A 72,089-nucleotide genomic window follows, 5' to 3' on the forward strand; every position below is an offset into this window, starting at 1 on the left:
CCCAGGTGTCCCCAGAAGTTATAGGTCAGTGACCTCAGGAAGGTGAAGGCGCTGATCCTGATACTCTGCCCCAGGTTTCCCCACAAGTTATAGGTCACTGACCTCAGGAGGGTGAAGGCGCTGATCCTGATACCCTGCCCCAGGTGTCCCCACAAGTTATAGGTCAGTGACCTCAGGAGGGTGAAGACACTGATCCTGATACCCTGCCCCAGGTGTCCCCACAAGTTATAGGGCAGTGACCTCAGGAGGGTGAAGACACTGATCCTGATACCCTGCCCCAGGTGTCCCCACAAGTTATAGGTCAGTGACCTCAGGAGGGTGAAGGCGCTGATCCTGATACCCTGCCCCAGGTGTCCCCACAAGTTATAGGTCAGTGACCTCAGGAGGGTGAAGGCACTGATCCTGATACCCTGCCCCAGGTGTCCCCACAAGTTATAGGTCAGTGACCTCAGGAGGGTGAAGGCACTGATCCTGATACCCTGCCCCAGGTGTCCCCACAAGTTATAGGTCAGTGACCTCAGGAGGGTGAAGGCACTGATCCTGATACCCTGCCCCAGGTGTCCCCACAAGTTATAGGTCAGTGACCTCAGGAGGGTGAAGACACTGATCCTGATACCCTGCCCCAGGTCTATCCCACAAGTTATAGGCCAGTGACCTCAGGAGGGTGAAGGCACTGATCCTGATACCCTGCCCCAGGTGTCCCCACAAGTTATAGGTCAGTGACCTCAGGAGGGTGAAGGCACTGATCCTGATACCCTGCCCCAGGTGTCCCCACAAGTTATAGGTCAGTGACCTCAGGAGAGTGAAGACACTGATCCTGATACCCTGCCCCAGGTGTCCCCACAATTTATAGGTCAGTGACCTCAGGAGGGTGAAGGCACTGATCCTGATACCCTGCCCCGGGTCTATCCCACAAGTTATAGGCCAGTGACCTCAGGAGGGTGAAGACACTGATCCTGATACCCTGCCCCAGGTCTATCCCACAAGTTATAGGTCAGTGACCTCAGGAGGGTGAAGACACTGATCCTGATACCCTGCCCCAGGTGTCCCCACAAGTTATAGGTCAGTGACCTCAGCAGGGTGAAGACACTGATCCTGATACCCTGCCCCAGGTCTATCCCACAAGTTATAGGCCAGTGACCTCAGGAGTGTGAAGACACTGATCCTGATACCCTGCCCCAGGTCTATCCCACAAGTTATAGGTCAGTGACCTCAGGAGGGTGAAGGCACTGATCCTGATACCCTGCCCCAGGTGTCCCCACAAGTTATAGGTCAGTGACCTCAGGAGGGTGAAGACACTGATCCTGATACCCTGCCCCAGGTGTCCCCACAAGTTATAGGCCAGTGACCTCAGGAGGTTGAAGACACTGATCCTGATACCCTGCCCCAGGTCTATCCCACAAGTTATAGGTCAGTGACCTCAGGAGGGTGAAGACACTGATCCTGATACCCTGCACCAGGTGTCCCCACAAGTTATAGGTCAGTGACCTCAGGAGGGTGAAGACACTGATCCTGATACCCTGCCCCAGGTGTCCCCACAAGTTATAGGTCAGTGACCTCAGGAGGGTGAAGACACTGATCCTGATACCCTGCCCCAGGTGTCCCCACAAGTTATAGGTCAGTGACCTCAGGAGGGTGAAGACACTGATCCTGATACCCTGCCCCAGGTGTCCGCACAAGTTATAGGTCAGTGATCTCAGGAGTGTGAAGGCACTGATCCTGATACCCTGCCCCAGGTGTCCCCACAAGTTATAGGTCAGTGATCTCAGGAGGGTGAAGGCACTGATCCTGATACCCTGCTCCAGGTCTATCCCACAAGTTATAGGTCAGTGACCTCAGGAGGGTGAAGACACTGATCCTGATACCCTGCCCCAGGTCTATCCCACAAGCTATAGGTCAGTGACCTCAGGAGGGTGAAGACACTGATCCTGATACCCTGCCCCAGGTCTATCCCACAAGCTATAGGTCAGTGACCTCAGGAGGGTGAAGACACTGATCCTGATACCCTGCCCCAGGTGTCCCCACAAGTTATCGGTCAGTGACCTCAGGAGGGTGAAGACACTGATCCTGATACCCTGCCCCAGGTCTATCCCACAAGTTATAGGTCAGTGACCTCAGGAGGGTGAAGGCACTGATCCTGATACCCTGCCCCACGTGTCCCCACAAGTTATAGGTCAGTGACCTCAGGAGGGTGAAGACACTGATCCTGATACCCTGCCCCACGTGTCCCCAAAAGTTATAGGTCAGTGACCTCAGGAGGGTGAAGACACTGATCCTGATACCCTGCCCCAGGTCTATCCCACAAGTTATAGGTCAGTGACCTCAGGAGGGTGAAGGCACTGATCCTGATACCCTGCCCCAGGTGTCCCCACAAGTTATAGGCCAGTGACCTCAGGAGGGTGAAGACACTGATCCTGATACCTGCCCCAGGTGTCCCCACAACTTATAGGTCAGTGACCTCAGGAGGGTGAAGGCACTGATCCTGATATCCTGCACCAGGTCTATCCCACAAGTTATAGGTCAGTGACCTCAGGAGGGTGAAGATACAGATCCTGATACCCTGCCCCAGGTGTCCCCACAAGTTATAGGTCAGTGACCTCAGGAGGGTGAAGACACTGATCCTGATACCCTGCCCCAGATGTCCCCACAAGTTATAGGTCAGTGACCTCAGGAGGGTGAAGACACAGATCCTGATACCCTGCCCAAGGTGTCCCCACAAGTTATAGGTCAGTGACCTCAGGAGGGTGAAGACACTGATCCTGATACCCTGCCCCAGGTGTCCCCACAAGTTATAGGTCAGTGACCTCAGGAGGATGAAGGCACTGATCCTGATACCCTGCACCAGTTCTATCCCACAAGTTATAGGTCAGTGACCTCAGGAGGCTGAAGACACTGATCCTGATTCCCTGCCCCAGGTCTATCCCACAAGTTATAGGTCAGTGACCTCAGGAGGGTGAAGGCACTGATCCTGATACCCTGCACCAGGTCTATCCCACAAGTTATAGGTCAGTGACCTCAGGAGGGTGAAGGCAGTGATCATGATACCCTGCCCCAGGTGTCCCCACAAGTTATAGGTCAGTGACCTCAGGAGGGTGAAGGCACTGATCCTGATACCCTGCCCCAGGTCTATCCCATAAGTTATAGGTCAGTGACCTCAGGAGGGTGAAGACACTGATCCTGATACCCTGCCTCAGGTCTATCCAACAAGTTTTAGGTCAGTGACCTCAGGAGGGTGAAGACACTGATCCTGATACCCTGCCCCAGGTGTCCCCACAAGTTATAGGCCAGTGACCTCAGGAGGGTGAAGACACTGATCCTGGTACCCTGCCCCAGGTCTATCCCACAAGTTATAGGTCAGTGACCTCAGGAGGGTGAAGGCGCTGATCCTGATACCCTGCCCCAGGTGTCTCCACAAGTTATAGGTCAGTGACCTCAGGAGGGTGAAGGCACTGATCCTGATACCCTGCCCCAGGTCTATCCCACAAGTTATAGGTCAGTGACCTCAGGAGTGTGAAGGCACTGATCCTGATACCCTGACCCAGGTGTCCCCAGAAGTTATAGGTCAGTGACCTCAGGAAGGTGAAGGCGCTGATCCTGATACTCTGCCCCAGGTTTCCCCACAAGTTATAGGTCACTGACCTCAGGAGGGTGAAGGCGCTGATCCTGATACCCTGCCCCAGGTGTCCCCACAAGTTATAGGTCAGTGACCTCAGGAGGGTGAAGACACTGATCCTGATACCCTGCCCCAGGTGTCCCCACAAGTTATAGGGCAGTGACCTCAGGAGGGTGAAGACACTGATCCTGATACCCTGCCCCAGGTGTCCCCACAAGTTATAGGTCAGTGACCTCAGGAGGGTGAAGGCGCTGATCCTGATACCCTGCCCCAGGTGTCCCCACAAGTTATAGGTCAGTGACCTCAGGAGGGTGAAGGCACTGATCCTGATACCCTGCCCCAGGTGTCCCCACAAGTTATAGGTCAGTGACCTCAGGAGGGTGAAGGCACTGATCCTGATACCCTGCCCCAGGTGTCCCCACAAGTTATAGGTCAGTGACCTCAGGAGGGTGAAGGCACTGATCCTGATACCCTGCCCCAGGTGTCCCCACAAGTTATAGGTCAGTGACCTCAGGAGGGTGAAGACACTGATCCTGATACCCTGCCCCAGGTCTATCCCACAAGTTATAGGCCAGTGACCTCAGGAGGGTGAAGGCACTGATCCTGATACCCTGCCCCAGGTGTCCCCACAAGTTATAGGTCAGTGACCTCAGGAGGGTGAAGGCACTGATCCTGATACCCTGCCCCAGGTGTCCCCACAAGTTATAGGTCAGTGACCTCAGGAGAGTGAAGACACTGATCCTGATACCCTGCCCCAGGTGTCCCCACAATTTATAGGTCAGTGACCTCAGGAGGGTGAAGGCACTGATCCTGATACCCTGCCCCGGGTCTATCCCACAAGTTATAGGCCAGTGACCTCAGGAGGGTGAAGACACTGATCCTGATACCCTGCCCCAGGTCTATCCCACAAGTTATAGGTCAGTGACCTCAGGAGGGTGAAGGCACTGATCCTGATACTCTGCCCCAGGTCTATCCCACAAGTAATAGGTCAGTGACCTCAGGAGGGTGAAGACACTGATCCTGATACCCTGCCCCAGGTCTATCCCACAAGTTATAGGTCAGTGACCTCAGGAGGGTGAAGGCGCTGATCCTGATACCCTGCCCCAGGTGTCCCCACAAGTTATAGGTCAGTGACCTCAGGAGGGTGAAGACACGGATCCTGATACCCTGCCCCAGGTCTATCCCACAAGTTATAGGTCAGTGACCTCAGGAGGGTGAAGGCACTGTTCCTGATACGCTGCCCCAGGTCTATCCCACAAGTTATAGGTTAGTGACCTCAGGAGGGTGAAGGCGCTGATCCTGATACCCTGCCCCAGGTCTATCCCACAAGTTATAGGTCAGCGACCTCAGGAGGGTGAAGGCACTGATCCTGATACCCTGCCCCAGGTGTCCCCACAAGTTATAGGTCAGTGACCTCAGGAGGGTGAAGACACTGATCCTGATACCCTGCCCCAGGTCTATCCCACAAGTTATAGGTCAGTGACCTCAGGAGGGTGAAGGCGCTGATCCTGATACCCTGCCCCAGGTGTCCCCACAAGTTATAGGTCAGTGAGCTCAGGAGGGTGAAGGCACTGATCCTGATACCCTGCCCCAGGTGTCCCCACAAGTTATAGGTCAGTGACCTCAGGAGGGTGAAGACACTGATCCTGATACCCTGCCCCAGGTGTCCCCACAAGTTATAGGTCAGTGACCTGAGGAGGGTGAAGACACTGATACTGATACCCTGCCCCAGGTGTCCCCACAAGTTATAGGTCAGTGACCTCAGGAGGGTGAAGGCACTGATCCTGATACCCTGCCCCAGGTCTATCCCACAAGTTATAGGTCAGTGACCTCAGGAGGGTGAAGGCACTGATCCTGATACCCTGCATCAGGTGTCCCCACAAGTTATAGGTCAGCGACCTCAGGTGGGTGAAGGCACTGATCCTGATACCCTGCCCCAGATCTATCCCACAAGATATAGGTCAGTGACCTCAGGAGGGTGAAGACACAGATCCTGATACCCTGCCCCAGGTCTATCCCACAAGTTATAGGTCAGTGACCTCAGGAGGGTGAAGGCACTGATCCTGATACCCTGCCCCAGGTGTCCCCACAAGTTATAGGTCAGTGACCTCAGGAGGGTGAAGACACTGATCCTGATACCCTGCTTCAGGTTTCCCCACAAGTTATAGGTCAGTGACCTCAGGAGGGTGAAGGCACTGATCCTGATACCCTGCCCCAGGTCTATCCCACAAGTTATAGGTCAGTGACCTCAGGAGGGTGAAGGCACTGATCCTGATACCCTGCCCCAGGTGTCCCCACAAGTTATAGGTTAGTGACCTCAGGAGGGTGAAGACACTGATCCTGATACCCTGCCCCAGGTCTATCCCACAAGTTATAGGTCAGTGACCTCAGGAGGGTGAAGACACTGATCCTGATACCCTGCCCCAGGTCTATCCCACAAGTTATAGGTCAGTGACCTCAGGAGGGTGAAGGCACTGATCCTGATACCCTGCCCCAGGTCTATCCCACAAGTTTTGGTCAGTGACCTCAGGAGGGTGAAGGCACTGATCCTGATACCCTGCCCCAGGTGTCCCCACAAGTTATAGGTCAGTGACCTCAGGAGGGTGAAGACACTGATCCTGATACCCTGCCCCAGGTCTATCCCACAAGTTATAGGTCAGTGACCTCAGGAGGGTGAAGACACTGATCCTGATAATCTGCCCCAGGTGTCCCCACAAGTTATAGGTCAGTGACCTCAGGAGGGTGAAGGCACTGATCCTGATACCCTGCCCCAGGTGTCCCCACAAGTTATAGGTCAGTGACCTCAGGAGGGTGAAGGCACTGATCCTGATACCCTGCCCCAGGTCTATCCCACAAGTTATGGGTCAGTGACCTCAGGAGGGTGAAGACACTGATCCTGATACCCTGCCCCAGGTCTATCCCACAAGTTATAGGTCAGTGACCTCAGGAGGGTGAAGGCGCTGATCCTGATACCCTGCCCCAGGTGTCCCCACAAGTTATAGGTCAGTGACCTCAGGAGGGTGAAGGCGCTGATCCTGATACCCTGCCCCAGGTGTCCCCACAAGTTATAGGTCAGTGACCTCAGGAGGGTGAAGACACGGATCCTGATACCCTGCCCCAGGTCTATCCCACAAGTTATAGGTCAGTGACCTCAGGAGGGTGAAGGCACTGATCCTGATACGCTGCCCCAGGTCTATCCCACAAGTTTTAGGTTAGTGACCTCAGGAGGGTGAAGGCGCTGATCCTGATACCCTGCCCCAGGTCTATCCCACAAGTTATAGGTCAGCGACCTCAGGAGGGTGAAAGCAGTGATCCTGATACCCTGCCCCAGGTGTCCCCACAAGTTATAGGTCAGTGACCTCAGGAGGGTGAAGACACTGATCCTGATACCCTGCCCCAGGTCTATCCCACAAGTTATAGGTCAGTGACCTCAGGAGGGTGAAGGCGCTGATCCTGATACCCTGCCCCAGGTGTCCCCACAAGTTATAGGTCAGTGACCTCAGGAGGGTGAAGGCACTGATCCTGATACCCTGCACCAGGTCTATCCCACAAGTTATAGGTCAGTGACCTCAGGAGGGTGAAGGCACTGATCATGATACCCTGCCCCAGGTTTCCCCACAAGTTATAGGTCAGTGACCTCAGGAGGGTGAAGGCACTGATCCTGATACCCTGCCCCAGGTCTATCCCATAAGTTATAGGTCAGTGACCTCAGGAGGGTGAAGACACTGATCCTGATACCCTGCCCCAGGTCTATCCCACAAGTTATAGGTCAGTGACCTCAGGAGGGTGAAGGCGCTGATCCTGATACCCTGCCCCAGGTGTCCCCACAAGTTATAGGTCAGTGACCTCAGGGAGGTGAAGGCGCTGATCCTGATACCCTGCCCCAGGTGTCCCCACAAGTTATAGGTCAGTGACCTCAGGAGGGTGAAGGCACTGATCCTGATACCCTGCCCTAGGTGTCCCCACAAGTTATAGGTCAGTGACCTCAGGAGGGTGAAGACACTGATCCTGATACCCTGCCCCAGGTCTATCCCACAAGTTATAGGTCAGTGACCTCAGGAGGGTGAAGGCACTGATCCTGATACCCTGCCCCAGGTCTATCCCACAAGTTATAGGTCAGTGACCTCAGGAGGGTGAAGGCACTGATCCTGATACCCTGCCCCAGGTCTATCCCACAAGTTTTGGTCAGTGACCTCAGGAGGGTGAAGACACTGATCCTGATACCCTGCCCCAGGTGTCCCCACAAGTTATAGGTCAGTGACCTCAGGAGGGTGAAGACACTGATCCTGATACCCTGCCCCAGGTGTCCCCACAAGTTATAGGCCAGTGACCTCAGGAGGGTGAAGACACTGATCCTGATACACTGCCCCAGGTCTATCCCACAAGTTATAGGTCAGTGACCTCAGGAGGGTGAAGACACTGATCCTGATACCCTGCCCCACGTGTCCCCACAAGTTATAGGTCAGTGACCTCAGGAGGGTGAAGACACTGATCCTGATACCCTGCCCCAGGTGTCCCCACAAGTTATAGGTCAGTGACCTCAGGAGTGTGAAGGCACTGATCCTGATACCCTGCCCCAGGAGTCCCCACAAGTTATAGGTCAGTGACCTCAGGAGGGTGAAGGCACTGATCCTGATACCCTGCCCCAGGTCTATCCCACAAGTTATAGGTCAGTGACCTCAGGAGGGTGAAGACACTGATCCTGATACCCTGCCCCAGGTGTCCCCACAAGTTATAGGTCAGTGACCTCAGCAGGGTGAAGACACTGATCCTGATACCCTGCCCCAGGTCTATCCCACAAGTTATAGGCCAGTGACCTCAGGAGTGTGAAGACACTGATCCTGATACCCTGCCCCAGGTCTATCCCACAAGTTATAGGTCAGTGACCTCAGGAGGGTGAAGGCACTGATCCTGATACCCTGCCCCAGGTGTCCCCACAAGTTATAGGTCAGTGACCTCAGGAGGGTGAAGACACTGATCCTGATACCCTGCCCCAGGTGTCCCCACAAGTTATAGGCCAGTGACCTCAGGAGGTTGAAGACACTGATCCTGATACCCTGCCCCAGGTCTATCCCACAAGTTATAGGTCAGTGACCTCAGGAGGGTGAAGCCACTGATCCTGATACCCTGCACCAGGTGTCCCCACAAGTTATAGGTCAGTGACCTCAGGAGGGTGAAGACACTGATCCTGATACCCTGCCCCAGGTGTCCCCACAAGTTATAGGTCAGTGACCTCAGGAGGGTGAAGACACTGATCCTGATACCCTGCCCCAGGTGTCCCCACAAGTTATAGGTCAGTGACCTCAGGAGGGTGAAGACACTGATCCTGATACCCTGCCCCAGGTGTCCGCACAAGTTATAGGTCAGTGATCTCAGGAGTGTGAAGGCACTGATCCTGATACCCTGCCCCAGGTGTCCCCACAAGTTATAGGTCAGTGATCTCAGGAGGGTGAAGGCACTGATCCTGATACCCTGCTCCAGGTCTATCCCACAAGTTATAGGTCAGTGACCTCAGGAGGGTGAAGACACTGATCCTGATACCCTGCCCCAGGTCTATCCCACAAGCTATAGGTCAGTGACCTCAGGAGGGTGAAGACACTGATCCTGATACCCTGCCCCAGGTCTATCCCACAAGCTATAGGTCAGTGACCTCAGGAGGGTGAAGACACTGATCCTGATACCCTGCCCCAGGTGTCCCCACAAGTTATCGGTCAGTGACCTCAGGAGGGTGAAGACACTGATCCTGATACCCTGCCCCAGGTCTATCCCACAAGTTATAGGTCAGTGACCTCAGGAGGGTGAAGGCACTGATCCTGATACCCTGCCCCACGTGTCCCCACAAGTTATAGGTCAGTGACCTCAGGAGGGTGAAGACACTGATCCTGATACCCTGCCCCACGTGTCCCCAAAAGTTATAGGTCAGTGACCTCAGGAGGGTGAAGACACTGATCCTGATACCCTGCCCCAGGTCTATCCCACAAGTTATAGGTCAGTGACCTCAGGAGGGTGAAGGCACTGATCCTGATACCCTGCCCCAGGTGTCCCCACAAGTTATAGGCCAGTGACCTCAGGAGGGTGAAGACACTGATCCTGATACCCTGCCCCAGGTGTCCCCACAACTTATAGGTCAGTGACCTCAGGAGGGTGAAGGCACTGATCCTGATATCCTGCACCAGGTCTATCCCACAAGTTATAGGTCAGTGACCTCAGGAGGGTGAAGATACAGATCCTGATACCCTGCCCCAGGTGTCCCCACAAGTTATAGGTCAGTGACCTCAGGAGGGTGAAGACACTGATCCTGATACCCTGCCCCAGATGTCCCCACAAGTTATAGGTCAGTGACCTCAGGAGGGTGAAGACACAGATCCTGATACCCTGCCCAAGGTGCCCCCACAAGTTATAGGTCAGTGACCTCAGGAGGGTGAAGACACTGATCCTGATACCCTGCCCCAGGTGTCCCCACAAGTTATAGGTCAGTGACCTCAGGAGGATGAAGGCACTGATCCTGATACCCTGCACCAGTTCTATCCCACAAGTTATAGGTCAGTGACCTCAGGAGGCTGAAGACACTGATCCTGATTCCCTGCCCCAGGTCTATCCCACAAGTTATAGGTCAGTGACCTCAGGAGGGTGAAGGCACTGATCCTGATACCCTGCACCAGGTCTATCCCACAAGTTATAGGTCAGTGACCTCAGGAGGGTGAAGGCAGTGATCATGATACCCTGCCCCAGGTGTCCCCACAAGTTATAGGTCAGTGACCTCAGGAGGGTGAAGGCACTGATCCTGATACCCTGCCCCAGGTCTATCCCATAAGTTATAGGTCAGTGACCTCAGGAGGGTGAAGACACTGATCCTGATACCCTGCCTCAGGTCTATCCAACAAGTTTTAGGTCAGTGACCTCAGGAGGGTGAAGACACTGATCCTGATACCCTGCCCCAGGTGTCCCCACAAGTTATAGGCCAGTGACCTCAGGAGGGTGAAGACACTGATCCTGGTACCCTGCCCCAGGTCTATCCCACAAGTTATAGGTCAGTGACCTCAGGAGGGTGAAGGCGCTGATCCTGATACCCTGCCCCAGGTGTCTCCACAAGTTATAGGTCAGTGACCTCAGGAGGGTGAAGGCACTGATCCTGATACCCTGCCCCAGGTCTATCCCACAAGTTATAGGTCAGTGACCTCAGGAGTGTGAAGGCACTGATCCTGATACCCTGACCCACGTGTCCCCAGAAGTTATAGGTCAGTGACCTCAGGAAGGTGAAGGCGCTGATCCTGATACTCTGCCCCAGGTTTCCCCACAAGTTATAGGTCACTGACCTCAGGAGGGTGAAGGCGCTGATCCTGATACCCTGCCCCAGGTGTCCCCACAAGTTATAGGTCAGTGACCTCAGGAGGGTGAAGACACTGATCCTGATACCCTGCCCCAGGTGTCCCCACAAGTTATAGGGCAGTGACCTCAGGAGGGTGAAGACACTGATCCTGATACCCTGCCCCAGGTGTCCCCACAAGTTATAGGTCAGTGACCTCAGGAGGGTGAAGGCGCTGATCCTGATACCCTGCCCCAGGTGTCCCCACAAGTTATAGGTCAGTGACCTCAGGAGGGTGAAGGCACTGATCCTGATACCCTGCCCCAGGTGTCCCCACAAGTTATAGGTCAGTGACCTCAGGAGGGTGAAGGCACTGATCCTGATACCCTGCCCCAGGTGTCCCCACAAGTTATAGGTCAGTGACCTCAGGAGGGTGAAGGCACTGATCCTGATACCCTGCCCCAGGTGTCCCCACAAGTTATAGGTCAGTGACCTCAGGAGGGTGAAGACACTGATCCTGATACCCTGCCCCAGGTCTATCCCACAAGTTATAGGCCAGTGACCTCAGGAGGGTGAAGGCACTGATCCTGATACCCTGCCCCAGGTGTCCCCACAAGTTATAGGTCAGTGACCTCAGGAGGGTGAAGGCACTGATCCTGATACCCTGCCCCAGGTGTCCCCACAAGTTATAGGTCAGTGACCTCAGGAGAGTGAAGACACTGATCCTGATACCCTGCCCCAGGTGTCCCCACAATTTATAGGTCAGTGACCTCAGGAGGGTGAAGGCACTGATCCTGATACCCTGCCCCGGGTCTATCCCACAAGTTATAGGCCAGTGACCTCAGGAGGGTGAAGACACTGATCCTGATACCCTGCCCCAGGTCTATCCCACAAGTTATAGGTCAGTGACCTCAGGAGGGTGAAGGCACTGATCCTGATACTCTGCCCCAGGTCTATCCCACAAGTAATAGGTCAGTGACCTCAGGAGGGTGAAGACACTGATCCTGATACCCTGCCCCAGGTCTATCCCACAAGTTATAGGTCAGTGACCTCAGGAGGGTGAAGGCGCTGATCCTGATACCCTGCCCCAGGTGTCCCCACAAGTTATAGGTCAGTGACCTCAGGAGGGTGAAGACACGGATCCTGATACCCTGCCCCAGGTCTATCCCACAAGTTATAGGTCAGTGACCTCAGGAGGGTGAAGGCACTGTTCCTGATACGCTGCCCCAGGTCTATCCCACAAGTTATAGGTTAGTGACCTCAGGAGGGTGAAGGCGCTGATCCTGATACCCTGCCCCAGGTCTATCCCACAAGTTATAGGTCAGCGACCTCAGGAGGGTGAAGGCACTGATCCTGATACCCTGCCCCAGGTGTCCCCACAAGTTATAGGTCAGTGACCTCAGGAGGGTGAAGACACTGATCCTGATACCCTGCCCCAGGTCTATCCCACAAGTTATAGGTCAGTGACCTCAGGAGGGTGAAGGCGCTGATCCTGATACCCTGCCCCAGGTGTCCCCACAAGTTATAGGTCAGTGAGCTCAGGAGGGTGAAGGCACTGATCCTGATACCCTGCCCCAGGTGTCCCCACAAGTTATAGGTCAGTGACCTCAGGAGGGTGAAGACACTGATCCTGATACCCTGCCCCAGGTGTCCCCACAAGTTATAGGTCAGTGACCTGAGGAGGGTGAAGACACTGATACTGATACCCTGCCCCAGGTGTCCCCACAAGTTATAGGTCAGTGACCTCAGGAGGGTGAAGGCACTGATCCTGATACCCTGCCCCAGGTCTATCCCACAAGTTATAGGTCAGTGACCTCAGGAGGGTGAAGGCACTGATCCTGATACCCTGCATCAGGTGTCCCCACAAGTTATAGGTCAGCGACCTCAGGTGGGTGAAGGCACTGATCCTGATACCCTGCCCCAGATCTATCCCACAAGATATAGGTCAGTGACCTCAGGAGGGTGAAGACACAGATCCTGATACCCTGCCCCAGGTCTATCCCACAAGTTATAGGTCAGTGACCTCAGGAGGGTGAAGGCACTGATCCTGATACCCTGCCCCAGGTGTCCCCACAAGTTATAGGTCAGTGACCTCAGGAGGGTGAAGACACTGATCCTGATACCCTGCTTCAGGTTTCCCCACAAGTTATAGGTCAGTGACCTCAGGAGGGTGAAGGCACTGATCCTGATACCCTGCCCCAGGTCTATCCCACAAGTTATAGGTCAGTGACCTCAGGAGGGTGAAGGCACTGATCCTGATACCCTGCCCCAGGTGTCCCCACAAGTTATAGGTTAGTGACCTCAGGAGGGTGAAGACACTGATCCTGATACCCTGCCCCAGGTCTATCCCACAAGTTATAGGTCAGTGACCTCAGGAGGGTGAAGACACTGATCCTGATACCCTGCCCCAGGTCTATCCCACAAGTTATAGGTCAGTGACCTCAGGAGGGTGAAGGCACTGATCCTGATACCCTGCCCCAGGTCTATCCCACAAGTTTTGGTCAGTGACCTCAGGAGGGTGAAGGCACTGATCCTGACACCCTGCCCCAGGTGTCCCCACAAGTTATAGGTCAGTGACCTCAGGAGGGTGAAGACACTGATCCTGATACCCTGCCCCAGGTCTATCCCACAAGTTATAGGTCAGTGACCTCAGGAGGGTGAAGACACTGATCCTGATAATCTGCCCCAGGTGTCCCCACAAGTTATAGGTCAGTGACCTCAGGAGGGTGAAGGCACTGATCCTGATACCCTGCCCCAGGTGTCCCCACAAGTTATAGGTCAGTGACCTCAGGAGGGTGAAGGCACTGATCCTGATACCCTGCCCCAGGTCTATCCCACAAGTTATGGGTCAGTGACCTCAGGAGGGTGAAGACACTGATCCTGATACCCTGCCCCAGGTCTATCCCACAAGTTATAGGTCAGTGACCTCAGGAGGGTGAAGGCGCTGATCCTGATACCCTGCCCCAGGTGTCCCCACAAGTTATAGGTCAGTGACCTCAGGAGGGTGAAGGCGCTGATCCTGATACCCTGCCCCAGGTGTCCCCACAAGTTATAGGTCAGTGACCTCAGGAGGGTGAAGACACGGATCCTGATACCCTGCCCCAGGTCTATCCCACAAGTTATAGGTCAGTGACCTCAGGAGGGTGAAGGCACTGATCCTGATACGCTGCCCCAGGTCTATCCCACAAGTTTTAGGTTAGTGACCTCAGGAGGGTGAAGGCGCTGATCCTGATACCCTGCCCCAGGTCTATCCCACAAGTTATAGGTCAGCGACCTCAGGAGGGTGAAAGCAGTGATCCTGATACCCTGCCCCAGGTGTCCCCACAAGTTATAGGTCAGTGACCTCAGGAGGGTGAAGACACTGATCCTGATACCCTGCCCCAGGTCTATCCCACAAGTTATAGGTCAGTGACCTCAGGAGGGTGAAGGCGCTGATCCTGATACCCTGCCCCAGGTGTCCCCACAAGTTATAGGTCAGTGACCTCAGGAGGGTGAAGGCACTGATCCTGATACCCTGCACCAGGTCTATCCCACAAGTTATAGGTCAGTGACCTCAGGAGGGTGAAGGCACTGATCATGATACCCTGCCCCAGGTTTCCCCACAAGTTATAGGTCAGTGACCTCAGGAGGGTGAAGGCACTGATCCTGATACCCTGCCCCAGGTCTATCCCATAAGTTATAGGTCAGTGACCTCAGGAGGGTGAAGACACTGATCCTGATACCCTGCCTCAGGTCTATCCCACAAGTTATAGGTCAGTGACCTCAGGAGGGTGAAGACACTGATCCTGATACCCTGCCCCAGGTCTATCCCACAAGTTATAGGTCAGTGACCTCAGGAGGGTGAAGACACTGATCCTGATACCCTGCCCCAGGTGTCCCCACAAGTTATAGGTCAGTGACCTCAGGAGGGTGAAGGCACTGATCCTGATACCCTGCCCCAGGTGTCCCCACAAGTTATAGGTCAGTGACCTCAGGAGGGTGAAGACACTGATCCTGATAATCTGCCCCAGGTGTCCCCACAAGTTATAGGTCAGTGACCTCAGGAGGGTGAAGGCACTGATCCTGATACCCTGCCCCAGGTGTCCCCACAAGTTATAGGTCAGTGACCTCAGGAGGGTGAAGGCACTGATCCTGATACCCTGCCCCAGGTCTATCCCACAAGTTATAGGTCAGTGACCTCAGGAGGGTGAAGACACTGATCCTGATACCCTGCCCCAGGTGTCCCCACAAGTTATAGGTCAGTGACCTCAGGAGGGTGAAGGCACTGATCCTGATACCCTGCCCCAGGTGTCCCCACAAGTTATAGGTCAGTGACCTCAGGAGGGTGAAGACACTGATCCTGATACCCTGCCCCAGGTCTATCCCACAAGTTATAGGTCAGTGACCTCAGGAGGGTGAAGGCACTGATCCTGATACCCTGCCCCAGGTGTCCCCACAAGTTATAGGTCAGTGACCTCAGGAGGGTGAAGGCACTGATCCTGATACCCTGCCCCAGGTCTATCCCACAAGTTATAGGTCAGTGACCTCAGGAGGGTGAAGGCACTGATCCTGATACCCCGCCCCAGGTCTATCCCACAAGTTATAGGCCAGTGACGTCAGGAGGGTGAAGGCACTGATCCTGATACCCTGCCCCAGGTGTCCCCACAAGTTATAGGTCAGTGACCTCAGGAGGGTGAAGGCGCTGATCCTGATACCCTGCCCCAGGTGTCCCCACAAGTTATAGGTCAGTGACCTCAGGAGGGTGAAGGCACTGATCCTGATACCCTTCCCCAGGTGTCCCCACAAGTTATAGGTCAGTGACCTCAGGAGGGTGAAGACACTGATCCTGATACCCTGCCCCAGGTCTATCCCACAAGTTATTGGTCAGTGACCTCAGGAGGGTGAAGGCACTGATCCTGATACCCTGCTCCAGGTCTATCCCACAAGTTATAGGTCAGTGACCTCAGGAGGGTGAAGGCACTGATCCTGATACCCTGCCCCAGGTGTCCCCACAAGTTATAGGTCAGTGACCTCTGGAGGGTGAAGACACTGATCCTGATACCCTGCCCCAGGTGTCCCCACAAGTTATAGGTCAGTGACCTCAGGAGGGTGAAGACACTGATCCTGATACCCTGCCCCAGGTGTCCCCACAAGTTATAGGTCAGTGACCTCAGGAGGGTGAAGACACTGATCCTGATACCCTGCCCCAGGTGTCCCCACAAGTTCTAGGTCAGTGACCTCAGGAGGGTGAAGGCACTGATCCTGATACCCTGCCCCAGGTCTATCCCACAAGTTATAGGCCAGTGACCTCAGGAGGGTGAAGGCACTGATCCTGATACCCTGCCCCAGGTCTATCCCATGCTGCAGGCACCCGATGGCACTATTCCCCACAGACCTGGAAATGATAACGGCCGCCGTTGCCCAACACCCGGGTGGAGATGGTGCAGCCCCCAGACCCGGTCACTACCTCGGCCATGTTCCGGAGTGAAAGTTCAGAACCAGCGAGTTCCCCAAACGGGACCTGGAACTGTCAGGTTCCCAACACCGTGAGAGAGCAGCAGAAGATTCTGCAACCCTCAAAGGAGGACAGGGAGGCCACACACATCTGTGGCTCTGCCCACCACTAGATAACGGCAAAGGCCCTGAGTCCTGGTTCGGTGAGCGAACCAAGCCCCCACCACTAGTAGGGGGCACAGCGCCGCTATCAGACGACTAGGACCACGTCCGATTACTCTGGAACCTGTGTCCTCACATACCTGTACAGACCTCAGTAATGACCATGACTGAACCATGAATGCAATCTACCCAATCCGGGCACACGACCGTAAAACGTAACGTATGTAAATCACTGAACCAAGGTGTCACGATACAAACTCTAACGATATTTCTTTGTACTTGCTCTGTGTCTGATCCTGTATGTTAATGTAACGGGCCAGCTGTATGATCTCACTGTGGGGGGGGGGGAGGGGTGGGGGGAATGGATGTATGTAACCATGGACACACACATGGATCACACCCAGAACCCACTGGAACCTCCACTGCATCATCGAACCATCCAAACTGGTAACCACTACCAACATTGTGGCAAAAGGACTCGGGGGTTAACAGGGAGAGAGCCAAGCCAAAGCACAGCCAAGGTACAAGGGCTATTGGCACTTATGTCTGGGGAGAGCTAAGCCAGGTAATCGACACAAAGGACTTGGGGGAGAGTGATGTTATATATGCAGACTATAGATATACTCTCTATGTAGTCACTGTATAGTTGCATAAGATGGAGACTTGTTACCTGATGTATTATCAATCAGGTTTACACTGTGTATATATTATACTAGCACCACTAGAGGGTGCAACTGGTGGAGACTGGGGTTTCCTGCCCCTGTGGCAGAGGCTGTCCACCAGAGGGCACTGTGGTGGGAGACCTGAGGGTCACCTGTATAAAGGACCAAGGTCACTACAGTTTGAGTGCAACACATTGCCTCGTGGAGTCATTCATAAGTGCATTACACACATAACAGACCCAGGGGCTACCTGAGACACAAGCAGTTTCAGTGAAGGAAAGCACTGACTGGGACTAACTGGCTGATCTCTCCAGCAGTGAATGTGGCCGGATACAATATCTCACCATCTTTGCTTTATGAAGAGAACACGATGAAAACATCATCAACCAGCAGATTAGAGAGAAGGTTGTGAGCTTTGAAAGGTTGGTATTAACCTATTGATCTTGTATCATCATTTGTGAAAGTCAGAATGAGCAACATAACGAGTTTAATAGATACAGTAATACTGGTGCACAGTAGCTTGTTGGAACAGTTCATTTTGTTGTTATTCGATCTACTTTGATGTTGTTAATAGTTAGTCTGGGGCCTGTAGCCTGTTCACAGATGGTTACTGAGTCCCACTCTCAGCTCCCTCACTGACCAGACCCTCCCAGCCCTTGAGTTTGGTGCTCACTCCGTGTTCTGTAAATGTAGACAGCTACTTATCATTGGTAGATCTCCCGGGGCATTGCTGGGGACAGACTGCAGGGTGAGCAACAGTCACACATGTAACTGGGCCCCACTGAGAGAAGTGGGCACGGAGAAGGCAAACAATCCCATCACTGCCCATTGCCCACACACCCGACTCTCTGGGTCATAACCAAGTGCAAAGCTGTTATTGTATTCCAGCACATCCAGTCTAAGGCCCAAGGTCATTGCATCAAGGTGAGGCCCTTTCACTGGATGGGTCAAACTGTGAATCACAGGGCAAGCCTGACCCTACCCTGAGCATCACGTGATCACTGACATCACGATAGGTTTGTAAACAGGGACAACATGAGGCAGAGAGGCTGCACAAGCAGTTTCAGTGAAGGAAAGGGAGCTGTACTGACTGTGACTAACTGGCTGATCTCTCTAGGGTTGAATGTGGCCGGCTAGAAGACCTGGTGAATGGACCGTGAACAATGGAATCATCACTAACCAGCTGACAGTCGGAAGGGTGTTGCTGTAGAAGGTTTGTTTATTCCAGTATGTATAATTCCCTGTGAAAGTCAGAGTGTGTAACAGTATAACCCACTGCAGTGACCATGCAGATATCAATGCTCAAACCCTGGAACTGAGACCAGATCAGTACTCGCTCGTTGTTCTGATCAACTGGGACAATCCCTGGGACAAGGAGTCGATGGGAAACTCTTGTCCCAGCTGTTACTGGTGCCCTCTGACCTTGCCAATCCTTGGGTCCTTGTCAAGGACCTGCTCCCAGGTCAGCTGGCTCAGGTACTGCCACCAATAACCCTCCGATTGTCAGAGAAGTTCCTTGTCCCAGTGATCCTGGTTCACCTGATGGCATTGCCGCCATTCTGTACCATCTCTCGGATTCTGAAGAAGGTGTACATTCCCCAAATCCACAACCTTTAATACTCAGGTGGCAGCAGAATCTGTGGCCAGTAACATTACATGGAAAGAAACACGTTGATAGTTTTGCCCCCAGAATCTGCATTAAACATTTACAGCTTCAATGGTTTACTATACAAGGCTCGCTCTAAAGTACCTGTCGTTGTCTTGTTGTGATCCAGTGATTTAAAAACACATCTGTCATTTCTTCTTCTGCTAGAGGTACACGGTTGGTGTCAGGATGAGAGAGAAAATGGGCGGTTTCATCAAAGTACCTCCAGACTAAAGTTGTGAGTAACAAAACCACAAAGACAAGTGGATCAGACACACAAGAGAGAGCACATCGTGACAGAAATCAGATCCATGCCAGCAGAGAACCACAGAAGGAGCGGGGCGGTGTAACTGAAATTCTCCCGATGTTCTCGCTCTGTGTCCCATCTATTTCTCAGTCCCAACTCCACACCTTTCAATTTGTGTTTCATTTGCCGGCCAGTAACCCCCCCTCCCCCAGAGACCCATCGAGCCCTCATGTCCCTGCATCGGCATCAAGCACCAACCCTGCTCCAACTCCAGGCTCAGTTCGGCACTGCTTGGGGTGACCTGCACTGGCACTGGGTAAAGCCCAGTCTGTGCCATCATCTCCAACCAGTGCCGGCCAGGGGTCCACCTCGGGACTTAACAGGAAAGTCTCAAGCATGGACGCTCCGGTTGTTGCCCCGAGACTGCCCAGAATTCAGAGGGAGCCCTCCCCTGGCACCAGCTGGCTCGGAGGAGTCCGTGACTGCTGGTGCCAGAATCTCTCCCAATTCCTGTGGAGCATCGAGGTTCCAAGGGCTCTCACTCCAAGGGAGGATATGTGTCCCTCAGTGTCACCTCCCCCACGAGACGGGGGCTCATGTCTGGAGGGTCGAACTCAATCGGCCTTTGTATTCATGAGCCTGTAACTAATCGCTTCCGAAGACAGGAAGCCTCCAGGTAGCTTCCTCGGGCTGAACCGGCAGGAAGGCTGATCGTGAGGCCCTCATCTCTGTCCCCAGATCCTCAATATCAACCTTCCCTGTCTCTTCAGCCCAAGGCAGCTTCCCAGAGCCATCCCACCTTCGGAAGCCAAGCTGGGAGCCTGAGTCAGACCACGATCTCCAGGTGTTTAGGCTTTTTCATGTATTTAACACGAGGGTGAGTGAGTCTGAAACTGTGGGATCTGGAGGTCCCTTCACTTGGGGGAGGGGGGAGCTCGGGGGCTTTAGTTTTTACTTGGGCTCTTGCAAAGGCCTCAGGCTACAGCTGTATTCATCCTACCAATTTCCTGGACAGTTTGGTGCACTCCAGTTAAGGCCAAGGTAGACAGTATCCATAGTGCCCCCGCCAGCCTGCTTTCTCACCTTGCAGGTTATTGGCATCTGGTGAACTTCAGTGGTGAAGGCTTCAGAAGGAAGGTTATTGCCCAGTGAAACTAGTCCTGGTCCACCCACATTCGGGGTCTGGCGGCCCGTCCTGCAGGGTTTAGCGCTTGTCCCGAACTCCCTGCCACCAGATACATTGGGACTGGCTTTACTGACCAGCGGCCTAATGCCTCGCAGGTGAGTGAGGGAGCAATCCCTGTCACAGAGTGAGGACCACCTTCAGAGAGCATCTACTGCAGCAACAAGCTGTGTGGGGGCCCTCAATATCGGAGCAGGGCTAAGCATCCAGTGACTCTTGCCTTGCCAATGAGCTTGGCCATACAACGTGGGGCACTTTCAGGTTCTGCAGGTGCCCTTTAGTATTTGGTGCTTCTTTGGTGAGCAAGTGGAGGAGCTGCTGTCACAGAACGTTCAGAATTGATGGAACCAATCCCAGAGCCGCTCATCCTCCGGCATCCCACCGGCCGTATGGAAACCACCAGAATGTGGGAGACGTAAGCCCGGGAAATGTAAAGGTGATTGTTTCTGGACCTTCCTCCTCCAGATAATGTAGCACCACCAGCAATCCATTCCTGTGTTTAAGGGAGATCGAACATGTCCAGGGAACTAGCGACCAGTCGATAAGGTACCACAATACAGACCAAGCACTAGGGTTTATTTCTAGAGGGGTAGAATTGAAAGGTAGAGACGTTATACAGCAGCTCCTCCACTTGCTCACCAAAGAAGCCCTCAGCAGCAAAGGGGTACCTGCAGTACCTGAAAATCTTTACCCAGAGCGTGGTGAGAATGTGGAGCTCACTACCCCAGGGAGTGGTTGAAGTGAATAGTATCGATGTATATAAGGGGAGGCTAGACAAGCCTATGGGGGAGAAGGGAATAGAGGGTTCTGCTGATAGTTAGATGAGTGGCTGGAGCAGCACCGGCATTGGCTGACTGGGCCGAACGGCCTGTTTCTGGGCCGTGTGTCCCATGTAATCCTATGTAATCATTTACCTCCATAAGCCTTTACAAGGCTCTATCCGGACCGCAATGTCCTTTGTACCATGCTAGCCCATCATTCCAGAATAGGACCTGGAATACAGAGAGCTTGCAACAAGTGACCTTGGATACCCTGTCCAGCTCCACCTCCCCAAGTGACCACTGATAGCCCACCACAGGGCTGGGTGGGTGGGTCACTTCCAGTACTTCCCTGTGGAAGTGAATTACTCAGGGCACTTGGGTTCAGGAGACCAGAAATGGTGAGTATCCTCTGCATTAACAGCTTGTTTTTCACAATGTGGCTTGGTTTACAATGTGACTGGAAGGATGTTTCCAGTGGGGTTCCGCAGGGCCCAGTACTGGGGCCCTTGCTTTTTGTGGTATATATCAACAATTTAGATTTGAATATCGGGAGACAAAACTAAAATTGGCCGTGTGGTTGATAATGACGAGGAAAGTCATGGGCTGCAGGAGGATATCAATCTACTGGTCAGGTGGGCAGAGCAGTGGCAAATGGAATTTAAGTCAGAGAAGTGTGAGGTGATGCATTTTGTGAATGCTAATAAGGAAAGGGTATATATACACATTAAGCAGTAGGCCACTTAATAGTGTAGCTGAACAAAGGGACCTTAGAGTGCTTGTCCACAGATCCCTGAAAGTAGCAGGCCAGGTGGATAAGGTGGTTAAGAAGGCATACGGAATGCTTGCCTTTATTGGCCGAGGCATAGAATATAAGAGCAGGGAGGTTATGCTTAAATTGTATAAGACTCTGGTTAGGCCACAGCTGGAGTACTGCGGGCAGTTCTGGTCGCCGTATTATAGGAAGGATGTGATTGCACTGGAGAGGGTGCAGAGGAGATTTACTAGGATGCTGCCTGGAATGGAGAATTTTAGTTATGAGGACAGATTGGATAGGCTGGGTTTGTTCTCATTGGAACAGAGGAGATTGAAAGGAGACCTCATTGAGGTGTACAATATATTGAGTGGCCTGGACATAGTGGATAGTAAGGGTCTATTTCCATTGGTGGAGGGGTCTATTATGAGGGGGCATAGTTTTAAGATGGTAGGTGGAAGGTTTAGAGGGGATTTGAGGGGGGCTTCTTTACACAGAGTGTTGTGGGGATCTGGAACTCGCTGCCTGGAAGAGTGGTGGATGCAGAAACCCTCACCACTTTTAAGAGATGGTTGGATGAGCACTTAAAGTGCAGTAACCTGCAGGGTTACAGACCCAGAGCTGGTAATTGGGATTAGACTGGATGACCTTTTGTTGGATGGTGCAGATATAATGGTAAGTACTGCAGGGAATAGAATACGGCCAGGGTGATCTCCTGGACTAGTGTCGATCGCCTGGATGGGTCGGAGAGGAATTTTCCCAGATTTTTTCTCCCTAAATTGGCCTGGGTTTTTATCTGGTTTTTGCCTCTCCCAGGAGATCACATGACTCCGGTTGGGGTGGAGTGTAGAATGTTTCAGTATAAGGGTTGTCACAGTTGTGTGAGGCGGACTGGTTGGGATGGGTGCTCTTTACCTTTCCGTCATTGTTCATAGGTTTATATGTAACCTTCAGGTCTGCTGACCGAGGGCCGTGTGGCTCTTTGTCGGCCGGTGAGGACACGATGGGACGGAATGGCCTCCTTCTGTGCTGTAAATTTCTATGTTTCTATATTTCTATATCTACAGACAGACAGTGTGGCAGTAGTACGGTATTTCTTCAGTCTGGGACCCCCTCCTGGGTCTCTCTGTCAAGTTGACGTGTTGTTTACCATTGGAGCTTGAACGCCGGAGTGGACAATATACAGACGGCACACTCAGCCGCTCTGTGGTTCACCCTGACCCGTGGATGGTCCACACTGAGGTAGGCCACAATATCTCCAGCACTTTGGGGATTACCAGATCGATCGACTTGCTCGTATCAGCAGACAATCACCTCTCTGCTCGAGGAATTCGGGCAGTCAGGGCAGAGGCTGGGCAGACTTTCGTTCTTTAGTTGCTAGATTGTGTTGCTCAGGGTTGCCTGATCTCCAGGATGCTCCAGAACATCGCAACAGGAGGTGATTCTGGTTAACCCTTCACTTCCCTCACAAACCGTGCTTCTCATACACCCTGGTGTTAAATATTGCCTGTCTGACTTCACAGAGGAGTCATTTGAAGATTAAAGACAAGCCGACTTTTTATTTAGGCTTTCTTTATTTTTCATTCAAAAACACTCCACACACTGTTGGACATTGACCCACTGGTACTCAGGGTGAGAAGGTGGGCCCTGCACGGGAACACACTCTCCGTTCCAACACACTCCACACACTGTTGGACATTGACCCACTGGTACTCAGGGTGAGAAGGGTGGGCCCTGCATAGGAACACACTCTCCGTTCCAACACACTCCACACACTGTTGGACATTGACCCAATGGTACTCAGGGTGAGAAGGTGGGGCCCTGCACGCGAACACACTCTCCGTTCCAACACACTCCACACACTGTTGGACATTGACTCACTGGTACTCACGGTGAGAAGGGTGGGCCCAGCAGAGGAACACACTCTCCGTTCCAACACACTCCACACACTGTTGGACATTGACCCACTGGTACTCAGGGTGAGAAGGTGGGCCCTGCACGGGAACACACTCTCCGTTCCAACACACTCCACACACTGTTGGACACTGACCCACTGGTACTCAGGGTGAGAAGGTGGGCCCTGCACGGGAACATACTCTCCGTTCCAACACACTCCACACACTGTTGGACATTGACCCACTGGTACTCAGGGTGAGAAGGTGGGGCCCTGCACGGGAACACACTCTCCGTTCCAACACACTCCACACACTGTTGGACATTGACCCACTGGTACTCAGGGTGAGAAGATGGGCCCTGCACGGGAACACACTCTCTGTTCCAACACACTCCACACACTGTTGGACATTGACCCACTGGTACTCAGGGTGAGAAGGTGGGGCCCTGTACGGGAACACACTCTCCGTTCCAACACACTCCACACACTGTTGTACACTGACCCACTGGTACTCAGGGTGAGAAGGTGGGCCCTGCACAGGAACAGACTCTCTGTTCCAACACACTCCACACACTGTTGGACATTGACCCACTGGTACTCAGGGTGAGAAGGGTGGGCCCTGCACGGGAACACACTCTCCGTTCCAACACACTCCACACACTGTTGGACATTGACCCACTGGGACTCAGGGTGAGAAGGTGGGCCCTGCACGGGAACACACTCTCCGTTCCAACACACTCCACACACTGTTGGACACTGACCCACTGGTACTCAGGGTGAGAAGGTGGGGCCCTGCACGGGAACACACTCTCCGTTCCAACACACTCCACACACTGTTGGACATTGACCCACTGGTACTCAGGGTGAGAAGGTGGGCCCTGCACGGGAACACAGTCTCAGTTCCAACACACTCCACACACTGTTGGACATTGACCCACTGGTACTCAGGGTGAGAAGGTGGGCCCTGCACAGGAACACACTCTCCATTCCAACACACTCCACACACTGTTGGACATTGACCCACTGGTACTCAGGGTGATAAGGAGGGCCCTGCACGGGAACACACTCTCCGTTCCAACACACTCCACACACTGTTGGACTTTGACACACTGGTACTCAGGGTGAGAAGGTGGGCCCTGCACGGGAACACACTCTCCATTCCAACACACTCCACACACTTATGGATATTGACCTACTGGTACTCAGGGTGAGAAGCTGGGCCCTGCACGGGAACACACTCTCCGTTCCAACACACTCCATACACTGTTGGACATTGACCCACTGGTACTCAGGGTGAGAAGATGGGCCCTGCACGGGAACACACTTTCCGTTCCAACACACTCCACACACTGTTGGACATTGACCCACTGGTACTCAGGGTGAGAAGGTGGGCCCTGCACGGGAACACACTCTCCGTTCCAACACACTCCACACACTGTTGGACATTGACCCACTGGTACTCAGGGTGAGAAGGTGGACCCTGCACGGGAACACACTCTCCGTTCCAACACACTCCACACACTGTTGGACATTGACCCACTGGTACTCAGGGTGAGAAGGTAGGCCCTGCACGGGAACACACTCTCCGTTCCAACACACTCCACACATTGTTGTACACTGACCCACTGGTACTCAGGGTGAGAAGGGTGGGCCCTGCACGGGAACACACTCTCCGTTCCAACACACTCCACACACTGTTGGACATTGACCCACTGGTACTCAGGGTGAGAAGGGTGGGCCCTGCACGGGAACACACTCTCCGTTCCAACACACTCCACACACTATTGGACATTGACCCACTGGTACTCAGGGTGAGAAGGGTGGGCCCTGCACGGGAACACACTCTCCGTTCCAACACACTCCACACACTGTTGGACACTGACCCACTGGTACTCAGGGTGAGAAGGTGGGCCCTGCACGGGAACACACTCTCCGTTCCAACACACTCCACACACTGTTGGACATTGACCCACCGGTACTCAGGGTGAGAAGGGTGGGCCCGGCATGGGAACACACTCTCCGTTCCAACACACTCCACACACTGTTGGAGACTGACACACTGGTATTCAGGGTGAGAAGTTGGGGCCCTGCACGGGAACACACTCTCCGTTCCAACACACTCCACACACTGTTGGACATTGACCCACTGGTACTCAGGGTGAGAAGGTGGGCCCTGCACGGGAACACACTCTCCATTCCAACACACTCCACACACTGTTGGACATTGACCCACTGGTATTCAGGGTGAGAAGTGTGGGCCCTGCACGGGAACAGACTCTCCGTTCCAACACACTCCACACACTGTTGGACATTGACCCACTGGTACTCAGGGTGAGAAGGTGGGGCCCTGCACGGGAACACACTCTCCATTCCAACACACTCCACAGACTGTTGGACATTGACCCACTAGTACTCAGGGTGAGAAGGGTGGGGCCCTGCGAGGGAACACACTCTCCGTTCCAACACACTCCACACACTGTTGGACATTGACCCACTGGGACTCAGGGTGAGAAGGTGGGCCCTGCACGGGAACACACTCTCCGTTCCAACACACTCCACACACTGTTGGACACTGACCCACTGGTACTCAGGGTGAGAAGGTGGGGCCCTGCACGGGAACACACTCTCCGTTCCAACACACTCCACACACTGTTGGACATTGACCCACTGGTACTCAGGGTGAGAAGGTGGGCCCTGCACGGGAACACAGTCTCAGTTCCAACACACTCCACACACTGTTGGACATTGACCCACTGGTACTCAGGGTGAGAAGGTGGGCCCTGCACAGGAACACACTCTCCATTCCAACACACTCCACACACTGTTGGACATTGACCCACTGGTACTCAGGGTGATAAGGAGGGCCCTGCACGGGAACACACTCTCCGTTCCAACACACTCCACACACTGTTGGACTTTGACACACTGGTACTCAGGGTGAGAAGGTGGGCCCTGCACGGGAACACACTCTCCATTCCAACACACTCCACACACTTATGGATATTGACCTACTGGTACTCAGGGTGAGAAGCTGGGCCCTGCACGGGAACACACTCTCCGTTCCAACACACTCCATACACTGTTGGACATTGACCCACTGGTACTCAGGGTGAGAAGATGGGCCCTGCACGGGAACACACTCTCCGTTCCAACACACTCCACACACTGTTGGACATTGACCCACTGGTACTCAGGGTGAGAAGGTGGGCCCTGCACGGGAACACACTCTCCGTTCCAACACACTCCACACACTGTTGGACATTGACCCACTGGTACTCAGGGTGAGAAGGTGGGCCCTGCACGGGAACACACTCTCCGTTCCAACACACTCCACACACTGTTGGACACTGACCCACTGGTACTCAGGGTGAGAAGGGTGGGCCCTGCACGGGAACATACACTCCGTTCCAACACACCCCACACTCTGTTGGACATTGACCCACTGGTACTCAGGGTGAGAAGGTGGACCCTGCACGGGAACACACTCTCCGTTCCAACGCACTCCACACACTGTTGGACATTGACCCACTGGTACTCAGGGTGAGAAGGTGGGCCCTGCACGGGAACACACTCTCCGTTCCAACACACTCCACACATTGTTGTACACTGACCCACTGGTACTCAGGGTGAGAAGGGTGGGCCCTGCACGGGAACACACTCTCCGTTCCAACACACTCCACACACTGTTGGACATTGACCCACTGGTACTCAGGGTGAGAAGGGTGGGCCCTGCACGGGAACAGACTCTCCGTTCCAACATACTCCACACACTGTTGGACATTGACCCACTGGTACTCAGGGTGAGAAGGGTGGACCCTGCACGGGAACACACTCTCCGTTCCAACACACTCCACACACTATTGGACATTGACCCACTGGTACTCAGGGTGAGAAGGGTGGGCCCTGCACGGGAACACACTCTCCGTTCCAACACACTCCACACACTGTTGGACACTGACCCACTGGTACTCAGGGTGAGAAGGTGGGCCCTGCACGGGAACACACTCTCCGTTCCAACACACTCCACACACTGTTGGACATTGACCCACCGGTACTCAGGGTGAGAAGGGTGGGCCCGGCATGGGAACACACTCTCCGTTCCAACACACTCCACACACTGTTGGACACTGACACACTGGTATTCAGGGTGAGAAGTTGGGGCCCTGCACGGGAACACACTCTCCGTTCCAACACACTCCACACACTGTTGGACATTGACCCACTGGTACTCAGGGTGAGAAGGTGGGCCCTGCACGGGAACACACTCTCCATTCCAACACACTCCACACACTGTTGGACATTGACCCACTGGTATTCAGGGTGAGAAGTGTGGGCCCTGCACGGGAACAGACTCTCCGTTCCAACACACTCCACACACTGTTGGACATTGACCCACTGGTACTCAGGGTGAGAAGGTGGGGCCCTGCACGGGAACACACTCTCCATTCCAACACACTCCACAGACTGTTGGACATTGACCCACTGGTACTCAGGGTGAGAAGGGTGGGGCCCTGCGAGGGAACACACTCTCCGTTCCAACACACTCCACACACTGTTGGACATTGACCCACTGGTACTCAGGGTGAGAAGGTGGGCCCTGCACGGGAACACACTCTCCGTTCCAACACACTCCACAGACTGTTGGACATTGACCCACTGGTACTCAGGGTGAGAAGGGTGGGGCCCTGCGAGGGAACACACTCTCCGTTCCAACACACTCCACACACTGTTGGACATTGACCCACTGGTACTCAGGGTGAGAAGGTGGGCCCTGCACGGGAACACACTCTCCGTTCCAACACACTCCACACATTGTTGTACACTGACCCACTGGTACTCAGGGTGAGAAGGGTGGGCCCTGCACGGGAACACACTCTCCGTTCCAACACACTCCACACACTGTTGGACATTGACCCACTGGTACTCAGGGTGAGAACGGTGGGCCCTGCACGGGAACAGACTCTCCGTTCCAACATACTCCACACACTGTTGGACATTGACCCACTGGTATTCAGGGTGAGAAGTTGGGGCCCTGCACGGGAACACACTCTCCGTTCCAACACACTCCACACACTGTTGGACACTGACCCACTGCTACTCAGGGTGAGAAGGGTGGGCCCTGCACGGGAACACACTCTCCGTTCCAACACACTCCACACACTGTTGGACATTGACCCACTGGTACTCAGGGTGAGAAGGTGGGCCCTGCACGGGAACACACTCTCCGTTCCAACACACTCCACACACTGTTGGACACTGACCCACTGGTACTCAGGGTGAGAAGGGTGGGCCCTGCACGGGAACATACACTCCGTTCCAACACACCCCACACTCTGTTGGACATTGACCCACCGGTACTCAGGGTGAGAAGGTGGGGCCCTGCGAGGGAACACACTCTCCGTTCCAACACACTCCACACCATGTTGTACACTGACCCAATGGTACTCAGGGTGAGAAGGTGGGCCCTGCACAGGAACAGACTCTCTGTTCCAACACACTCCACACACTGTTGGACATTGACCCACTGGTACTCAGGGTGAGAAGGGTGGGCCCTGCACGGGAACACACTCTCCGTTCCAACACACTCCACACACTGTTGGACATTGACCCACTGGTACTCAGGGTGAGAAGGTGGGGCCCTGCGAGGGAACACACTCTACGTTCCAACACGCTCTACACACTGTTGGACATTGACCCACTGGTACTCAGGGTGAGAAGGTGGGCCCTGCACGGGAACACACTCTCCATTCCAACACACTCCACACACTGTTGGACATTGACCCACTGGTATTCAGGGTGAGAAGTGTGGGCCCTGCACGGGAACAGACTCTCCGTTCCAACACACTCCACACACTGTTGGACATTGACCCACTGGCACTCAGGGTGAAAAGGTGGACCCTGCACGGGAACACACTCTCCGTTCCAACACACTCCACACACTGTTGGACATTGACCCACTGGTACTCAGGGTGAGAAGGTGGGGCCCTGCACGGGAACACACTCTCCATTCCAACACACTCCACAGACTGTTGGACATTGACCCACTGGTACTCAGGGTGAGAAGGTGGGCCCTGCACGGGAACACACTCTCCGTTCCAACACACTCCACATACTGTTGGACATTGACCCACTGGTACTCAGGGTGAGAAGGGTGGGGCCCTGCACGGGAACACACTCTCCGTTCCAACACACTCCACAAACTGTTGGACATTGACCCACCGGTACTCAGGGTGAGAAGGTGGGCCCTGCACGGGAACACACTCTCCGTTCCAACACACTCCACACACTGTTGTACACTGACCCACTGGTACTCAGGGTGAGAAGGTGGGCCCTGCACAGGAACAGACTCTCCGTTCCAACACACTCCACAAACTGTTGGACATTGACCCACTGGTACTCAGGGTGAGAAGGGTGGGCCCTGCACGGGAACACATTCTCCGTTCCAACACACTCCACACACTGTTGGACATTGACCCACTGGTACTCAGGGTGAGAAGGTGGACCCTGCACGGGAACACACTCTCCGTTCCAACACACTCCACACACTGTTGGACACTGACCCACTGCTACTCAGGGTGAGAAGGGTGGGCCCTGCACGGGAACACACTCTCCGTTCCAACACACTCCACACACTGTTGGACATTGACCCACTGGTACTCAGGGTGAGAAGGTGGGCCCTGCACGGGAACACACTCTCCGTTCCAACACACTCCACACACTGTTGGACATTGACCCACTGGTATTCAGGGTGAGAAGTTGGGGCCCTGCACGGGAACACACTCTCCGTTCCAACACACTCCACACACTGTTGGACACTGACCCACTGCTACTCAGGGTGAGAAGGGTGGGCCCTGCACGGGAACACACTCTCCGTTCCAACACACTCCACACACTGTTGGACATTGACCCACTGGTACTCAGGGTGAGAAGGTGGGCCCTGCACGGGAACACACTCTCCGTTCCAACACACTCCACACACTGTTGGACACTGACCCACTGGTACTCAGGGTGAGAAGGGTGGGCCCTGCACGGGAACATACACTCCGTTCCAACACACCCCACACTCTGTTGGACATTGACCCACCGGTACTCAGGGTGAGAAGGTGGGGCCCTGCGAGGGAACACACTCTCCGTTCCAACACACTCCACACCATGTTGTACACTGACCCAATGGTACTCAGGGTGAGAAGGTGGGCCCTGCACAGGAACAGACTCTCTGTTCCAACACACTCCACACACTGTTGGACATTGACCCACTGGTACTCAGGGTGAGAAGGGTGGGCCCTGCACGGGAACACACTCTCCGTTCCAACACACTCCACACACTGTTGGACATTGACCCACTGGTACTCAGGGTGAGAAGGTGGGGCCCTGCGAGGGAACACACTCTACGTTCCAACACGCTCTACACACTGTTGGACATTGACCCACTGGTACTCAGGGTGAGAAGGTGGGCCCTGCACGGGAACACACTCTCCATTCCAACACACTCCACACACTGTTGGACATTGACCCACTGGTATTCAGGGTGAGAAGTGTGGGCCCTGCACGGGAACAGACTCTCCGTTCCAACACACTCCACACACTGTTGGACATTGACCCACTGGCACTCAGGGTGAAAAGGTGGACCCTGCACGGGAACACACTCTCCGTTCCAACACACTCCACACACTGTTGGACATTGACCCACTGGTACTCAGGGTGAGAAGGTGGGGCCCTGCACGGGAACACACTCTCCATTCCAACACACTCCACAGACTGTTGGACATTGACCCACTGGTACTCAGGGTGAGAAGGTGGGCCCTGCACGGGAACACACTCTCCGTTCCAACACACTCCACATACTGTTGGACATTGACCCACTGGTACTCAGGGTGAGAAGGGTGGGGCCCAGCACGGGAACACACTCTCCGTTCCAACACACTCCACAAACTGTTGGACATTGACCCACCGGTACTCAGGGTGAGAAGGTGGGCCCTGCACGGGAACACACTCTCCGTTCCAACACACTCCACACACTGTTGTACACTGACCCACTGGTACTCAGGGTGAGAAGGTGGGCCCTGCACAGGAACAGACTCTCCGTTCCAACACACTCCACAAACTGTTGGACATTGACCCACTGGTACTCAGGGTGAGAAGGGTGGGCCCTGCACTGGAACACATTCTCCGTTCCAACACACTCCACACACTGTTGGACATTGACCCACTGGTGCTCAGGGTGAGAAGGTGGGCCCTGCACGGGAACACACTCTCCGTTCCAACACACTCCACACACTGTTGGACATTGACCCACTGGTACTCAGGGTGAGAAGGTGGGCCCTGCACGAGAAAACACTCTCCGTTCCAACACACTCCACACACTGTTGGACATTGACCCACTGGTACTCAGGATGAGAAGGGTGGGCCCTGCTCGGGAACACACTCTCCGTTCCAACACACTCCACACACTGTTGGACATTGACCCACTGGTACTCAGGGTGAGAATGTGGAGCCCTGCACGGGAACACACTCTCCGATCCAACACACTCCACACAATGTTGGACACAGAGCCACCGGTACTCAGGGTGAGAAGGGTGGGCCCTGCACGGGAACACACTCTCCGTTCCAACACACTCCACACCCTGTTGGACATTGACCCACTGGTACTCAGGGTGAGAAGGTGGGCCCTGCACGGGAACATACTCTCCGTTCCAACACACTCCACACACTGTTGGACATTGACCCACTGGTACTCAGGGTGAGAAGGTGGGGCCCTGCACGGGAACACACTCTCCGTTCCAACACACTCCACACACTGTTGGACATTGACCCACTGGTACTCAGGGTGAGAAGATGGGCCCTGCACGGGAACACACTCTCTGTTCCAACACACTCCACACACTGTTGGACATTGACCCACTGGTACTCAGGGTGAGAAGGTGGGGCCCTGTACGGGAACACACTCTCCGTTCCAACACACTCCACACACTGTTGTACACTGACCCACTGGTACTCAGGGTGAGAAGGTGGGCCCTGCACAGGAACAGACTCTCTGTTCCAACACACTCCACACACTGTTGGACATTGACCCACTGGTACTCAGGGTGAGAAGGGTGGGCCCTGCACGGGAACACACTCTCCGTTCCAACACACTCCACACACTGTTGGACATTGACCCACTGGGACTCAGGGTGAGAAGGTGGGCCCTGCACGGGAACACACTCTCCGTTCCAACACACTCCACACACTGTTGGACACTGACCCACTGGTACTCAGGGTGAGAAGGTGGGGCCCTGCACGGGAACACACTCTCCGTTCCAACACACTCCACACACTGTTGGACATTGACCCACTGGTACTCAGGGTGAGAAGGTGGGCCCTGCACGGGAACACACTCTCCGTTCCAACACACTCCACACACTGTTGGACACTGACCCACTGGTACTCAGGGTGAGAAGGTGGGCCCTGCACAGGAACACACTCTCCATTCCAACACACTCCACACACTGTTGGACATTGACCCACTGGTACTCAGGGTGATAAGGAGGGCCCTGCACGGGAACACACTCTCCGTTCCAACACACTCCACACACTGTTGGACTTTGACACACTGGTACTCAGGGTGAGAAGGTGGGCCCTGCACGGGAACACACTCTCCATTCCAACACACTCCACACACTTATGGATATTGACCTACTGGTACTCAGGGTGAGAAGCTGGGCCCTGCACGGGAACACACTCTCCGTTCCAACACACTCCATACACTGTTGGACATTGACCCACTGGTACTCAGGGTGAGAAGATGGGCCCTGCACGGGAACACACTCTCCGTTCCAACACACTCCACACACTGTTGGACATTGACCCACTGGTACTCAGGGTGAGAAGGTGGGCCCTGCACGGGAACACACTCTCCGTTCCAACACACTCCACACACTGTTGGACATTGACCCACTGGTACTCAGGGTGAGAAGGTGGACCCTGCACGGGAACACACTCTCCGTTCCAACGCACTCCACACACTGTTGGACATTGACCCACTGGTACTCAGGGTGAGAAGGTGGGCCCTGCACGGGAACACACTCTCCGTTCCAACACACTCCACACATTGTTGTACACTGACCCACTGGTACTCAGGGTGAGAAGGGTGGGCCCTGCACGGGAACACACTCTCCGTTCCAACACACTCCACACACTGTTGGACATTGACCCACTGGTACTCAGGGTGAGAAGGGTGGGCCCTGCACGGGAACAGACTCTCCGTTCCAACATACTCCACACACTGTTGGACATTGACCCACTGGTACTCAAGGTGAGAAGGGTGGACCCTGCACGGGAACACACTCTCCGTTCCAACACACTCCACACACTATTGGACATTGACCCACTGGTACTCAGGGTGTGAAGGGTGGGCCCTGCACGGGAACACACTCTCCGTTCCAACACACTCCACACACTGTTGGACACTGACCCACTGGTACTCAGGGTGAGAAGGTGGGCCCTGCACGGGAACACACTCTCCGTTCCAACACACTCCACACACTGTTGGACATTGACCCACCGGTACTCAGGGTGAGAAGGGTGGGCCCGGCATGGGAACACACTCTCCGTTCCAACACACTCCACACACTGTTGGAGACTGACACACTGGTATTCAGGGTGAGAAGTTGGGGCCCTGCACGGGAACACACTCTCCGTTCCAACACACTCCACACACTGTTGGACATTGACCCACTGGTACTCAGGGTGAGAAGGTGGGCCCTGCACGGGAACACACTCTCCATTCCAACACACTCCACACACTGTTGGACATTGACCCACTGGTATTCAGGGTGAGAAGTGTGGGCCCTGCACGGGAACAGACTCTCCGTTCCAACACACTCCACACACTGTTGGACATTGACCCACTGGTACTCAGGGTGAGAAGGTGGGCCCTGCACGGGAACACACTCTCCGTTCCAACACACTCCACACACTGTTGGACACTGACCCACTGGTACTCAGGGTGAGAAGGTGGGGCCCTGCACGGGAACACACTCTCCGTTCCAACACACTCCACACACTGTTGGACATTGACCCACTGGTACTCAGGGTGAGAAGGTGGGCCCTGCACGGGAACACACTCTCCATTCCAACACACTCCACAGACTGTTGGACATTGACCCACTGGTACTCAGGGTGAGAAGGTGGGCCCTGCACGGGAACACACTCTCCGTTCCAACACACTCCACATACTGTTGGACATTGACCCACTGGTACTCAGGGTGAGAAGGGTGGGGCCCTGCACGGGAACACACTCTCCGTTCCAACACACTCCACAAACTGTTGGACATTGACCCACCGGTACTCAGAGTGAGAAGGTGGGCCCTGCACGGGAACACACTCTCCGTTCCAACACACTCCACACACTGTTGTACACTGACCCACTGGTACTCAGGGTGAGAAGGTGGGCCCTGCACAGGAACAGACTCTCCGTTCCAACACACTCCACAAACTGTTGGACATTGACCCACTGGTACTCAGGGTGAGAAGGGTGGGCCCTGCACGGGAACACATTCTCCGTTCCAACACACTCCACACACTGTTGGACATTGACCCACTGGTGCTCAGGGTGAGAAGGTGGGCCCTGCACGGGAACACACTCTCCGTTCCAACACACTCCACACACTGTTGGACATTGACCCACTGGTACTCAGGGTGAGAAGGTGGGCCCTGCACGGGAAAACACTCTCCGTTCCAACACACTCCACACACTGTTGGACATTGTCCCACTGGTACTCAGGATGAGAAGGGTGGGCCCTGCACGGGAACAGACTCTCCGTTCCAACACACTCCACACACTGTTGGACATTGACCCACTGGTACTCAGGGTGAGAAGGTGGGGCCCTGCACGGGAACACACTCTCCATTCCAACACACTCCACAGACTGTTGGACATTGACCCACTGGTACTCAGGGTGAGAAGGGTGGGGCCCTGCGAGGGAACACACTCTCCGTTCCAACACACTCCACACACTGTTGGACATTGACCCACTGGGACTCAGGGTGAGAAGGTGGGCCCTGCACGGGAACACACTCTCCGTTCCAACACACTCCACACACTGTTGGACACTGACCCACTGGTACTCAGGGTGAGAAGGTGGGGCCCTGCACGGGAACACACTCTCCGTTCCAACACACTCCACACACTGTTGGACATTGACCCACTGGTACTCAGGGTGAGAAGGTGGGCCCTGCACGGGAACACACTCTCCATTCCAACACACTCCACAGACTGTTGGACATTGACCCACTGGTACTCAGGGTGAGAAGGTGGGCCCTGCACGGGAACACACTCTCCGTTCCAACACACTCCACATACTGTTGGACATTGACCCACTGGTACTCAGGGTGAGAAGGGTGGGGCCCTGCACGGGAACACACTCTCCGTTCCAACACACTCCACAAACTGTTGGACATTGACCCACCGGTACTCAGAGTGAGAAGGTGGGCCCTGCACGGGAACACACTCTCCGTTCCAACACACTCCACACACTGTTGTACACTGACCCACTGGTACTCAGGGTGAGAAGGTGGGCCCTGCACAGGAACAGACTCTCCGTTCCAACACACTCCACAAACTGTTGGACATTGACCCACTGGTACTCAGGGTGAGAAGTGTGGGCCCTGCACGGGAACACATTCTCCGTTCCAACACACTCCACACACTGTTGGACATTGACCCACTGGTACTCAGGGTGAGAAGGTGGGCCCTGCACGGGAAAACACTCTCCGTTCCAACACACTCCACACACTGTTGGACATTGACCCACTGGTACTCAGGATGAGAAGGGTGGGCCCTGCTCGGGAACACACTCTCCGTTCCAACACACTCCACACACTGTTGGACATTGACCCACTGGTACTCAGGGTGAGAATGTGGAGCCCTGCACGGGAACACACTCTCCGATCCAACACACTCCACACAATGTTGGACACAGAGCCACCGGTACTCAGGGTGAGAAGGGTGGGCCCTGCACGGGAACACTCTCTCCGATCCAACACACTCCACACAATGTTGGACACAGAGCCACCGGTACTCAGGGTGAGAAGGGTGGGCCCTGCACGGGAACACACTCTCCGTTCCAACACACTCCACACCCTGTTGGACATTGACCCACTGGTACTCAGGGTGAGAAGGTGGGCCCTGCACGGGAACATACTCTCCGTTCCAACACACTCCACACACTGTTGGACATTGACCCACTGGTACTCAGGGTGAGAAGGTGGGGCCCTGCACGGGAACACACTCTCCGTTCCAACACACTCCACACACTGTTGGACATTGACCCACTGGTACTCAGGGTGAGAAGATGGGCCCTGCACGGGAACACACTCTCTGTTCCAACACACTCCACACACTGTTGGACATTGACCCACTGGTACTCAGGGTGAGAAGGTGGGGCCCTGTACGGGAACACACTCTCCGTTCCAACACACTCCACACACTGTTGTACACTGACCCACTGGTACTCAGGGTGAGAAGGTGGGCCCTGCACGGGAACAGACTCTCTGTTCCAACACACTCCACACACTGTTGGACATTGACCCACTGGTACTCAGGGTGAGAAGGGTGGGCCCTGCACGGGAACACACTCTCCGTTCCAACACACTCCACACACTGTTGGACATTGACCCACTGGGACTCAGGGTGAGAAGGTGGGCCCTGCACGGGAACACACTCTCCGTTCCAACACACTCCACACACTGTTGGACACTGACCCACTGGTACTCAGGGTGAGAAGGTGGGGCCCTGCACGGGAACACACTCTCCGTTCCAACACACTCCACACACTGTTGGACATTGACCCACTGGTACTCAGGGTGAGAAGGTGGGCCCTGCACGGGAACACACTCTCCGTTCCAACACACTCCACACACTGTTGGACACTGACCCACTGGTACTCAGGGTGAGAAGGTGGGCCCTGCACAGGAACACACTCTCCGTTCCAACACACTCCACACACTGTTGGACATTGACCCACTGGTACTCAGGGTGATAAGGAGGGCCCTGCACGGGAACACACTCTCCGTTCCAACACACTCCACACACTGTTGGACTTTGACACACTGGTACTCAGGGTGAGAAGGTGGGGCCTGCACGGGAACACACTCTCCATTCCAACACACTCCACACACTTATGGATATTGACCTACTGGTACTCAGGGTGAGAAGCTGGGCCCTGCACGGGAACACACTCTCCGTTCCAACACACTCCATACACTGTTGGACATTGACCCACTGGTACTCAGGGTGAGAAGATGGGCCCTGCACGGGAACACACTCTCCGTTCCAACACACTCCACACACTGTTGGACATTGACCCACTGGTACTCAGGGTGAGAAGGTGGGCCCTGCACGGGAACACACTCTCCGTTCCAACACACTCCACACACTGTTGGACATTGACCCACTGGTACTCAGGGTGAGAAGGTGGGCCCTGCACGGGAACACACTCTCCGTTCCAACACACTCCACACATTGTTGTACACTGACCCACTGGTACTCAGGGTGAGAAGGGTGGGCCCTGCACGGGAACACACTCTCCGTTCCAACACACTCCACACACTGTTGGACATTGACCCACTGGTACTCAGGGTGAGAAGGGTGGGCCCTGCACGGGAACAGACTCTCCGTTCCAACATACTCCACACACTGTTGGACATTGACCCACTGGTACTCAAGGTGAGAAGGGTGGACCCTGCACGGGAACACACTCTCCGTTCCAACACACTCCACACACTATTGGACATTGACCCACTGGTACTCAGGGTGAGAAGGGTGGGCCCTGCACGGGAACACACTCTCCGTTCCAACACACTCCACACACTGTTGGACACTGACCCACTGGTACTCAGGGTGAGAAGGTGGGCCCTGCACGGGAACACACTCTCCGTTCCAACACACTCCACACACTGTTGGACATTGACCCACCGGTACTCAGGGTGAGAAGGGTGGGCCCGGCATGGGAACACACTCTCCGTTCCAACACACTCCACACACTTTTGGAGACTGACACACTGGTATTCAGGGTGAGAAGTTGGGGCCCTGCACGGGAACACACTCTCCGTTCCAACACACTCCACACACTGTTGGACATTGACCCACTGGTACTCAGGGTGAGAAGGTGGGCCCTGCACGGGAACACACTCTCCATTCCAACACACTCCACACACTGTTGGACATTGACCCACTGGTATTCAGGGTGAGAAGTGTGGGCCCTGCACGGGAACAGACTCTCCGTTCCAACACACTCCACACACTGTTGGACATTGACCCACTGGTACTCAGGGTGAGAAGGTGGGGCCCTGCACGGGAACACACTCTCCATTCCAACACACTCCACAGACTGTTGGACATTGACCCACTGGTACTCAGGGTGAGAAGGGTGGGGCCCTGCGAGGGAACACACTCTCCGTTCCAACACACTCCACACACTGTTGGACATTGACCCACTGGGACTCAGGGTGAGAAGGTGGGCCCTGCACGGGAACACACTCTCCGTTCCAACACACTCCACACACTGTTGGACACTGACCCACTGGTACTCAGGGTGAGAAGGTGGGGCCCTGCACGGGAACACACTCTCCGTTCCAACACACTCCACACACTGTTGGACATTGACCCACTGGTACTCAGGGTGAGAAGGTGGGCCCTGCATGGGAACACAGTATCAGTTCCAACACACTCCACACACTGTTGGACATTGACCCACTGGTACTCAGGGTGAGAAGGTGGGCCCTGCACAGGAACACACTCTCCATTCCAACACACTCCACACACTGTTGGACATTGACCCACTGGTACTCAGGCTGATAAGGAGGGCCCTGCACGGGAACACACTCTCCGTTCCAACACACTCCACACACTGTTGGACTTTGACACACTGGTACTCAGGGTGAGAAGGTGGGCCCTGCACGGGAACACACTCTCCATTCCAACACACTCCACACACTTATGGATATTGACCTACTGGTACTCAGGGTGAGAAGCTGGGCCCTGCACGGGAACACACTCTCCGTTCCAACACACTCCATACACTGTTGGACATTGACCCACTGGTACTCAGGGTGAGAAGATGGGCCCTGCACGGGAACACACTCTCCGTTCCAACACACTCCACACACTGTTGGACATTGACCCACTGGTACTCAGGGTGAGAAGGTGGGCCCTGCACGGGAACACACTCTCCGTTCCAACACACTCCACACACTGTTGGACATTGACCCACTGGTACTCAGGGTGAGAAGGTGGACCCTGCACGGGAACACACTCTCCGTTCCAACGCACTCCACACACTGTTGGACATTGACCCACTGGTACTCAGGGTGAGAAGGTGGGCCCTGCACGGGAACACACTCTCCGTTCCAACACACTCCACACATTGTTGTACACTGACCCACTGGTACTCAGGGTGAGAAGGGTGGGCCCTGCACGGGAACACACTCTCCGTTCCAACACACTCCACACACTGTTGGACATTGACCCACTGGTACTCAGGGTGAGAAGGGTGGGCCCTGCACGGGAACAGATTCTCCGTTCCAACATACTCCACACACTGTTGGACATTGACCCACTGGTACTCAGGGTGAGAAGGGTGGACCCTGCACGGGAACACACTCTCCGTTCCAACACACTCCACACACTATTGGACATTGACCCACTGGTACTCAGGGTGAGAAGGGTGTGCCCTGCACGGGAACACACTCTCCGTTCCAACACACTCCACACACTGTTGGACACTGACCCACTGGTACTCAGGGTGAGAAGGTGGGCCCTGCACGGGAACACACTCTCCGTTCCAACACACTCCACACACTGTTGGACATTGACCCACCGGTACTCAGGGTGAGAAGGGTGGGCCCGGCATGGGAACACACTCTCCGTTCCAACACACTCCACACACTGTTGGACACTGACACACTGGTATTCAGGGTGAGAAGTTGGGGCCCTGCACGGGAACACACTCTCCGTTCCAACACACTCCACACACTGTTGGACATTGACCCACTGGTACTCAGGGTGAGAAGGTGGGCCCTGCACGGGAACACACTCTCCATTCCAACACACTCCACACACTGTTGGACATTGACCCACTGGTATTCAGGGTGAGAAGTGTGGGCCCTGCACGGGAACAGACTCTCCGTTCCAACACACTCCACACACTGTTGGACATTGACCCACTGGTACTCAGGGTGAGAAGGTGGGGCCCTGCACGGGAACACACTCTCCATTCCAACACACTCCACAGACTGTTGGACATTGACCCACTGGTACTCAGGGTGAGAAGGGTGGGGCCCTGCGAGGGAACACACTCTCCGTTCCAACACACTCCACACACTGTTGGACATTGACCCACTGGTACTCAGGGTGAGAAGGTGGGCCCTGCACGGGAACACACTCTCCGTTCCAACATACTCCACACACTGTTGGACATTGACCCACTGGTACTCGGGGTGAGAAGCTGGGCCCTGCACGGGAACACAGTCTCAGTTCCAACACACTCCACACACTGTTGGACATTGACCCACCGGTACTCAGGGTGAGAAGGTGGGCCCTGCACTGGAACACACTCTCCGTTCCAACATACTCCACACACTGTTGGACATTGACCCACTGGTATTCAGGGTGAGAAGTTGGGGCCCTGCACGGGAACACACTCTCCGTTCCAACACACTCCACACACTGTTGGACACTGACCCACTGGTACTCAGGGTGAGAAGGTGGGCCCTGCACAGGAACACACTCTCCGTTCCAACACACTCCACACACTGTTGGACACTGACCCACTGCTACTCAGGGTGAGAAGGGTGGGCCCTGCACGGGAACACACTCTCCGTTCCAACACACTCCACACACTGTTGGACATTGACCCACTGGTACTCAGGGTGAGAAGGTGGGCCCTGCACGGGAACACACTCTCCGTTCCAACACACTCCACACACTGTTGGACACTGACCCACTGGTACTCAGGGTGAGAAGGGTGGGCCCTGCACGGGAACATACACTCCGTTCCAACACACCCCACACTCTGTTGGACATTGACCCACCGGTACTCAGGGTGAGAAGGTGGGGCCCTGCGAGGGAACACACTCTCCGTTCCAACACACTCCACACCATGTTGTACACTGACCCAATGGTACTCAGGGTGAGAAGGTGGGCCCTGCACAGGAACAGACTCTCTGTTCCAACACGCTCCACACACTGTTGGACATTGACCCACTGGTACTCAGGGTGAGAAGGGTGGGCCCTGCACGGGAACACACTCTCCGTTCCAACACACTCCACACACTGTTGGACATTGACCCACTGGTACTCAGGGTGAGAAGGTGGGGCCCTGCGAGGGAACACACTCTACGTTCCAACACGCTCTACACACTGTTGGACATTGACCCACTGGTACTCAAGGTGAGAAGGTGGGCCCTGCACGGGAACACACTCTCCATTCCAACACACTCCACACACTGTTGGACATTGACCCACTGGTATTCAGGGTGAGAAGTGTGGGCCCTGCACGGGAACAGACTCTCCGTTCCAACACACTCCACACACTGTTGGACATTGACCCACTGGCACTCAGGGTGAAAAGGTGGACCCTGCACGGGAACACACTCTCCGTTCCAACACACTCCACACACTGTTGGACATTGACCCACTGGTACTCAGGGTGAGAAGGTGGGGCCCTGCACGGGAACACACTCTCCATTCCAACACACTCCACAGACTGTTGGACATTGACCCACTGGTACTCAGGGTGAGAAGGTGGGCCCTGCACGGGAACACACTCTCCGTTCCAACACACTCCACATACTGTTGGACATTGACCCACTGGTACTCAGGGTGAGAAGGGTGGGGCCCTGCACGGGAACACACTCTCCGTTCCAACACACTCCACAAACTGTTGGACATTGACCCACCGGTACTCAGGGTGAGAAGGTGGGCCCTGCACGGGAACACACTCTCCGTTCCAACACACTCCACACACTGTTGTACACTGACCCACTGGTACTCAGGGTGAGAAGGTGGGCCCTGCACAGGAACAGACTCTCCGTTCCAACACACTCCACAAACTGTTGGACATTGACCCACTGGTACTCAGGGTGAGAAGGGTGGGCCCTGCACGGGAACACATTCTCCGTTCCAACACACTCCACACACTGTTGGACATTGACCCACTGGTGCTCAGGGTGAGAAGGTGGGCCCTGCACGGGAACACACTCTCCGTTCCAACACACTCCACACACTGTTGGACATTGACCCACTGGTACTCAGGGTGAGAAGGTGGGCCCTGCACGGGAAAACACTCTCCGTTCCAACACACTCCACACACTGTTGGACATTGACCCACTGATACTCAGGATGAGAAGGGTGGGCCCTGCTCGGGAACACACTCTCCGTTCCAACACACTCCACACACTGTTGGACATTGACCCACTGGTACTCAGGGTGAGAATGTGGAGCCCTGCACGGGAACACACTCTCCGATCCAACACACTCCACACAATGTTGGACACAGAGCCACCGGTACTCAGGGTGAGAAGGGTGGGCCCTGCACGGGAACACACTCTCCGTTCCAACACACTCCACACCCTGTTGGACATTGACCCACTGGTACTCAGGGTGAGAAGGTTGGGCCCTGCACGGGAACACACTCTCCGTTCCAACACACTGCACACACTGTTGGACACTGACCCACTGGTACTCAGGGTGAGAACGGTGGGCCCTGCACGGGAACACACTCTCCGTTCCAACACACTCCACACACTGTTGGACATTGACCCACCGGTACTCAGGGTGAGAAGGTGGGCCCTGCACGGGAACACACTCTCCGTTCCAACACACTCTACACACTGTTGGACATTGACCCTCTGGTACTCAGGGTGAGAACGTGTGCCCTGCTCGGGAACACACTCTCCGTTCCAACATACTCCACACACTGTTGGACATTGACCCACTGGTACTCAGGGTGAGAAGGTGGGCCCTGCAGGGGAACACACTCTCCGTTCCAACATACTCCACACACTGTTGGACATTGACCCACTGGTACTCAGGGTGAGAAGGTGGGCCCTGCACGGGAACACACTCTCCGTTCCAACACACTCCACACACTGTTGGACATGACCCACTGGTACTCAGGATGAGAAGGGTGGGCCCTGCTCGGGAACACACTCTCCGTTCCAACACACTCCACACACCGTTGGACATTGACCCACTGGTACTCAGGGTGAGAAGGGTGGGCCCTGCACGGGAACACACTCTCCGTTCCAACACACTCCACACACTGTTGGACATTGACCCACTGGTACTAAGAGTGAGAAGGGTGGACCCTGCACAGGAACACACTCTCCGTTCCAAAACACTCCACACACTGTTGGACATTGTCCCACTGGTACTCAGTGTGAGAAGGTTGGTCCTGCACGGGAACACACTCTCCGTTCCAACACACTCCACACACTGTTGGACATTGACCCACCGGTACTCAGGGTGAGAAGGGTGTGCCCTGCACGGGAACACATTCTCCATTCCAACACACTCCACACACTGTTGGACATTGACCCACTGGTAGTCAGGGTGAGAAGGTGGGCCCTGCACGGGAACACACTCTCCGTTCCAACACACTCCACACACTGTTGGACATTGACCCACTGGTATTCAGGGTGAGAAGGTGGGCCCTGCACGGGAACACACTCTCCGTTCCAACACACTCCACACACTGTTGGACATTGACCCACTGGTACTCAGGGTGAGAAGGTGGGGCCCTGCACGGGAACACACTCTCCGTTCCAACACACTCCACACACTGTTGGACATTGACCCACTGGTACTCAGGGTGAGAAGGGTGGGCCCTGCACAGGAACACACTCTCCGTTCCAACACACTCCACACACTGTTGGACATTGACCCACTGGTACTCAGGGTGAGAAGGTGGGCCCTGCACGGGAACACACTCTCCGTTCCAACACACACCACACACTGTTGGACGTTGACCCACTGGTACTCAGGGTGAGAAGGTGGCGCCCTGCACGGGAACACACTCTCCGTTTCAACACACTCCACACACTGTTGGACATTGACCCACTGGTACTCAGGGTGAGAAGGTGGGGCCCTGCACAGGAACACACTCTCCGTTCCAACACACTCCACACACTGTTGGACACTGAGCCACCGGTGCTCAGGGTGCGAAGGGTGGGCCTTGCACGGGAACACACTCTCCGTTACAACACACTCCACACACTGTTGGACATTGACCCACTGGTACTCAGGGTGAGAAGGTGGGCCCTGCACGGGAACACACTCTCCGTTCCAACACACTCCACACACTGTTGGACATTGACCCACGGACACTCAGGGTGAGAAGGGTGGGCCCTGCACGGGAACACACTCTCCGTTCCAACACACTCCACACACTGTTGGATACTGACCCTCCAGTACTCAGGGTGAGAAGGGTGGGCCCTGCACGGGAACTCACTCTCCGTTCCAACACACTCCACACACTGTTGGACATTGATCCACTGGTACTCAGGGTGAGAAGAGTGGGCCCTGCACGGGAACACACTCTCCGTTCCAACACACTCCACACACTGTTGGACATTGACCCACTGGTGCTCAGGGTGAGAAGGTGGGGCCCTGCATGGGAATACACTCTCCGTTCCAACACACTCCACACACTGTTGGACACTGACCCACTGGTACTCAGGGTGAGAAGGGTGGCCCTGCACGGGAACACACTCTCCGTTCCAACACACTCCACACACTGTTGGACACTGACCCACTGGTACTCAGGGTGAGAAGGTGGGCCCTGCACGGGAACACACTCTCCGTTCCAACACACTCCAAACACTGTTGGACATTGACCCACTGGTACTCAGGGTGAGGAGGTGGGGCCCTGCACGGGATCACACTCTCCGTTCCAACACACTCCACACACTGTTGGACATTGACCCACTGGTACTCAGGGTGAGAAGGGTGGGCCCTGCAAGGGAACACACTCTCCGTTCCAACACACTCCACACACTGTTGGACATTGACCCACTGGTACTCAGGGTGAGAAGGTGGGCCCTGCACGGGAACACACTCTCCGGCTCCCAGGATAAATTGATCAAAGTGAGTGTTATTCACGGGTGCCAGCACCAGATCCAAACAGTAAACTGAACCATCAGGACCTGGATTTGGATCTTGCCAACTTCTGATTGGTGGGCTGGCTGTTGAGATGGAATACCCATCAGATTGGGGTATCCCTGCAGTGAGGCATTCATGGGTAATGAATTAGACGAGGGGATTAAATGTAGTATCTCCAAATTTGCGGATGACACTAAGTTGGGTGGCAGTGTGAGCTGCGAGGAGGATGCTATGAGGCTGCAGAGCGACTTGGATCGGTTCGGTCAGTGGGCAAATGCATGGCAGATGAAGTGTAATGTGGATAAATGTGAGGTTATCCACTTTGGTGGTAAAAACAGAGAGACAGACTATTATCTGAATGGTGACAGATTAGGAAAAGGGGAGGTGCAAAGAGACCTGGGTGTCATGGTACATCAGTCATTGAAGGTTAGCATGCAGGTACAGCAGGCGGTGAATAAAGCAAACCGTATGTTGGCCTTCATTGCGAGGGGATTTGAGTACAGGGGCTGGGAGGTGTTGCTACAGTTGTACAGGGCCTTGGTGAGGCCACACCTGGAGTATTGTGTGCAGTTTTGGTCTCCTAACTTGAGGAAGGACATTCTTGCTATTGAGGGAGTGCAGCGAAGGTTCGCCAGACTGATTCCCGGGATGGTGGGACTGACCTATCAAGAATGAATGGATCAACTGGGCTTGTATTCACTGGAGTTCAGAAGAATGAGAGGGGACCTCATAGAAACGTTTAAAATTCTGACGGGACTGGACAGGTTAGATGCAGGAAGAATGTTCCCGATGTTGGGGAAGTCCAGAACTAGGGGTCACAGTCTAAGGATAAGGGGTAAGCCATTTAGGACCGAGATGAGGAGAAACTTCTTCACCCAGAGAGTGGTGAACCTGTGGAATTCTCCACCACAGAAAGTTGTTGAGGCCAATTCACTAAATATATTCAAAAAGGAGTTCGATGTAGTCCTTACTACTCAGGGGAATCAAGGGGTATGGCGAGAAAGCAGGAATGGGGTACTGAAGTTACATGTTCAGCCATGAACTCATTGAATGGCGGTGCAGGCTAGAAGGGCCGAATGGCCTACTCCTGCACCTATTTTCTATGTTTCTATGTTTCTATGATCACTTTATCATGTCTGTCCTGGTCACTTCAGCTGCCGTTCTCATCCTCCTCGGCTACTTGGTTAGTCACCAGCAGTGTGTGGAGACTGCCCGACTGAAGATCAGCTCCCTTGGAAGCTGTTCCCTCTTAAGCCCCTCTTCATTCTTCAAGTGACGGCATTTTCAAGCCGCCTGGTTGTCTCTCGTGTCTTGTGGGGAGGAAAGTGAATGGATTCTCCTCGTTCCGGGTTGTCTTTGGGTGTCAACAAGCTGAGTTCTGGAGTGTGCTAAAAGTTCACACAGCACAGGAGCCGGGGATGGAGGGGAAAAACATTTTCCCAGACACATTGTGCCGATGCATCCCGATAATTAAATCCACATCCCCTATCACCCCCCCACCCCATCCCTCAACCCTCCCCCCTTCAGCCTGTTAATGTTCAGGAGCTGATGTTCCAGCTGAGCATTGCTGGCTCTGTAATACAATTCCCATCCACTGAGTATGGCTCGGCCTAAAGGAAAGGCAAATGAAAGGGTGTGACAGTTAACACAAGATTGAGGACGGTCTCCGTGCGAGCCGGAACGACACAGAAGGGGGAACTCAGGACAACTCACCGAGCGGTTTCAAGTCATGCCGAATGTTGTCTGCAGGACACACTGGATGGAGCAGCAGGTATTTTCCTGTCCGTCATTTATGTTTCAAATCACGTTATTTCAACAACTTAAATGTGAAGTTTAACATCTGGAAATAAATGTGCAATGGAAATTAACAAACTTACTGTGTGTTTCCTGGTGTGTGGGGTTAAATAGCTGGTTAGAGATCAATTAAGTACTTTTGTAGAGCAGTCACTGTTGTAATGTAGGAAACACGGCAGCCAATTTGCACACAGCAAGCTCCCACAAACAGCAATGTGATAATGACCAGATAATGAGGGTGCAGAATTCCTAAAATGCATTCCAGATAACTTTTTTTAGCCAGTATGCAGCCAGTGTGGGGAGGGGTTAAACTAATATGGCAGGGGGATGGGAACCTATGCAAGGAGACAGAGGGAAGTAGAATGGGGGCAGAAGTAAAAGATAGAGAGAAGAAAAGTAAAAGTGGAGGGCAGAGAAACCCAAGGCAAAAATCAAAAAGGGCCACATTACAGCAAAGTTCTAAAGGGGCAAAGTGTGTTAAAAAGACAAGCCTGAAGGCTCTGTGCCTAAATGTGAGGAGTATTCGTAATAAGGTGGATGAATTAACTGCGCAGATAACAGTTAACGGGTATGATGTAATTGGCATCACGGAGACATGGCTCCAGGGTGACCAAGGCTGGGAACTCAACATCCAGGGCTATTCAACATTCAGGAAGGATCGACAGATAGTAAAAGGAGGTGGGGTGGCGTTGCTGGTTAAAGAGCAAATTAACACAATAGTAAGGAGGGACATTAGCTTGGACAATGTGGAATCTGTATGGGTGGAGCTACAGAATACCAAAGGGCAGAAAACGCGAGTGGGAGTTGTGTACAGACCACCAAACAGTAGTAGTCAGGATGGAGACTGCATCAAACAAGAAATTAGGGATGTGTGCAATAAAGGTACAGCAGTTATCGTGGGTGACTTTAATCTACATATAGATTGGGCTAACCAAACTGGTAGGAATGCAGTGGAGGAGGATTTCCTGGAGCGTATTCGGGATGGTTTTCTTGACCAATATGTCGAGGAACCAACCAGAGAGCTGGCCATCCTAGACTGGGTGATGTGTAATGAGAAAGGACTAATTAGCAATCTTGTTGTGGGGAACAAAGAAATGGCAGACCAGTTGAACAAATACTTTGGTCCTGTCTTTATGAAGGAAGACACAAATAACCTTCCGGAAATACTCGGCGAACGAGGGTCTAGTGAGAAGGAGGAAACTGAAGAAAATCCTTATTAGGCGGGAAATTGTGTTAGGGAATTTGATAGGATTGAAGGCCAATAAATCACCGGGGCCTGATAGTCTGCATCCCAGAGTACTTAAGGAAGTGGCCCGAGAAATAGTGGATGCATTAGTAATCATTTTCCATCAGTCTATCGACTCTGGATCAGTTCATATGGACTGGAGAGTAGCTAATGTAACACCACTTTTTTAAAAAGCAGGAGAGAGAAAACAGGGAATTATAGACTGGATAGCCTGACATCAGTAGTGGGGAAAATGTTGGAATCAATTTTTAAATGTGAGGTTATCCGCTTTGGTGGTAAAAACAGAGAGGCAGACTATTATCTGAATGGTGACAGATTAGGAAAAGGGGAGGTGCAACGAGACCTGGGTGTCATGGTACATCAGTCATTGAAGGTTGGCATGCAGGTACAGCAGGCGGTTCAGAAAGCAAATGGCATGTTGGCCTTCATAGCGAGGGGATTTGAGTACAGGGGCAGGGAGGTGTTACTACAGTTGTACAGTGCCTTGGTGAGGCCACACCTGGAGTATTGTGTACAGTTTTGGTCTCCTAACCTGAGGAAGGACATTCTTGCTATTGAGGGAGTGCAGCGAAGATTCACCAGACTGATTCCCGGGATGGTGGGACTGACCTCTCAAGAAAGACTGGGTCAACTGGGCTTGTATTCGCTGGAGTTCAGAAGAATGAGAGGGGACCTCATAGAAACGTTTAAAATTCTGATGGGTTTCGACAGGTTAGATGCAGGAAGAATGTTCCCAATGTTAGGGAAGTCCAGAACCAGGGGTCACAGTCGAAGGATAAGGGGTAAGCCATTTAGGACCGAGATGAGGAGAAACTTCTTCATCCAGAGAGTGGTGAACCTGTGGAATTCTCTACCACAGAAAGTAGTTGAGGCCAATTCACTAAATATATTCAAAAAGGAGTTAGATGTAGTCCTTACTACTCGGGGAATCAAGGGGTATGGCGAGAAAGCAGGAATGGGGTACTGAAGTTGCATGTTCAGCCATGAACTCATTGAATGGTGGTGCAGGCTAGAAGGGCCGAATGGCCTACTCCTGCACCTATTTTCTATGTTTCTATGTTTCTATGTAAAGATGAAATAACAGCACATTTGGAAAGCAGTGACAGGATCGGTCCAAGTCAGCATGGATTTATGAAAGGGAAATCATGCTTGACAAATCTTTGGAATTTTTTGAGGATGTAACTAGCAGAGTAGACAAGGGAGAACCAGTGGATGTAGTGTATTTGGACTTTCAAAAGGCTTTTGACAAGGTCCCACACAAGAGATTGGTGTGCAAAATTAAAGCACATCGTATTGGGGGCAGTGTACTGACGTGGATAGAGAACTGGTTGGCAGACAAGAAACAGAGAGTCGGGATAAACGGGTCCTTTTCAGAATGGCAGGCAGTGACTAGTGGGGTGCCGCAGGGCTCAGTGCTGGGACCCCAGCTATTTACCATATACATTAATGATTTAGATGAAGGAATTAAGTGTAATATCTCCAAGTTTGCAGATGACATTAAACTGGCTGGCGGTGTGAGTTGTGAGGAGGACACGAAGAGGCTGCAGGATGATTTGGACAGGTTAGGTGAGTGGGCAGATGCATGGCAGATGCAGTATAATGTGAATAAATGTGAGGTTATCCACTTTGGGGGCAAAAACACGAAGGTAGAATATTATCTGAATAGGGGCAGATTTGAAAAGGGGAGGTGCAACGAGACCTGGGTGTCATAGTTCATCAGTCACTGAAAGTGGGCATGCAGGTTCAGCAGGCGGTGAAGAAGGCAAATGATATGTTGGCCTTCATAGCTAGGGGTTTTGAGTATAGGAACAGGGAGGTCTTACTGCAGTTGTACAGGGCCTTGGTGAGGCCTCACCTGGAATATTGTGTTCAGTTTTGGTCTCCTAATCTGAGGAAGGATGTTCTTGCTATTGAGGGAGTGCAGCGAAGGTTCACCAGACTGATTCCCGGGATGGCAGGACTGACATATGAGGAGAGACTGGATCGACTGGGCCTTTATTCATTGGAGTTTAGAAGGATGAGAGGGTATCTCATAGAAACGTATAAAATTCTGACGGGACTGGACAGGCTAGATGCAGGAAGAATGTTCCCGATGTTGGGGAAGTCCAGAACCAGGGGTCACAGTCTTAGGATAAGGGGTAAGCCATTTAGGACCGAGATGAGGAGAAACTTCTTCACTCAGAGAGTGGTGAATCTGTGGAATTCTTTACCGCAGAAAGTTGTTGAAGTCAGTTCGTTCGATATATTCAAAAGGGAGTTGGATGGGGACCTTACGGCCAAAGGGAGCAAGGGGTATGGAGAGAAAGCAGGATAGGGGTACTGAGGGAATGATCAGCCATGATCTTATTGAATGGTGGTGCAGGCTCGAAGGGCCGAATGGCCTACTCCTGCACCTATTTTCTATGTTTCTATGTTTCTATGTTTCTATGGCCAGGGACTCCCAGGTGTCAGTGGGGATGTCGCACTTTATCAGGGGGGCTTTGAGGGTGTCCTTGTAACCTTTCCTCTGCCCACCTTTGGCTCGTTTGCCGTGGGCGAGTTCCGAGTAGAGCGCTTGCTTTGGGGTCTCGCGTCTGGCATGTGAACGATGTGGCCTGCCCAGCGGAGCTGATAAAGTGTGGTCAGTGCTTCAATGCTGGGGATGTTGGCCTGGTCGAGGACACTAACGTTGGTGCGTCTGTCCTCCCAGGGGATTTGCAGGATCTTGTAGCGACTTGAGGTGTCTACTGTACATGGTCGATGTCTCTGAGCCATACAGGAGGGCGGGTATCGCTGCAGCCCGGCAGACCATGAGCTTGGTGACAGTTTAAGGGACTGATCTTCAAACACTCTTTTCCTCAGGACGCCGAAGGCTGCACTGGCGCACTGGAGGCAGTGTTGGATCTGCCGTCGATGCCTGCACTGGTTGATAGGAGGCTTTATGAAGATGATAAAGGATGGCATGTCTCCCCACCTTACAAAGGTCGTAGATGTGGGATTCCTTGTGAGGAATAACTAGAGGGCAATTATCACCTGGGCCATGAAGTCAGAGAGTCCCAGCCCAAAGGAAAGGTTCGTGCCTTTGATGAAGTGGCCAGTGTGGTTGGACAGAACCCAACCCGAGACGCTGGAGTTTGTTATGGGACACATGGCCAAAGAGTGTGTGAATAGGAGGGGAGTAGGTAACTCATAGGGTGGAAAAGAGGACATTGAAGGGAAGATTGTTGGGCTGGAGGAGGAGGTAAAGAAGGGGAAGGCCCCTGGGGCAGAGGAGGACAGAGTTAGGTGTGCTCCAGACCCTCCCAACAGACAGGCAGCCAGGGACAGGTTGTGCAGGTGAATGCCAAAGAATTGGCGGACTTACTGAAAATGATGATGTGACGGGGAATGGCCCTGGCCAGCCTGGGAAGGGGAGAGGACAACCGGATATATATGAACATGCTGTTAGGGGGCCAAAAGACACCGGGGCATCCATGTCAATAACAGACCATGTGTTACCCCTAACCCAGAGGCATTAGAGGGGTCAGAGGAGGACAGATGGAGGCAGCGTTGAGTCAAACCGTGATGCTAGAACATGCAGATTATGAACTACCAGTCCAAATTTGGGTGTATGAGGGAGAGGAGGGGAGTATTTTGGGAATAGACCTATTGGAACAGCTGGGGGCACATATAAATATGATGGACCGGACGATCGGGTGGAGGAACGACAAGGAAAGGATTTCGGCAAAAGGGAGTCAGGTGGGAGTGATTTGCGGGATAGAAACCATGAGTGAAGGGCCATGGAGCTAATGGTACAATTAGACCCCAGCACATGGACAGTTAAGAAGCAGGAATGCGGGATGGTTCAGTATGGGCCAGTCGTGGTCGAAGGACCCTCCCATGCACCGCACCGACTGATACGTCCTTACTACACAATATAAATACACACCAGGCCCATGCTTGAGAGAAGGTCAGTCTGTGACCTGTCCTTTATTCCTTCGCACTCAAGTGATGAAGGTGGGTGGAGCTTCCCCTTTTATACCTGAAGGTCCAGGTTAGGAGTGTCTCCCACCTAGTGGTCAGTGTTCTCACGGTGTACAACTTAGGTCGGATTATACATGGGTTACAATGCTGGTTGAATACATGACACCACCTCCACCCCCAAAGTCTTATTGGGATCACAGGTTGAGTCTCTCTGGTGGTTTACGCTCCCTTGTAGAGCGCCTGAGTTGGGGCTCCGGTTGTTGGGCACTGGCCTGAGTGTCTGCTGTTTGCGGTGCCTCAGGCCTGTCCGGACTGCCCACAGTGACTGGGCTCTCCTCCCTTTGGTTCTGGTGTTCGGTCACCTGTGGTGGAGTGAACTCTATATCGTGTTCTTCCTCTGCTTCTTCTATGGGGTTGCTGAACCTCCTTTTTGTTTGATCCACATGTTTGCGGCAGATTTGTCCATTGGTAAGTTTAACTACCAGAATCCTATTTCCCTCTTTGGCAACCACAGTGCCTGCGAGCCATTTGGGCCCTGCAGCGTAGTTGAGGACAAAAACAGGGTCATTTACATCAATACATCGCGCCCTCGCATTCCTGTCATGGCAGTCATATTGTGACTGGCGCCTGCTCTCAACAATTTCTTTCATGGTGGGGTGTATGAGGGATAATCGGGTTTTGAGCATCCTTTTCATTAGTAGCTCTGCGGGTGGAACCCCTGTGAGCGAGTGTGGTCGGGATCTATAGGCCAACAGGAGGCGTGATAAGCGGCATTGTAGGGAACCCCCTTGGAATCTGAGCATCCCCTGTTTGATTATCTGCACTGCTCGTTCTACCTGGCCGTTTGAGGCCGGCTTGAACGGTGCCGTTCTAACATGGTTAATTCCATTGCCTGCCATGAAGTTCTGGAATTCAGTGCTTGTGAAGCACGGGCCATTGTCACTGACCAAGACGTCCGGTAGACCGTGGGCAGCGAACATTGCCCGTAGACTTTCTACCGTGGCAGAGGATGTGCTTGAATTTAAAATGTCACACTCGATCCATTTGGAGTAGGCGTCTACTACAACCAAAAACATTTTCCCCATGAAAGGACCTGCGTAGTCCACATGGATGAGTGACCAAGGCTTGGCGGGCCATGGCCAGGGGCTAAGGGGGGCTTCCCTGGGCGCATGGCCCAGCTGGGCACACGTGTTGCACCTGCGAACACAAAGTTCCAGATCTGCGTCTATCCCTGGCCACCAAACGTGTGACCTGGCAATTGCCTTCATCGTGACAATGCCCGGGTGCCCATTGTGAAGTTCTCTGATGAACACCTCTCTGCCCATCTGGGACATGACTACGTGGTTTCCCCACAGTAGGCAATCGGCCTGAATCGAGAGTTCATCCTTGCGCCTGTGAAATGGTTTAAATTTCTCAGGGCATGCCCTGTACGTGGCTGCCCAGTCCCCATTCAGGACACATTTCTTGACTAGAGACAGTAGCGGGTCTTTATTTGTCCAGACTTAATCTGACGGGCTGTCACGGGTGAGCCTTCGCTTCCGAAAGCTTCAACAGCCATGACCATCTCAGCACCATGCTCGGTAGCCCCCTCAGTGGTGGCTAGTGGGAGCCTGCTGAGTGCATCGGCGCAGTTTTCGGTGCCCGGTCTGTGCCGAATTGTGTAGTCATAGGCAGCTAACGTGAGTGCCCACCTCTGTATGCGGGCCGATGCATTTGCATTTATGGCCTTGTTGTCAGCCAAAAGGGACGTTACGGGTTTGTGATCTGTCTCCAGCTCAAATTTCCTGCCAAACAGATACTGGTGCATTTTCTTTACCGCATATACACATGCGAGCACCTCCTTTTCAACATCTCGTAGCCCATTTCTGCCTGGGACAGACTCCTGGAGGCATAAGCTACCGGCTGTAACTGACCCTTGGCATTGACATGCTGCAACACACACCCGACACCATAGGACGACGCATCGCACGTTAACACAAGTTTCTTACATGGGTCATATAGCGTTAACAGATTGTTGGAACATAACAAATTGCGTGCTCTATTAAAAGCCCTTTCCTGATTGTCCCCCCAGACCCATTCGCGACCTTTGCGTAGGAGCACGTGTAGCGGCTCTAGCAGCGTGCTCAATTTGGGAAGAAAGTTACCAAAATAGTTCAGGAGCCCCAGGAACGAAAGCAGCTCCGTCGTGTTACGGGGTCTGGGTGCTCTCTGGATCGCTTCCGTCTTGGATGCAGTAGGTCTGATCCCGTCTGCTGCTACCCTCCTCCCCAGGAATTCTACCTCTGGAGCTAGGAAGACTCACTTCGCCTTTTTCAGTCGCAGCCCTACCCGGTCCAGTCTGCGTAGCACCTCCTCCAGATTGTGGAGGTGTTCTTCAGTATCGTAACCCGTGATGAGGATGTCGTCCTGAAAAACCACCGTCCCTGGAATCGACTTGAGGAGGCTTTCCATATTTCGTTGGAAGATCACGGCGGCCGAGCGAATCCCGAACGGACATCTGTTGTACTCAAACAACCCCTTGTGTGTCGTGATGGTGGTCAGCTTCTTCGACTCACTCGCCAGCTCCTGGGTCATGTAAGCTGAGGTCAGGTCCAATTTTGAAAAAAGTTTGCCACCGGATAGCGTCGCAAAGAGGTCCTCCGCTCTCGGTAGCGGGTACTGGTCTTGGAGTGACACCCGATTGATGGTGGCCTTGTAATCACCACATATCCTGACCAACCCATCCGCCTTCAGCACCGGCACAATCGGGCTCGCCCAGTCACTGAATTCGACTGGCGAGATGATGCCTTCCCTCAACAGGCGGTCCAATTCGACTTCTATCTTTTCCCACATCACGTACGGCACCGCTCTGGCCTTGTGGTGTACTGGCCTGGCATCCGGGTTTATGTGAATCACTACCTTGGCCCTCATGAAAGTGCCAATGCCGGGTTGAAATAATAAGTCAAATTTGTCCAGGATCTGTGAGCATGATACTCGCTCCACAGAGGAAATTGCATTGACATCGTCCCATTTCCAGTTCATGACAGCAAGCCAACTCCTCCCCAGTAGTGCGGGACCGTCCCCTGGGACAATCCAGAATGGCAGTCTGTTCTCCGAATCTTTGTGGGTCACGACTACCGTGGCGCTGCCTAGCACCGGAATGATCTGCTTTGTGTAAGTCCGTAGCTGTGCGTCAATCGACGATAATTTTGGCCTCCTGGCCTTGGATGCCCACAACTTTTCGAACTGTTTGATACCCATCAGGGACTGGCTGGCCCCTGTGTCTAGCTCCATTGATACTGGGATGCCATTGAGGAGCACTTTCATCCTTATCGGTGGCGTCCTGGTGTATGAACTGTATACGTGCTCCACATGAACTCGCTGAACTTCAGCTTCCAGCAATTTCCCCCAGTGTCCATTTCTGCAATTTCTGCAGGTATTTTGCTCATCTCTGCAAACTCTGGCTGAGTGTGTGCCTCCACGCCTCCAGCATGAGCTGTTGTTGGAAACAAAAGGTCGCTTGCCAGTCGATCGTCCCTGACTGCCCCTGTTATTGTCCTTGAGTGCACCATTAACAAGTGTTGATGGCCCCATTACTGGCCGCATTGTCCCTTGCAATGGCGTGAATTGCTGTTCAGCTTGCCATTGTCTCTGTCGAGCTCCCCCTCTGGGTTCGACTACATGTTGAGGCATGCATGACTGCCCTTGTCTGCCTGGAGAACTGTGTGCTGCTTTAACAATGTTGAATCTCTGTCCCAACCATTCCTTAACACAGTACCTCTCGTCTGTTCTGCTAGTGGCCATGCTCACGTGGTTTAAATCCCAGTTTCTTGTCACCATTGATACGTCCTTACTACACAGTATAAATGCACACGAGGCCCATGCTTGAGAGAAGGTCAGTCTGTGACCTGTCCTTTATTCCTTAGCACTCAAGAGATGAAGGTGGATGGAGCTTCCCCTTTTATACCTGAAGGTCCAGGTTAGGAGTGTCTCCCACCTCGTGGTCAGTGTTCTCACGGTGTACCACTTAGGTCAGATTATACATGAGTTACAATGCTGGTTGAATACATGACACCCACTGTCCCAGCAATGCTGGTTGTTGGGGACTCACAGGCATTGCTGAGAGTGGAAATGAGGGAGAAATTCACTTGCCGTATTTCTGGGATTTGAATTCTATGATAATATGCCCACCTGGTTGTGAGGCTGCCCCTGAAAGTAGCAGGGCTTCCATGGGGCTGAACCCCAGCCAGATCCGGGGTCTGTGCCCCCAAACATGCAATCACCCCCCTCCACCCACATCCCCACCCCCACTAACCCAATCAGCTCCCTCACTGCCAGTTTGCCGCTCCATTTCATTCCTCGGCACCAGGAATGAAATGTCACTGTGATTAAAAGATTATTTTTAACGATTGTAAATTCAGTCTTTTTTAGAAGTTCTGCATGGAGCAATCATTACCTGTGATACTTCTCCAGCGGGCCAACTCAACCAAGCAATATAAACTATTGAGATAGGCCAGCTGGATAACTATCCCGACAAGGGTATCACATGGCTCCATTGGTCTGCTACTCAGAGGTATTTTACAACCAGTGTTAAAACCTCTCTCATGCTATGGCCGCTCATCATCTTGACTCCTTCTGGAGCATGGAGCAAAGAGGAGAAATAGAGCGAGTCCAACCCTCAACTCTTTTTCTTTTTTAAAAGGCCAAGCTCAGGGCAATGACAGTGTCATGACATACTGTGGATCGCAGTTCTTCATCAGACAAAGCATAGCTTCTGAACATCAGTGTGGCTCAATGTAACCTCAGGTGCCAGTTGTGAAATGATAATGTTCCACCATCCTGTCACTCCTAGTTTCCACACGGTTAACCCAAGTGTTGCTTCAAAAAAGCAGAACATGCATGGAATGAGTCCAGACATCTTTACGAGAGAGGGAAGCGTATCGGCTGGGGTTTAGGGTCCTACACGACTTTGCTCCTCCCAAAGTTGATTGTTCGGGCCAGATGTATGGGTGGAATTTAATTGTGACAATAATGGACAATAATCTGTGGTTGGAAATGATCCCCAGTTGGTCCATGTGTTCAAAGAACATGTGACTATTGCCACGTACTCTGCTCGGGAGACGATGTAGCTGAGAACAGGAAGTTCCTGCTGCTGGCACTTCCTGTGGTGACACAAGTCCTTCTGCAGCCACATGACAGACAAAACATTCAAAATGGCTCAAAACATACCACAGTTTTGGGTGTCTATTCCCAACTGAGAAAACAATAAGGAGTTTCCCATCCACTCTTACTTCATCGCATCTTATAAACAGGAGAGCATTATGTTCAAGGTCTAATCCTCGAAAGCCCAACTGTGGAGAAATTACACACAACAAACAAAACAGAACCACAAACAAAACTGAACTAAATAATCTCTGGTTTCCGACCAGATCAGGAACATGAAGAGACAAACTCCGATGGGATGAGGTCACACTACATGATATTAGTATACGGATACATTAACACGTTAATATACTAATGTCACCAGGCGCAGTTTGCCCCATGAGAATAACAATCAAGCTTTGCGGCCGTATTGATGTCAGACAGTAACACAGTTGTACTTACAAAGAACATTGAGAGCGTTCTCCGAGCATGTAGGCATCGCTGGAAGGGAATGGGCACAAAGACAATAAGTGGAGCAAAAAGCACAAAGATGCACAGAAACTCAGCGGGACAGCTACCTTCAACACTCAGATAGTCTGAACATCAGAATTACACATCGCAGTATTAACTGGTCAGCAAGACAAGTAACTTCACACCATTTCCTGTTGCTTTCTAGGGATGAGACAGGAGCACGTCAGCAGAGTGCAATAAATGGGATGAGGGAAATTCTCCAGTGGGTGGTTGCGTAGGGGGGAAATTGCGTAGCGTCCCGTTTGGGGCAGTAACAGCCGCAAAGCGGGATTTCCAGGCCCGGAGGTCCCTCCCCGCTCGGGATATTGGTGTTACCGCCCCCGAGAGCAAGTGGAGCGCAATATAACGCATTCCACTTGCTGTGGGTCGCGAGCGGGACGGAAGGAATCCGAGAGGGGCACAGCGCTACGCGATGGGACACGTAGCACTGCCACGTAGAAAGGGCCCTCCCCTCATTAAAGGGGGTGCTAACGGGAGGTGCAAACAACCCCAATTTCGGAGATAAGGAAATCAGGAAACAATTTTTCCAATCAAAGGGTAGTGGAAATCTGGAATTCTATGCCCCAAAAGGCTGTGGATGCTGGGTCAATCAACGCTTTCAAGGCTGGGATTGATAGTTTTTTGTTAGCTAAGGGCATCGAGTGATATGGAGCTAAGGCGGATAAATGGACTGGAAGTACAGGTCAGTCATGATCTAATCGAATGGCAGAGCAGGCTCGAGGGGATGAATGGACTCATCATTTTCTTATATTCCTACTGCATGTTTTTTGAATGGATTTACCCATCCTGCTAGCTCATTGGTGTTGAGTATGTTAAATCAGGGCAGACTTTCACTTTACAAAGGAGAAGAGGTAATAAAGATAATGGAACACAGCCCCACTCATTGAAGAGCTTGTTGGGGGCAGGGGGAGGGGGAAGAGGAAGAGGCAGGCTTTAATTTTCAGAACTGAAGTAGTAACAACATTGTGGGCTTTCAAGCAAATTGAGGCCAAAGAGGTGTTTCCTTACAAAAGCAAACATAGCAACATTGAAAATAGTTGCAGGAGTGGGCCATTCGGCCCTTCGAGCCTGCACCACCATTCAATAAGATCATGGCTGATCATTCCCTCAGTACCCCTTTCCTGCTTTCTCTCCATACCCCTTGATCCCTTTAGCTGTAAGAGCCATATCTAACTCCCTCTTGAATTTATCCAATGAACTGGCAATGAGATAGTTTTAAAATGGCGGCTCCTCGTCAGGGAATTGAACCGCAGTCTCGCGCATGAGAGGCGGGGCTACTCACCACTATACTAACGAGGAATTGACAAAAGTGCTCCCTTAAAGTTGACTATTGGACCGTAGCCTAAATTTTCCAAGTATGGGCTCAGGTCAAACGAGACTCCTCACTACCAGCACAATACTTGGAAGTTCATGCCCCATCTCACCATCCTTCCCATGTGCATTAACAATGCTCCATGTTTCAGCTGTAGAATGCCTGGAATCCGCCAACAACAGAATAAACACTTCAATAATGCTCTTGCCACTGACGATGCCCTCGTCCACCAGTTATGACGCTGCCACTGGAAAATTCCACTTGATATTTCAAACCTTCTAATGGCTGTGCCCACAGAAAGTCAGGACAAAGCGAGTTTCCCCTCAGTGCATTGGTGATGCTGTGGGTATAGGAATGGGGATCTGCAACGTCTGGACCTCATGAAGCTCCAGCTAGTGGTAGAGGTGTGTAACTACAGGCATGACTGTGTGTCACAGAAACATAGAAACACAGAAAATAGGTGCAGGAGTAGGCTATTCGGCCCTTCGAGTCTGCACCACCATTCAATAAGATCATGGCTGATCATTCCCTCAGTACCCCTATCCTCCTTTCTCTCCATACCCTTTGATCCCTTTAGCCGTAATGGCCATATTAACTCCCTCTTGAATATATCCAGTCAACAACTCTCTGCGGTAAGGAATTCCACAGGTTAACAACTCACTGAGTGAAGAAGTTTCTCCTCATCTCAGTCCTAAATGGCCTACCCCTTATCCTTAGACTATGTTCCCTGGTTCTGGACTTCCCCAACATCGGGAACATTCTTCCTGCATCTAACCTGTCCAGTCCCGTCAGAATTTTATATATTTCTATAGATTCCCTCTCATCCTTCTAAACTCCAGTGAGTACAGGCCCAGTTGATCCAGTCTCTCCTCATATGTGATGCTCAAATAAGGAGTGAACAATAAAGCACGTTTATTATAAATAGGGGAAACAGCACAAACACGACTGCACAGATAGAGCGAATTGCACAATGCATCTCAATTCATTCTTCAACTTCAGCCACAGAGATAAAAAAAGGTTATCACCCAGGTAGTGATTCACTGCAGAGGACATATTTTAAATCTATAGAACATGAATCTTTCACCTTCAGGAGTGACAAGTCTTTGGTATCCTTACCCTGAACCAGGAGTTACATGATAAAGGCCGGCGCTAGGTACCATTTAAAGATCATTGGCAAAAGAAACTGGGGCGGAGATGAGCAGAGTATTTTTTTTACGATGCAAATTGTAAATGATGATCGGAATGCATTGCCTAAAAGGGCGGGAGAAGCAGATTCAATGATAACTTTCACAAGGGAATTGACATACACTTGAAAGGGGAACATTCACAGGGTTCTGGGGAAAGAGAAGGGGAGTGCGACGGATTGGACTGTTCTTTCAGAGAGACGGCACAGGCACGATGGGCCGAATGGTCTCCTTCTGTGCTCAAGGATTCGAACACAAATGCAGACATGTTTAGCCAAAATAATAGACCCGGTGTTCCAAAACTAAAACTGAACAATAAGATCTTTGGAATCACGCCCATCAAGTGTGGTAATCCTGCGGCCACAAAGTAAGAATTGTGATACAAGTATCGGCCCAGTGGCATTGGGTGATAATGGGGGAGTTGGCTCACTGCTCAGACAAAGACAAACCCTCAGGTGATGTCAGTAAGGGAGGGATTGAGGCCTTTCACACTGGAGCAACTGAAGTAAGAGGTTCCAGGACAATCGAGCCAACCTGAGACAATGGCATGGGTCTAGGAGGACACTGATGGCGGAAACCTTGGAAATAATAACATTTTAAACAATGGAAAAACTAGATGAGGGAGGAGAGCATACTATTATCCTGTGACCCTAAAACAGTAACAAACCTTGGGGAGTAATGCATTATAGAAGGTCGATTTTTACAGCTAATCGGTAGCTCGGAATGATCAGCTCACCAACATCTTCTCAGAAAGCAATATCAATTCACATGGAATAATCAAATTCAATAAATGTTCGGTAATTGCAAACTATTGAGTAAAATGACAAACTAGAGCAATATTCATCGACATTCAAACAGCTTCCTGAACACAGGGCTTCCACTCAGAACCCTCAGTGATCCCCAGTGAGTGGACTGCACCTTACCAAACTCCTTGAGGGTCCAGAGGAGATTTACGAGGATGTTGCTGGACTGGAGAATTTTAGCTATGAGGAAAGATTGGGGTTGTTTTCTTTGGTGCAGAGGAGGCTAAAGAGAGTCCCAGTTGAGGTGAATTAAATTATGATGGTCCTCGATAGAGTGGATAGGAAGGAGCTATTTCCCCTGGCAGAGGGGTCAATAACCAGGGGGCATAGATTTAAAGTAAGTGGTAGAAGGATTAGAGGGGGTTTGAGGAGGTTTTTTACCCAAAATGTGGTGGGGGTTTGGAACATATTGCCTGAAAGGAGGGTGGAGCATTGAAACAGTACCTGGATGTGAACTTGAAGTGTGGTAACCTACAAGGCTAAGGACCAAGAAAGTGAGATTAGGCTGGATAGCTTTATGTCGCCCGTGGTGGCAACAAAAAAGTACAATTAGTGTACTCAGGAAGAATCATTTTCTCCGGTGATACTCTTCTCAGCCTTAGCGGTTTTTGGGCGACAATCGGGTGCTGTGGGCTTTGAGGAAATTCTAGCCCTCACAGTTTAAATGTGCGGCTGAAAGAGTGGTGCGAGAGGTAGGAGTTTCACTTCATGGGGCACTCACACCAGTACTGGGGAAAGAGGGAGCTGTTCTATTGGGACAGGCTCCACTTAAACTGGGCTGGGACCAGTGTCCTGGCAAATCGTATAACAAGGGCGGTAGATAGGGATTTAAACTAATGATGGAGAGGGTGGGAGAATTCAGCAAAGGGTAAAGTCAAACACAGTAAGAGAAATGTCAAGGTTGTAGAGCAGAGCAACGATTTGACTAAAATATGCAGACTGGGTCAGGGCGGGACAGAGATCTTAACAAACTTAATGAAGCAATAAAGACTAAGGTGACTTCATGGAAGATAGAAACACAGTTAAAGCTAAAGGCGCTATATCTGAATGTGTGAATGACGAGGTCGTCTCCTGCATGGCACCGTGAACTCCTCCTGCTCCTTCTCCTCCTCCTGAGTGATAACACTCAGCTTTACCTCACCACCACTTCTCTCACTCCCTCCACAGTCTCTAAATTGTCAGACTGCTTGTCCCACATCCAGTTCTGGATGACCAGAACTTTTCTCACATCGAATATTGGGAAGACCCAAGGCATTGTTTTCAGTCCCTGCCACAAACTCTGTTCCTTGGCCATTGACTCCATCCCTCTCCCTATCATCTGTCTGAGGCTGAACCAGACTGTTCACAACCTTGGTCTCATATTTGACCCTGAAATGAGCTTTCAACCACATATCCGCAGCAGAACTAACACCGTCTATTTCCACCTCAGTAACATCGCCCGTCTCCATCCTTGCCTCAGCTCATCCGTTGCTAAAGCCCACATCCGTGCCTTTGTTACCTCTAGACTTTACTATTCCAGTGCACTCCTGGCTGGCCTCCCACATTCTACCCGATGTAAACTAGAGGTGATCAAAAACTCGACTGTCTGTGTCCTAACTCGCACCAAGTCTTTGACCAAGGTCCTGCGCTAATTTCTATTTACGCGGCTCAATCCCAAATTTGTATTGCATAATACTCCAGTGAAGCGCCTTGGGACATTTCACTACTTTAAAGGCGCTATATAAATACAAGCTGTTGTTGTTGTTGCTGCTCCCCTTCCTCAGTTGCTATGACTACATCGTCGGGCAATGCTGCGCCCTCATGACTGCCATGTTGTGAAGTTCGCAGCAGATGACGACAAATATTTCGAAGTCATTGGACGACTGCCATTGGACTCAATGTTCCCGGGTCATTTGCGTCGTTTTTTGGTGCGCGCTGTTTTTTCTGGGGTATTTATTTTTTTCAAACTTTCCCCTGTGATCTGCGCCAGCGTAACTGACTAAGTTACCATTTTTCTCGACAAGTTTTTTTTGACGTTCCCTCATGTCTGCAGTTTTTTTCAATTGTTCGCAGTTTAACCAACATTTTTTTCTCTTAGGTCAGCGTATCTAGCCACTCCCAAAAAACCTTCTGGGGAGTTAAGAAAACCAGCGCACATTCCCAAATCTGGGCTGAAAGGTGCCATTGTTTATAAATTGAAGATTTTGGAGGGAGTCAAGAACACTGTCAAAATCAATAATGAAGGTCAACTTTTTTTTACCTGTCAGACAGAAAATTTGTAGAGTATATTCCTGTCCATAACTTTGAACAAGTATTATTCCATGACAGTGCTTTCTCATTAACAGCACCACAATGCATATTAGAGCAGCAAGACACGGCCATGGAATGAGATTGTGACCATGATGTGCCACAAACCAAATAACCCATCTTTGTCCAGGTTTCAGAAGGAGGTGGGAAAAGTGTGGATGAGCATTCCCCAGGGAGCATGAAAAGATACAGCGGCTACAACTCATCTCATGCACCTCCCTGTGGCAGGTTGGAAGGCTCCTTTGGGAGGGTCCTGGAAATAGGCTAACTTTACGCACTTGCTCAGGTAGGACATTGTGCACAAGATGGGATACCAAAAGAAAAATATTTCCAAACATTTAAGGGGTGATTTGACTGTACTTAGCATCGAAATACATAGAACATAAGAAATAGGTCCAGGAGTCGGCCATTTGGCCCCTTGAGCCTGCTCCACCATTCAATAAGATCACGGCTGATCTAATCTTAGCCCACTGCCCATAACCCTTGACTCCCTCATCGTTAAAAATCTGTCTATCTCCACCTTAAATACATTCAATGACCCAATGATCCAGCCTCCACAGCTCTCTGGGGTAGAGAATTCCACAGATTTACAGCCCTCTGAGAGAAGAAATTCCTCCTCATCTCTGTTTTAAAAGGGTGACCTCTTATTCTGAAACTATGCCCCCTCGTTGTAGATTCCCCCATGAGCAGAATCATCTTAACTGCATCTACCCTGTCAAGACCCCTCAGAATCTTATATGTTTCAATAGGATCACCTCTCATTCTTCTAAACTCCAATGAGTACAGGCCCAACCTGCTCAACCTTTCTTCATAAATTATGAAATATCCCCTTAAATGTTTGGCACTGTTTAACTACCGTCTTACCCTTTAATCTATTTTCCAAATCAACTTTAGACAACTTTGCCTCTATACCTTTATAATTGCCTTTATTTAAGTTCAGGATACTAGGTTGAGACAGAGCTTTCTCACCCTCAATCTGAAATTGAAATTCTACCATGCTGTGATCACTCTTCCCAAGAGGATCCTTTACTATGAGATCATTAATTAATCCAGTCTCATGACACATTACCAGAAATAGCAGCTGAGAAATGGGCACCATGCACAGGAACAATGGATGCAAATCCTGTGCTACTGTTTTGTACCTGAATAGCACTGCATCTGAATTTCCTGAAATAAAAGCAGAAAATGCTGGAAATACTCAGCAGGTCAGGCAGCATCTGTGGAGAGAGAAACAGAGTTAACGTTTCAGGTCGATAACCCTTCGTCAGAACCAGAAAAAGTTAGAGATGTAACAGGTTTTTAAACAAGTGTAGGCAATTTTTTGTATGGATTTTCAGAGAGTTGGCCCTGAAGGTTGCTGACCGATATAAGTTGCATGCAACTGAGTGTGGGAGTCCTGTGTGCTCAGATTCCCGACTCTATTGCTGGGTGCAATTCAACGTTACAGCAAGACAAGAAACCTGGAGCTGCAGCTTCCAGAGCTATAAAGTTAAAATTATCAATGTATATGGCAAACAAATGATTTCTGCTCCCTTCCCAGTCTGATTTCACATGGATCTGGGACAACATGTCAGCTGGACAGCCTTTTCTATCATTCCCCAAACAATCATTCTCCGACTAATCATTCCCATCCAATTATTCCTGTGGAAAATTTCCGCCACTTCCCGGATTTCGATCCAGAAGTGACATTGGTCAAATGTGGGTCACATTCAAATAAATGCCAGGGACAGAGTGACATCATGTGTCACATTTTCCATCATTCCCCACCATAGCAACACTGGATGGAAAAGAAAACCACTATGTTACTGGCATCTATCTTAATACAGTGGGCAGGTGGGCATTACAGATTGACAAGGTTCCTTACAGGAGTGGAATGGACCCGAATGAGATTTAGTAAGATGGGTCGTCCTCTTCAACTCCTATACATTGCTTTGAGTTGTATATTCTGACTTTTGTGAACACTTCTGATTTTGAACTCTGAGTAACATGGAGTGCAATAGGAAACAAAAGGTGATCGCAATTAAAGGAGCAGCAAATGACAAGAGCTTTCTGTGGAGGATACAAAGAGAAAAACCTGAGACACTTACTGTTAATCTTCAGATAATATGGAATTAAAACTTTGGGTATGTTTTGATACCCAGTTCCCTCTGCCTCTGTCAGCTTTCTGAATAATCAGTCTCAATGATTTCTCTTCCCCATTCCATCCATTCAATGTTTTCTCTCCAACAATTTTGCCATCACTACTGATCCAAACCAGTCTCATTGATTCAGTGACATCAGAGACCGAGCAGGTCAGGGTAACGGTGTCTCCCTCAGTTACTGCCTCAGATGGTTCAGCTGTGTCTGTGGAAAGAGCAAAACCATTTAGATTTTAAACAATGACTTTATCATTGAAAACAACGGCAACATTCTGTCTCCTGCCGTTAACTGTGATTAGTTTAATGGTCACAAATGTATTTGATCCCCAAGAACATGTGTAAACTCCTGCATTGTCAAACAGTACAGGGGCAATCCTCACACTGAACTTATCGGTATTAAAATTTCCCACTGTGGGCAACAGTCGATTCCCAAAGTAGGTCCTGTTTATATCGATAGGCTTAGATCTGAAAGTAGAAGCTATTTCTTTCTCTTGATTCTGAAATTGACGTGACCCCCAAGTCCATTTAGTTTCAGTGAGCTCAGAAAGAGCTTCACAAATCAGGTCCAGTTCACTGTGATCTGTGTCTGACCGATAAAGTGTGTATATCTTATTGAATAAATCTGCAATTTTTTTTGAATGTATCCCAGTCCCTGATGAGTTGTTGTACGATCCACACCTTCACATGATTATCCAATTTATTTGCTCCCCGAAGGCAATAGTTTTGCGCCCATTTGGGCTTTTCAAAACTATTTTCTTCCCCTGTGGATCAATCAATGCTCCTAATTGTTTGAGGAGATGCTGGAATCAATTATTAAAGATGTAATCGCAGCACATTTGGAATGCAGTGACAGGATCGGTCCAAGTCAGCATGGATTTATGAAAGGGAAATCCTGCTTGACATAGAAACATAGAAAATAGGTGCAGGAGTAGGCCATTCGGCCCTTCTAGCCTGCACCACCATTCAATGAGTTTGTGGCTGAACATGCAACTTCAGTACCCCATTCCTGCTTTCTCACCATACCCCTTGATCCCCCTAGTAGTAAGGACTTCATCTAACTCCTTTTTGAATATATTTAGTGAATTGGCCTCAACAACTTTCTGTGGTCGAGAATTCCACAGGTTCACCACTCTCTGGGTGAAGAAGTTTCTCCTCATCTCGGTCCTAAATGGCTTACCCCTTATCCTTAGACGTGACCCCTGGTTCTGGACTTCCCCAACATTGGGAACATTCTTCCTGCATCTAACCTGTCTAAACCCGTCAGAATTTTAAACATTTCTATGAGATCCCCTCTCATTCTTCTGAACTCCAGTGAATACAAGCCCAGTTGATCCAGTCTTTCTTGATGTCAGTTCCACCATCCCGGGAATCAGTCTGGTGAACCTTCGCTGCACTCCCTCAATAGCAAGAATGTCCTTCCTCAAGTTAGGAGACCAAAACTGTAGACACGACTCCAGGTGTGGCCTCACCAAGGCCCTGTACACCTGTAGTAACATCTCCCTGCTCCTGTACTCAAATCCCCTCACTATGAAGAGTGCGGAGTGCAACAGCATAGAGTGGCATTTGTGAGTTTGGTAAGTGGGTGAGTTTTAAGGGTTATTCTCTTTAAACCATTTGGAGGCTGGAGTAAATTGTTAGTGCCAAATGCCAGCAGCTTCTATGTAAGTAGCAGTTTAATTTAAAGGGGAAAAGCTAAATAGTTGGGAATCTTTCAGGTTTCGGCAGAGAAAAACAAGGTAACTCTCCAGTAGGAGGCAATTAGCAGCTAGTTAAAACCTGTTCTGTAAACGACTGACCAGTAGTGAGTCATCTGACGTAGATACAGTTTTAAAAGAGGCAGCTCGTGCAGAGCACGGTGTGCAGCCGCATAGAGTGGCATTTGTGAGTTTGGTAAGTGGTTGAGTTCGGGCAAGCGGGAGTGACAGGTGCTGTTTTGCCTTGTTTTTCCTACCAGTGCTGACACTAGAGCAGCTGATAAGGAGTGCGAGAGTAGGAGACGGAGGCCCAGAGACCAGCCCAACCAGCTGCAGACAAAGATAGAGGGGTGCGAAATCGAGAGGTGACGTCACAGCCAAGCTGGTAAGTGGTTGGCTGTTCGACTGGTAAGTATAACTCTCTTTTACACTGACTTTTAGATTGATTTCATGAACAGCGAACTACTAAGTAGCTGTTTGGTGTTTAAGTAAATTTTAGTAAGTAAATTAATTTAAGGGTTAAGTCATGGCAGGAGAGCTCAGGCCCGTGTCATGCTCCTCCTGTGCTATGTGGGAAGTCGGGGACACTTGTGTGCGGGAAGTGTGTCCAGCTGCAGCTCCTGACAGACCGCATGACGGCACTGGACTGCAGGTGGACTCACTCTGGAGCATGTGCCATGCTGAGAATGTTGTGGATAGCACATTTAGTGAGTTGGTCACACCGCAGGTAAGGATTAGGACAGATAGTGAATGGGTGACCAAGAGACAAGGCAAGAGAAGGAAGGTCGTGCAGGAGTCCCCTGCGGTCATTTTCCTCCAAAACAGATATACTGTTTTGGATACTGTTGGGGGCGATGACTTACCAGGGGAAGACACCAGCAGCCAGGTTCATGGCACCATGGGTGGCTCTGCTGCACAGAAGGGTGGGAAAAAGAGTGGGAGAGCGATAGTGATAGGGGACTCTATTGTAAGGGGAATAGATAGGAGTTTCTGCGGCCGCAACCGAGACTCCAGGATGGTATGTTGCCTCCTTGGTGCAAGGGTCAAGGATGTCTCGGAGCGGCTGCAGAGCATTCTGGAGAGGGAGGGTGAACAGCCAGTTGTCGTGGTACACGGAGGTACCAATGATATTGGTAAGATGTGGGAAGAGGTCCTACAAGCTGAATTTAGGGAGCGAGGAGTTATATTAAAAAGTAGGACCTCAAAGGTAGTAATCTCTGGATTGCTACCAGTGCCACGTGCTAATCAGAGTAGATTAAGCAGGATAGTTAGAATAAATACGTGGCTTGAGCAGTGGTGCAAGAGGGAGGGATTCAAATTCCTGGGACATTGGAACCAGTTCTGGGGGAAGTGGGACCTGTACAAAAGGGACGGTCTGCACTTGGGCAGGACTGGAACTGATGTCCTGGGGGTAACATTTGCTAATGCAGTTCAGGAGTGTTTAAACTAATATGGCAGGGGGATGGGAACCTATGCAGCGAGACAGGGCGAAGTAATATGGAGTCAGAAACAGATGGTAGAAAGGTAAAAAGCAATAGTGGAAGGCCGAGTAAACAAAGGCAAGAAACAAAAAGGGCCACACTACATCATAATTCTAAAAGGACAAAGGGTGTTAAAAAAAACAAGCCTGAAGGCTTTGTGTCTTAATGCAAGGAGTATCCATAATAAGGTGGATGAATTAACTGTACAAATTGATGTTAACAAATATGATGTGATTGGGATTACAGAGACGTGGCTCCAGGATGATCAGCGCTGGGACCTCAACATCCAGGGGTACTCAACATTCAGGAAGGATAGAATAAAAGGCAAAGGAGGTGGGGTAGCATTGCTGGTTAAAGAGGAGATTAATGCAATAGTTCGGAAGGACATTAGCTTGAATGATGTGGAATCGATATGGGTAGAGCTGCAGAACACCAAAGGGCAAAAAACGTTAGTGGGAGTTGTGTACAGACCTCCAAACAGTAGTAGTGATGTTGGGGAGGGCATCAAACAGGAAATTAGGGGTGCATGCAATAAAGGTGCAGCAGTTATAATGGTTGACTTCAATATGCACATAGATTGGGCTAACCAAACTGGAAGCAATACGGTGGAGGAGGATTTCCTGGAGTGCATAAGGGATGGTTTTCTAGACCAATATGTCGAGGAACCAACTAGGGGGGAGGCCATCTTAGACTGGGTGTTGTGTAATGAGAGAGGATTAATTAACAATCTCGTTGTGCGAGGCCCCTTGGGAAAGAGTGACCATAATATGGTGGAATTCTACATTAGGATGGAGAATGAAACAGTTAATTCAGAGAACATTGGTCCAGAACTTAAAGAAGGGTAACTTTGAAGGTATGAGGCGTGAATTGGCTCGGATAGATTGGCGAATGATACTTAAGGGGTTGACAGTGGATGGGCAATGGCAGACATTTAGAGACCGCATGGATGAATTACAACAATTGTACATTCCTGTCTGGCGTAAAAATAAAAAAGGGAAGGTGGCTCAACCGTGGCTATCAAGGGAAATCAGGGATAGTACTAAAGCCAAGGAAGTGGTATACAAATTGGCCAGAAATAGCAGCGAACCCGGGAACTGGGAGAAATTTAGAACTCAGCAGAGGAGGACAAAGGGTTTGATTAGGGCAGGGAAAATGGAGTACGAGAAGAAGCTTGCAGGGAATATTAAGACGGACTGCAAAAGTTTCTATAGGTATGTAAAGAGAAAAAGGTTAGTAAAGACAAACGTAGGTCCCCTGCAGTCAGAATCAGGGGAAGTCATAACGGGGAACAAAGAAATGGCAGACCAATTGAACAAGAACTTTGGTTCGGTATTCACTAAGCAGGATACAAACAACCTTCCGGATATAAAAGGGGTCAGAGGGTCTAGTAAGAAGGAGGAACTGAGGGAAATCCTTATTAGTCGGGAAATTGTGTTGGGGAAATTGATGGGATTGAAGGCCGATAAATCCCCAGGGCCTGATGGACTGCATCCCAGAGTACTTATGGAGGTGGCCTTGGAAATAGCGGATGCATTGACAGTCATTTTCCAACATTCCATTGACTCTGGATCAGTTCCTATCGAGTGGAGGGTAGCCAATGTAACCCCACTTTTTAAAAAAGGAGGGAGAGAGAAAGCAGGGAATTATAGACCGGTCAGCCTGACCTCATTAGCGGGTAAAATGATGGAATCAATTATTAAGGATGTCAGAGCAGCGCATTTGGAAAGAGGGGACATGATAGGTCCAAGTCAGCATGGATTTGTGAAAGGGAAATCATGCTTGACAAATCGTCTGGAATTTTTTGAGGATGTTTCCAGTAGAGTGGACAAGGGAGAACCAGTTGATGTGGTATATTTGGACTTTCAGAAGGCTTTCGACAAGGTCCCACACAAGAGATTAATGTGCAAAGTTAAAGCACATGGGATTGGGGGTAGTGTGCTGACATGGATTGAGAACTGGTTGTCAGACAGGAAGCAAAGAGTAGGATTAATGGGTACTTTTCAGAATGGCAGGCAGTGACTAGTGGGGTACCGCAAGGTTCTGTGCTGGGGCCCCAGCTGTTTACATTGTACATTAATGATTTAGACAAGGGGATTGAATGTAGTATCTCCAGATTTGCAGATGACACTAAGTTGGGTGGCAGTGTGAGCTGCGAGGAGGATGCTGTGAGGCTGCAGAGCGACTTGGATTGGTTAGGTGAGTGGGCAAATGCATGGCAGATGAAGTGTAATGTGGATAAATGTGAGGTTATCCACTTTGGTGGTAAAAACAGAGAGACAGACTATTATCTGAATGGTGACAGATTAGGAAAAGGGGAGGTGCAATGAGACCTGGGTGTCATGGTACACCAGTCATTGAAGGTTGGCATGCAGGTACAGCAGGCAGTTAAGAAAGCAAATGGCATGTTGGCCTGCATAGTGAGGGTATTTGAGTACAGGGGTAGGGAGGTGTTGCTACAGTTGTACAGGGCCTTGGTGAGGCCACACCTGGAGTATTGTGTACAGTTTTGGTCTCCTAACTTGAGGAAGGACATTCTTGCCATTGAGGGAGTGCAGCGAAGGTTCACCAGACTGATTCCCGGGATGGCGGGACTGACATATCAAGAAAGACTGGATCAACTGGGCTTGTATTCACTGGAGTTCAGAAGAATGAGAGGGGACCTCATAGAAACGTTTAAAATTCTGATGGGTTTAGATAGGTTAGATGCAGGGTGAAAGTACCCAATGTTGGGGAAGTCCAGAAGCAGGGGTCACAGTCTA

This window comes from Pristiophorus japonicus, unplaced genomic scaffold, assembly GCF_044704955.1.
Source record: "Pristiophorus japonicus isolate sPriJap1 unplaced genomic scaffold, sPriJap1.hap1 HAP1_SCAFFOLD_124, whole genome shotgun sequence".
NCBI lineage: Eukaryota > Metazoa > Chordata > Chondrichthyes > Pristiophoridae > Pristiophorus > Pristiophorus japonicus.